The sequence below is a fragment of the Chenopodium quinoa genome, unplaced genomic scaffold (assembly GCF_001683475.1).
Source record: "Chenopodium quinoa cultivar QQ74 unplaced genomic scaffold, ASM168347v1, whole genome shotgun sequence".
Taxonomy (NCBI): domain Eukaryota; kingdom Viridiplantae; phylum Streptophyta; class Magnoliopsida; order Caryophyllales; family Amaranthaceae; genus Chenopodium; species Chenopodium quinoa.
The window spans coordinates 1,686,936-1,758,367 of record NW_018743574.1 but is presented as its reverse complement, the minus strand read 5'-3'; the positions used below and the strand labels follow the sequence as shown (position 1 = coordinate 1,758,367).

The following is a 71,432-nucleotide window of genomic DNA, read 5'->3' as shown; positions in this document are numbered from 1 at the left end:
TGCTGTTGGATTCGTTGTAATGGGTTTCGTGGGATTCTTCGTCAAGCTCATCTTTATTCCGATCAACAACATTATTGTCGGATCTACTTAGATTGATTGGTAATTTTACTTTTCTTTTGTCAAAATTAGATTTTTGGATTCAATTTTATTTTCTTGTTCAATGTTGTTGAATTTGATTGATTTCTACATAATCTGCTATTTGCATGGAGTTTGCAAGAGGATTTGGGGTTCAATTATGTGTTCTGGTTTTATATTGATGCTGTTGATTGTAAGAAATTAAATGAGAATTGGGAAAATTTGGAAAATTAGTAGAGTAACGAATAATGATGTTTGTGTTAAATCATTAACTTATTGTATGTTATGGATTTGTTTGATCGTGTTAGAACGTGGGTTTTGGGACGGATCAAGGCTGTTCTAGGAAATAATTACTGACTGAAAGCTTACAAGATTTGTGATTAAGCTATTGATTGATGTTTAGAAGTTAGAATAATATGGTTTCAAAAGCTGAATTGTATTTTAAATAGATTTAGCTTAACATGCATCAAAATTGAATGTTTGGCGATATCAAAGTAAATCATTGGGGTGCACTATTTCATGTACTCGTTCTGGAAACTGGGGTGAATTATGTCATCTACACCCCATCAAAGACATTGTGTTGAATAATGTCATCTGCCTAATAAAAAGATTGGTGTCTTAGCTTGTGAGTTGAATTAGAACTTCCAAGGTATCTTGGATGTTATTGCTTTAATACTCACGGACTAGCTTCTAATTTGGGTCGGGATGGATTTTGTTGATGTTTTTAGCTAGAGATGGATCCATTAGAAAGCAGTAATGTTGTTTGTTTTGTGCTATATTATCTTTTATGAAGGTTTTTGTTGAGACATTTTACTCTATACGAAGGTTTTTGTTGATACATTATAAATAGGTTTTTGCTAATACATTATAAAAAGGTTTTTGCTGATACATTATTTGAATATGATCATGATTTTCTCCCCTATTTTCTTTTCATTTATACAGAGTTTGGGAGGCCATTGACTCTGAGATATAACATTAAGAATTGAATTCATCTCAGGGTAGTTAAGCATACACTCTCTTCTATCTATTGGTGATTTTTGCAAAACCAGATTTTAAACATGCACTCTGTTTTACCATTTTGGACATAAAAATTGTAACTTCTGCATGTAGAAAAGGTCATACTCTTGTAGGTTGAGCACTTGAGCCTGATTACAATGAAGTGAAATATAGTAGGAAAGAGCTTTCATAGTTTTGCTTCTTTTATCCCCAGTGTTAATGTATTATTCGCATTCCAGGGAAACTGTACCTGGTTCATTTAACTGTTTTCATGAAAGCAATTATATTATGAATAGCTGAGTTTAGTGTTTGAAAGATGTTAGAAAATTACTCAACTTCACCAGATGATCCCACTCCATGCAATATACTTGTGTACTGCTTTTCATAAATCCAATATGAAAATGTTCTTCGAGCCCTGGTAGTTTTACTGTCCTTTTACATAGGAGAAGATGTGTCTTTCCCCTAAGATCCCTACTCAGTTTACTAAAGCCTCTTTCAGGATTTTCATTGGTGTGACCTGGTTACATCTTAGTGAATTCTATGACCTGGTGTGAAGGGTCTTTGTAGCAACGAAAATTTTGTGTTGATGTTCATGTTTAAAATAGCTTAAATAGATCTACATGCATAAATACAATATATATATATATATATATATATATATATATATATATATATATATATATATATATATATATATCTATATATATATATATATATTAATACTCTGTATTATACTGGTTGGTTTATTAACTCATCTGAGGTGTCTCTTCTACTTGGTCTTTGAACCATAAAATTCATTACTTAGTTGATTATGTGATTGTAAATTAACCCCTTTCTCTTGTGCAGGTTATCTTGCTGCAATTTTGTCTGTTAGAAAGCAACAAATGAAGAAAGAATGGATATCAAATGCTTCAAGATTTCTTTTGACGTATATGTTAATGTAGACTAAACAATTTCATTAAGTAGAACTCGTTTTACAGTCAGGATATATTATGTACTTTTGCAAGGCTATTCAGTTTCTCAATGCCAGTTCAATTTTTATGACCTACTTCTATGTTGTTAGTATGTGTAGAGCTGTCAAAAGTTGACCCGACCAGAAATACCGACTCAAACCCGATTATTGTCCGACCCATTTGAAACCAAAAAAATGGTGACCCAAATCCGACCTGAAATCAAACCTTGACCCGATTATGTAAGACTCGAACCCGAACATAAACTGACTTGGAGATGACCCGACCCGAATGTAACCCGTAAATTGTTGACTTAAATCGAACCCGACTTGAATCGAAATTGACCCAAACCCGTTTTAACCCATCAAAAACCGAATTTAACCCGAGTAGTTACTAACCTGACCTGAATTCAACACGACCCGTTCCCAGATCGACCCGAATTTAACCTAACCTGTTACAAACCCGACCTAAAATCAGCCCGACTTGTTATTGACCTGACCAAAATTCAATCCGACTTGTTATTGACCTGACCCAAAATCAATCCGACTTGTTATTGTCCTGACCCAAAATCATTCCGACTTGTTATTGACCTGACTCGAATTTTACCAGACCTATTACTAACCCGACCAAAAAATTCAACCCGATCTGTTACTAACCCGACTCGAAAACAACACAACTTGTTATTGACTCGACCTAAATTCAACCAAAATTGTTCCTGACCTGATTTCAAATCACCTTAAATGCAATTTAGACCATCTTATTATTGTTGATCAAAGCATTTTGTTTAGGGAGACCAAATCGGTACAGGCCAGGATAAAAAAAGGAGCATCATCCTCAAATATAAGAGTTAAATATAGTATATACTAGATGAAGCCCGTGCGATGCACAATTTTTTTGATTTTTTTTTAAATAATGTTTTTTTTTTTGTATTTATGAGCCTAAAATTTGTTATATATTTAGATAAAATTCCTAATATTAAAATATAATATATAATATTTAATTAATTTAAATTTAAAAATCTCATTCGCCAATTTTGCTTACATGGCATTTAAATTATTTAATTCTAAATGAAATTAATAATATCTTATTTAATTGGCTATTACTAAGATTTATAATCCTACATGGCGCACTGAGAAAATTAGATCCTACGTGGCTCTCTAAAAACTCGGGAAAAAACTCCCCTTTATATATATATTAGATTTGTTGTATGGTCAAATGCGATAATTATCTTCCTAAATTATAAATCATAGTTCCCTATTATATTGTCATATATATTATAGTCAAAGGAAATAATTATCTTGATAAAAATGATAATTATCTATTTATAGTTAGCTGAACCCGAACATGAACTGACTTGAATATGATCCGACCTGATTGTAAGCTCCAAATTATTGACTTGACATTACCCGACTTGAATCCGAGAATGACCCGACTTGAAAACAACCCAACTTGATCATAACCCGCAAATTATTGACTTGAATTGTACCCGACTTGAACCCGAGAATGACCCGACTTTAAAATGACCTGACCTGATTATAACCCGCAAATTATTTAAATGAACTGAACCTGACTCAAACCCGAGAATGACCTGACCTGATTCGAACCCGCAAATTATTGACTTGAACCGAACCCCAATCGAACTCGAGAATTACCCTAACCCGTGAAAATCCGAATTAAACCCGACCTATTGTTCACCCGACCCGAATGTAACCCAACCTGTTATTAACGTGACCTAAACCCGACCCAAACCAGATAAGAAGTATGATTCGAATCAAGCATGACCCAACCCAAACCTAATTCGCATAGGTTATAGAATTAATCCTAGTTGACTCGACCCGAGTTGACCCGACCTACTCATACCGACTCAAACCCGACCCATTTACTCAAATTGACAGCTTTACTCCAAAATTTCTCAAAAAGCGTACCACGAACATTTATGACAACATATAATGATCATATATGGATCCAAACGACATTATTTGACCTCGAGATGTATCCCCTAAAATCTCAATGCTTTTCGACACCGAGCCCCGAAACATTCAAAATATCTCGAAAAGCATGGATTATCCATCGATTTTGGAATTTTATGAATTTTTTCGCCCAGACATAAAAAATTCCGAAATGTTTACCATGGCTCCAAATACCCTCCGCGTGTCCAATTGGGTGGGTGGAACCATCCAATATGCTTTTAAACGACCAATTTACCGATTTACAACATACAGCGATTTCATTAATTCAAACCTAACACAAACATTTATGACAACAAATAAAGATCAAATATGGTTCCAAACAACATTATATGACCCCAAGATGTATCCCCTAAAATCTGAAGGCAAATTCTCAAAAAGCGTGGATAATAACCCTTCAATTTTTGAATTTTTTGATTTTTTTTTCACCTGAAAATAAAAATTACCAAAATGTTTACCATGGTCTCTAATACCCTCCGGGAGTCCAGTTGGGTGGGTGGAACCATCCAATTTGCCTTTAAACGGCCAATTTACCGGTTTACAACTTGCCTCGATTTCATTAACTCAAGACTACCACAAACATTTACGACAACATATAATGATCATATATGGTTCCAAACCGCATTATATGACCCCGAGATGTATCCCCTAAAATCTGAAGACTTTTTGAAATCGGGCCCTGAAACCTCCAAAATATCTCAAAAAGCGTAGATATTAACCTTCAATTTTAATTTTTTTTTGGATATTTTGGATTTTAACACCTGACAAAAGGCTGAAAATGGTTTTTAACACCCCCCAAAAAAAAACTTTTATTTTAACACCTCCCAAAAATATAAAAGTTGGAAGTTAACACCAGTTAACGATTTCCGTCACGGAAATTTAACGTGGGTCCCACAAATTGGCTTCAACTTCAATTTTCACCCAGCAAAACACGAAACTTCCTCTCTGAACCTTCATTTCATTGATTTTATCCATTACAGATTTTTGGTGCTCATAATTTACAGATTTACAGATTTTTGGTGCTCATAAATCAAACCATACAAAAAATAAATAAAAATTCAACACCGGTTCATCTTCTCCTTCGTTGGAGAACAAAGCGACTGAGAACTTCCATTTTTTTTTACCACCAATTCCGCCGCCCATAAAGGGCCCTGTACGGCTACTGACCAAGCCTTCGCAGCCAGCAAACATGTTAACTGGGGACCGGCCACCAAAATTAAATCAACCACCCAAGAAACCAACCTTGCCCCATCCCGTTAGCCACCCAGCTCCCTCCCCCGACCGACGACCGGCGAACCCATCCCACCCCTTTTCCCCACAAACGCAACCCAACCCTCTCCCTTTTCCCCTGCTGCCCCGACCCAAGCCACCACACCGAAACCACAATCAAAGATCTGAATCGCCGCAACCACCACCACTACCACCACTCTTCTGCAACACTTTGCTCCAAACCCTAACGAATCGACCCGCCTTAACCTTTTCGGCCACCCTAACCCCTAAACCACCACACCGTAACTTTTTTCGGCAAACTTAAATTGATTTCTAGACGAGGTTCGATGGATCTGCGATTTGCTCTGATTTCGGGAATTGATGTTGGGAATTGATTTTTTGCGGTTTGAGTGAGGAGGTGGCTGCAGGGGTTGCGATTGTGGGCTGGTATTTGGAGAGGAGCTGATTTGGTTGCGAGAACGGGGAAAGGGAAGGGGGGTGGGTTCGGTTGGCAGCGTAGGGGTGGGGGAAAGGGAGGGGGGAGGGAAGGGGTGGCAGTTGAGGGGAGGGTGGGCAAGAACGAAGGAAAGAGTTTGGGATGGCAGCCATGAAGATGAAGGGAGGAAGAAGACGAAGAAAAGATGAAGGGAGGAATAAGAAGAAAAAATGGGATGGCAGCCACGAAGGTGGGTTTCGTAAAAAATTGAAAACGAAGGAGAGTTGAAGCCAATTTATGGGACCCACGTTAAATTTCCGTGACGGAAATCGTTAACTGGTGTTAACTTCCAACTTTTATATTTTTGGGAGGTGTTAAAATAAAAGTTTTTTTTTGGGGGGTGTTAAAAACCATTTTCAGCCTTTTGTCAGGTGTTAAAATCCAAAATATCCTTTTTTTTTTTATTTTTTTTCGCCCGAAAATAAAAATTAGCGAAATGTTTACCATGGTCCCTAATACCCTCCAAGAGTCCAATTGGGTATGTGGAACCATCCTATTTGCCTTTAAAAGGCCAATTGACCGGTTTACAACTTGCACCGATTAAATTAACTCAAGCCTACTATGAACATTTATGACAACATATAATGATCATATATAGTTCCAAACGACATATATGACCCCGAGATGTATCCCTTTAAACCTCAAAACTTTTCAACACCGGGCCTTGAAACATCCCAAATTTCTCAAAAAGCGTGGATTTCAATTTTGGAATAGTTATTTTTTTTCGCTTAGAAAAAAAATTGCCGAAATATTTACCATGGTTCCTAATTCCCACCGAGAGTCCAATTGGGAGGGTGGAACCATCCAATTTGCCTTTAAACAACCCATTTACCGGTTTAAAACTTGCACCAATTTCATTAACTCAAGCCTACCACGAACATTTATAACAACAAATAATGATCATATATGGTTCCAAATGGCATATGTGACCCCGAGATATATCCCCTAGAATTTCAAGACTTTTCGACACCAGGCCCCGAAACCTCCAAAATTTTTCAAAAAGTTTGTACATTAGCCTACAATTTTGAAATTTTTTTGACTTTTTTTTTGCACTGAAATAAAAATTGTCAAAATGTTTATCATAGTCCCTAATACCCTATGGGAGTCCAATTGGTTGGGTGGAACCATCCAATTCGACTTTAAACGACCAATTTACAACTTGCACCGATTTCATTAACTCAAGCCTACCACGAAAATTTATGACAACATATAATGATCATATAAGGTTCCAAACGGCATTATATGACCCCAAGATGTATCCCCTAAAATCTCAAGCCTTTTTGACACCGGGCCTCGAAACCTCCAAAATTTCTCAAAAAGCGTTGATATTAGGCTTCAATTTTGGAATTTTTTAACTTTTTTTTTGCCTGGAAATAAAAATTGCCGAAATGTTTACCATAGTCCCTAATACCCTCCGAGAGTCCAATTATGAGGGTGGAACTATCCGATTTCCCATTAAATGGCCTATTTAACGGTTTACAACTTGCATCGATTTCATTAACTCAATCTTAAAATGAACATTTATGACAACATAAAATGATCATTTATGGTTCCAATTTTTTTGACTTTTTTCGCTCGGAATTAGAATTTCCGAATTATTTACCATGATCCATAATATCCTCCCGGAGTCCAATTGGGTAGGTGGAACCATCAAATTTGTCTTTAAACGACCAATTTAACGATTTACAACTTGCATCGATTTCATTTATTCAAGCCTACCACAAACATTATGATAACATATAATGATCATATAAGGTTCAAAACGGCATTATATGACCCCAAGATGTATTCTCAAAAATCTCAAGCCTTTTTGACACTGGGCCTCGAGACCTCAAAAATTACTCAAAAAGCTTGATATTAGCCTTCAATTTTGGAATCTTTTTCTTTTTTCGGCCGAAAATAAAAATTGCCGAAATGTTTACCATGGTCCCTAATACCTTTAGAGAGTACAATTGGGTGGTTGGAACCATCCAATTTACCCTTAAACGGATAATTTACTGATTTACAACTTGCACCGATTTCATTAATTCAAGCCTACTACGAACATTTATTAAAACATATAATGATCATGAAAGGTTCTAAACAACATTATATTACCCCGAGATGTATCTCCTAAAATCTCAAGCCTTTCGACACTTGGCCCCGAAACCTCCAAAATTTCTTAAAAAGCGTGGATATTAGTTTTCAATATCGGAATTTTTTAACTTTTTTTCGCCCGAAAATTAAAATTGCCAAAATGTTTACCATGGTCCCTAATACCCTCTAGGAGTCCAATTGGGTAGGTTGAACTATCTTATTTGCCTTTAAACGGTTAATTGATCGGTTTACAACTTGCACCGATTAAATATTCAAACCTACTACCAACATTTATGACAACATATAATGATCATATATGGTTCCAAACGACATTGTATGACCTCGAGATGTATCTCCTAAAATCTCAAGCCTTTTCGACACCTGGCCCCGAAACCTCCAAAATTTCTCAAAAAGCGTGGATATTTGTCTTCAATATTGGAACTTTTTAACTTTTTTTCGCCCGTGAATAAAAATTGCCGAAATGTTTACCATGGTCCCTAATACCCTCCGATAGTCCAATTGTGAGGGTGTAACTATCCGATTTCCCATTAAACGGCCCATTTACCGATTTACAACTTCCACCGATTTTATTAACTCAAGCCTACCATGAACATTTATGAAAACATAAAATGATAATTTATGTTTCCAAACATCATTATATGACCCCGAGATTTATTTCTTATAATCTCATTTCTTTTTGACACCAGGCCCTTTAACCTTCGAAATTTCTAAAAAAACATGGATATTAGCCTTCAATATTTGAATTTTTTTGACTTTTTTTCGCTCGGAATTATAGATTGCCGAATTATTTACCTTGATACATAATACCCTCCCGGATTCCAATTGGGTAGGTGGAACCATCCAAATTGCCTTTAAACTACAAATTTACCGATTTACAACTTGCACCGATTTCATTAATTCAAGCGTACCACAAACATTATGACAACATATAATGATCATATAAGGTTCCAAACGACATTATATGACCCCCAGATGTATCCCCAAAATCTCAAGCCTTTTTGACACCGGGCCTCGAAACCTCCAAAATTTCTCAAAAAGCGTAGATATATTAGGCTTTAATTTTGGAATTTTTTTACTATTTTACGCCGAAAATAAAAATTGCCGAAATGTTTACCATGGTCCCTAATACCTTTAGGGAGTAAAATTGGGTGGTTGGAATCATCCAGTTTACCTTTAAACGGCCAATTTACCGATTTACAACTTGCACCGATTTCATTGATTCAACCCTACTACGAACATTTATTAAAACATATAATGATCATATAAGGTTCTAAACAACATTATATGACCCCGAGATGTATCTCCTAAAATCTCAAGCCTTTCGACACCCGGCCCCGAAACTTCCAAAATTTCTTAAAAAGCGTGGATATTAGTCTTCAATTTCGGAATTTTTTAACTTTTTTTCGTCCGAAAATTAAAATTGTCGAAATGTTTACTATGGTCCCTTATAACCTCTAGGAGTCCAATTGGGTAGGTGGAACTATCCTATTTTCCTTTAAACGACCAATTGACCGGTTTACAACTTGCACCGATTAAATTTTCAAACCTACTACCAACATTTATGACAACATATAATGATCATATATGGTTCCAAACGACATTGTATGACCCCGATATGTATCTCCTAAAATCTCAAGCCTTTTCGACACCTGGCCCCGAAACTTCCAAAATTTCTCAAAAAGCGTGGATATTAGTCTTCAATTTTGGAATTATTTAACTTTTTTTTGCCCGGAAATAAAAATTTCCGAAATTTTTACCATGGTCCCTAATACCCTCCGAGAGTCCAATTGGGTGGGTGGAACTATCCGATTTCCCATTAAATGGCCTATTTATCGGTTTACAACTTGCACCGATTTCATTAACTCAATCTTACCATGAACATTTATGACAACATAAAATGATCATTTATGGTTCAAACATAATTATATGACCCCGAGATTTATTCCATATAATCTCATTTCTTTTTTATACCAGGCCCTGAAACCTTCGAAATTTCTATAAAAACATGGATATTAGCCTTCAATTTTTAAAATTTTTTGACTTTTTTCGCTCGGAATTATAAATTGCCGAATTATTTACCATGATCCATAATACCCTCCCGGAGTCCGATTGGGTAGGTGGAACCATCCAATTTACCTTTAAACGGCCAATTTACCGATTTAAACTTGCACCGATTTCATTAATTCAAGCCTACAACGAACATTTATTAAAACATATAATGATCATATAAGGTTCTAAACGGCAATATAAGACCCCGAGATGTATCTCCTAAAATCTCAAGCCTTTTTGACACCGAGTCCCGAAACCTTCAATATTTCGTAAAATGCGTGTTTATTAGTCTTCCATTATGGAATTTTTTGACTTTTTTTGCTCGGAAATAAAAATTGCCAAAATGTTTACCATGACCCCTAATATCCTTCGGAAGTCAAATTGGCTGGGTGGAACCGTCCAATTTGTCTTTAAGCGACCAATTTACTGGTTTACAACTTGCACCGATTTCATTAACTCAAACCTACCACGAACATTTAATGATCATATATGGTTCCAAACAGCATTATATGACCCTTAGATGTATCCCCTAAAATCTTAAAGATTTCCAATACCTAGCCTCGAAACCTCCAAAATTTCTACAAAAGCGTGGATATTAGCCTTAAATTTTGGAATTTTTTTTTTACTTTTTTTCGCCTATAAATAAAAATTGGCGAAATGTTTACCATGGTCCCTAATACAATTCGGGAGTCCAATTAGGTGGGTGGAACCATCCAATTTTCCTTTAAATGTCGAATTTACCGGTATACAACTTACATCGATTTCATTAACTCAAGCCTACCACGAACATTTATGATAACATATAATGATCATTTATGGTTTAAAATAGTATTATATGACCCTGAGATGTATCCCCTAAAATCTTAAAACTTTTCAACATCGGGCCCCGAAACCTAAAAAATTTCTCAAAAAACGTGGATTAGCCTTCAATTTTGGAATTTTTTGACAATTTTTGCCCGAAAATAAAAAATTGCCGAAATGTTTACCATGGTCCCTAATACCCTCCAGGAGTCCAATTGGGTATGTGGAACCATTCAATTTACTTTAAAACGACCAATTTACCGATTTGCAACTTACACTGATTTACCTGTTTACAACGGCCAATTTAATTAACTTGCACCGAACCCGACTTGAATCGAAATTGATCCAAACCCATTTTAACCCGTCAAAAGCCGACTTGTTACTAACCTGACCTGAATTCAACCCCACCCGTTCCTAACCCCACCCGAATTTAACCCAACTAGTTACAAACCCGACCCGAAATCAACTTGACTTGTTATTGACCTGACCCAAATTCAACCTGACTTGTTATTAACCTGACCTGAATTTTACCATACCTATTACTTACCCAACCAAAAAATTCAACCTGATCTGTTACTAACCCGACTCAAAATTTACACGACTTGTTATTGACCAGACCTAAATTCAACCAAAATTTTTCCTGACCCGATTTCAAATCACCTTAAATGCAATTTAGACCATCTTATTATTGTTGATCAAAGCATTTTGTCTTGGGAGACCAAGTCGGTCTAGGCCAGCAAAAGAAAGGATCATCATCCTCAAATTTAAGAGTTAAATATAGTATATATTTGTTGTACGGTCAAATGAAATAATTATCTTTCTAAATTATAGACTATTGTTCCCTAGTATATTGTCATATAGATATAATCAAAGGAAATAATTAGCTTGATAAAAATGATAATTATCTACTTATAGTTAGTTGAACCCGAACATGACCTGACTTGGAAATGACCCGACCTGATTGTAACCTGCAAATTATTGACTTGACATAACCCGACTTGAATCTGAGAATGACATGACTTGGAAATGACCCAACCTGATTATAACTAGCAAATTATTGACTTGAACCCGAGAATGACCCGACTTGAAAATGACTCGACCTGATTATAATCCAAATTATTGACTTGAACCGAACCCGACTCAAACCCAAGAATGACTCGACCTGATTCTAACCCGCAAATTAAACTCGACCTATTGTTCACCCGACCCGAATGTAACCCGACCTGTTATTAACCTGACCCAAACCCGATAAGAAGTATGACCCGACATAACCCGACTCAAGCATGACCCAACCTAAACCCGACCCGCATAGGTTATGGAATTAATCTGAATTGATCCGACCCGAGTTGACCCAACCCACTCTTACTCGACCCGTTTATACGAATTGACAGCTCTATTAGTATGTGACTTGTGTGTGCCTGGACTGCCCAGTTTCCTGTGATTTGCTAAGTTTGCATTACATGTTATTAACTTGGCTTAATTTTCTGGCGGGATCCTAAATTTGCTCAAGTGCTATTATCAATGTATGGCTAAGTGTTAAACTGGCTGGGGAATTATCTTTAACAGTTCTAACTTCAATAGTATCAATACATTGTGAGTTGAGACTTGAGAGGTCTTCAAGAACTAGCAGAATAAACGTAAAACTGAAATTATTAAAATGTGATACAATAAAAGTGCTATACATTTCAGTACTTTAGATCCAATGTTCCAAAAACCTCTTAATTGTCAGCCGCCTTCCGATTTAGAATTGGCAAATACTTAATTCTAACAGCTTTTAATCAAAGTAGTACATATCTGCATTTGTGAAAAAGATCTACAATAGACATTGGAGGGTAAACTTTTAATGTGGTGACAAACTTGGTTACAACAACTAATTGAAAACCATGCCAAAAAGAGGGAAATAGGATGCAAAACCAAATTTTAAACCGTCTAAGCAGGTCATCAGCAGACTGGATTATCATCAGCATTTTCAGAGGCAGCAGATGCCAGAATGAGCTGTGGTTCGATAGAATATCCTTCCCTTCTTGCCTTCCTCTTCTCACGCTGTAGCCTGAAAGCCTCTCTTTTCCTTGCTCTGTAACTGTTGGGGTTTTCAGGCTGTACTTCTCGTGGGTAAACACTCACCTGGCACAAACTTGATGTCAATTGTATGAATGCTACAGAATATACTTGAAAATTGCTGAAAACTAACCTTTTTCTTGTCAGGACCAAACTTCTCAAACTTCACTAATCCATCAATTAGAGCAAAGATTGTATGGTCCTTGCCGAGTCCAACATTCTTCCCCGGATGGAACTAGAATGAACAAATAAAATCAATATTGTGGCACACGTATTTAAAAGTCTATATAATCAGTACAAAAATGGTTACAGTCGCACTCAATGACAGTATTTCCCTTACGATAGTTACTGGCTTACTGTTCATAAGGCTTCATCTTTCAGTTGTTTAAATGGTGTGCTAAAGAGTTTAAAAATGCTAGTTGGGTAGAAAATGCACAAGATAAGATACAGTGCAATAAATAGCACCGTGAATGCAATTTCACAATGCTTCCCAAACTAAGAACCTTCAAATTAACAATAAGAAAGTGTTCTTCACCTCATGACAGGACACCACTTACACAGCATTTTTTTTATGGGCAAATCAGTTAAATCCTACACATCGGTTCTTAAGCAGACTTTTCCCGTCTATTACAAATCACTAATGAACTCAAAATTATAGTCATTCATAGTTCAAACCAGCAAAAGATGCACCAAATCTCCTAACAAATTGGAATTTTCCCTCATTCTCTTAGGTTGTAAACTCAGAGTAGTACTCAGTAAACTCTCATGAAGTTATTGCAGAAAGAAAGATATCCAGAACCATCTTCCAAATTCTTATGTATAGAATGCCTTCTGCTCAGTGATTACAATACTCGGAAATGCTATAAGTTATGCCTATATGAACTTATGAAGTACATGAAATGTACTATAAGAACCTATGGAAAGACAACAAACTACTACTCGTCTTCACCAAGACAACCCATAGAAAGGATGAAGCACGACCACAAAACTTTACTGCAGGGCGATTCGTGAATTTAGCATCATAGAAGCTATGGCAAAATAGAAATCCACTCATCAACTATAGCAAAATCATTCTGCAAAGCTTAAGCTCTGCACTATCCAATTATCTCTCCCATTTTCGCCACCGAACAAGGACACAAAACATGCAGTACATTATTTGATGGAAATATTTTAAAAAAACTATCACCTCTCTTTTCACAACCACTTGAATTAGATCAAACAATACAAATAAGCCATCACTAATTCACAATCTCATCAAGAGCAATCCAATTTCCAGAAATTTTCATACTAAGCAAGAATAACAACAATTATAATTCCATCTCACTACTATACTAACCTAATCATATAATTTCCAGAACAATTCAATAGCAAAATAAATAAATCAATTACTATCAACAGCAGAAAGATTTACAGATTAACAAATTCAAGTTTAAATGTGAAAATTGTAAATTAAATGAGCTCATATAAATTGATTAGCTATAGATTGCATCAAAATTTACACAAAAACAACTCGCAGAATCAAAATTGACCAATATTAATGACAATTCAACAAATTTCTTCCTCCAAAATTAATTAATTCAACAAAATTAGGTCAAAACAATTCACCTTAGTTCCTCGTTGACGAATAATAATGGCGCCAGGTTTAGCAACTTGGTCGCCATAAATCTTGACACCGAGCCTCTGACCTTTAGAATCTCGACCATTCTTAGTACTTCCAGCTCCTTTTTTGTGAGCAGATTCAATCGTCAATGGAAATGGCGAAACTGAGAGAGGAGATTTTTTAGGAAGAGAAAGAGAAGAAGCTCCAAATTCGCCTTTAAGGAAGGATGATGAAGAGCTTGAAGTCAATGAAATTCCTCTAAATGAAGCGATTAGATTGAAGCTCATTGCAGTAGTGACCGCCATTGTTGAGGTGTTTGAAGCTCTAGAATTGAGGTTAATTTGGAGTGAATTTCATCAAAGAAGATGAACAGATGATGAGAGAGAAAGCGTTACCTTATCGTTGTGGCTCTTATTAGGGAGTGTAGTTTTGAAGGAGGCCCGTTTATTTGTGGGCTATTATTGCATCATTTTGTGGGAATGAAACTCATTGATCAAACATTCAAACTAGTACATGAATTCATAGATTAGAAATTTAGAATAATCTTTTTTAGCCATAAATTTTTTTTTGAATCACTTTTTAGTCATAAACTAGTGAGTAGTCCGGGTGTTGCACAAAATTACGCTCACATGACAACATTAATATTTCATGAATTTCAAAGTAGAGTCAAAACTCATTCTTGGTACTTTATTGACATCTTTATCAGTGTCTTACGGTTTCAAACCTCCTTATATGACCCCAAGATCCACCCAACACATTCAGTTAATTTTTTGAAAAAATGTCAAAAATTGACCCAAATCGTGTATTATAGCCTTCAATTTTGGAAAATTTTCGCTTTTTTGACCTGGAAATAAAAATTGTCGAGATGCTTAACATGGACTCTAATACACCCCAGGAGTCTATTTGGGTGGGTACAACCATCCAATATTCCCTTAAACAATCAATTTACCCGTTCGCAACTAGCACCGATTTCATAAACTCAAGCCTACCACGGACGTGTATGACAACATATAATGATCATATATAGTTTCAAACGACATTATATGACCCCGAGATGTATCCCTTAGGGTCTCAAGAGTTTTCGCCACCAGGAACCAAAACTGCAAATTTACTCAAAAGCATGGATTATATAGCCTTCAATTTTGTAACTTTATGACCTTTTTTCGCCCGTAAATAAAAATTGCCGAGATGTTTACCATGGTCCCTAATACCCTCTACGAGTCCAATTGAGTGGGTGGAACCAGCTAATATGCCCTTAAACGATCATTTTACCCATTCGCAACTTGAAGTGATTTCGTAAACTCAAGCCTACCGCGGACGTTAATGACAATATACAATGATCATGTATGGTTTCAAACGACATTATATGACCCCGAGATGTATCCCTAAGGGTCTCAAAAGTTATCGCCACCGGGCACCAAAACCTCCCAAATTAACTCGAAAAGCATGGATTATATTTCAATTTTGAAATTTTATGACCTTTTTTCGCCCGGGAATAAAAATTGCCGAGATGTTTACCATGGGTCCTAATACCCTCCAGGAGTTCAATTGGGTCGGTGGAACCATCCAATATGCCCTTAAACGATCATTTTACCCATCTGCAACTTGTAGTGATTTCGTAAACTCAAGCCTACCAAGGACATTTATGACAACATACAATGATCATGTATGGTTTCAAACGACATTATATGACCCCGAGATGTATCCCTTAGGGGCAAAGGGTCTCAAGAGATTTCGTCACTGAGCCCCGAAAACTCTAAATTTACTCAAAAAACATGGATTATAGCTTTTAATTTTGTAATTTTATGACCTTTTTTCACCCGGAAATAAAAAAATTGCCGAGATGTTTACCATGGGCCCTAATACCCTTCGGGAGCCCAATTGGGCGGGTGGAACCATCCAATATGCCCTTAAACGATCATTTTACCCGTTCGCAACATGTAGTGCAGTGATTTCATAAACTCAAGCCTACCACGGACATTTATGACAATATACAATGATCATATATGGTTTCAAACGGCATTATATGACCCCTGAGATGTATCCCTTAGGATCTCAGGAGTTTTCGCCACCAGGCACCGAAACCTCCAAATTTACTCAAAAAGCATGGATTATAGCCTTCAATTTTGTAATTTTATGACCTTTTTATGCCCGAAAATAAAAATTTCCGAGATGTTTGTCATGGTCCCCAATACCCTCCAAGAGTCCAATTGGGTGGGTGGAACCATCCAATATGCCCTAAAACGATCATTTTACCCGTTCACAACTTGTGGTGTAGTGATTTCATAAACTCAAGCCTACCACGGATGTTTATGACAGTATACAATGATCATATATGGTTTCAAACGACATTATATGACCCCGAAATGTATCCCTTAGAGAATCAAGAGTTTTTGACTTTTTTCCACCGGGCACCGAAACCTCCAAATTTACTCGATCAAAAAGCATGGATTATAGCCTTTAATTTTGTAATTTTATGAACTTTTTTCGCCTGAAAATATAAATTGCCGAGATGTTTACCATGGGCCCTAATACCTCCGGGAGCCCAATTGGGTCGGTAGAACCATCCAATATGCCCTTAAACGGTCATTTTACCCGTTCGCAACTTATAGTGATTTCGTAAACTCAAGCCTACCAGGGACATTTATGAAAATATACAATTATCATATATTGTTTCAAACGGCATCATATGACCCCGAGATGTATTACTTAGGGTCTCAAGAGTTCTCGTCACCGGTCACGGAAACCTCCAAATTTACTCAAAAAGCATGAATTATAGCCTTCAATTTTGTAATTTTATAACCTTTTTTCGCCAGTAAATAAAAATTGCCGAGATATTTACCATGGGCCTAATACCCTCAGGGAGCCTAATTGGGTCGGTGGAACCATCCAATCTGCCCTTAACGATCATTTTACCCGTTCGCAACTTGCATTGATTCGAAAACTCATGTCTACCACGACGTTTATGACAATATAAAAGGATTATTTATGGTTTCAAACGGCATTACATGACCCCGAGATGTATTCCCTTAGAGTCTCAAGAATTTTCGACACCGGGCCCCGAAACCTCCAAATTTACTCAAAAAACATGGATTATAGCCTTCAATTTTGTAATTTTATGACCTTTTTCGCCCAAAAATAAAAATTGGCGAGATGTTTGCCATAGTCCCTAATACCCTCCGATCCGAGAGTCCAAGTGGGTGGGTGGAACCATCCAATATGCCCTTAAACCGTCATTTTACCCGTTCGCAACTTGAAGTGATTTCGTAATTAAACTCAAGCCTACCACAGACGTTTATAAATATATTCAATGATCATATATGGTTTCAGACGAAATTATATGACCCTGAAATGTATCCCTTAGGAATCAAGAGTTTTCGCCACCGGGTATTGAAACCACCAAATTTACTCAAAAAGCATGGATTATAGCCTTCAATTTTGTACTTTTATGACCTTTTTTCGCCCGAAAATAAAAATTGTCGAGATGTTTGCCATGCTCCCTAATACCCTCCGAGAGTCCAATTGGGTGGGTAGAACTATCCAATATGCCCTTAAACGGTCATTTTACCCATTCGCAAATTGAAGTGATTTCGTAAACTCAAGCATACCACGGACGTTTATGACAATATACAATGATCATATATGGTTTCAAACGACATTATATGACCCCGAGATGTATCCCTTAGGGTCTCAAAAGTTTTCGCCACCAGGTACCGAAACCTCCAAATTTACGCAAAAAGCATGGATTATGACCTTCAATTTTGTAATTTTTTGACCTTTTTTCGCCCGAAAATAAAAATTGTCGAGATGTTTACCATGGGCCCTAATGCCCTCAAGGAGTCCAATTGGGTCGGTGGAACCATCCAATATGCCCTTAAACGGTCATTTTACCCGTTCACAACTTGTAGTGATTTCGTAAACTCAAGCTTACCACGGACTTTTATGACAATATATGATGATCATATATGGTTTCAAACGACATTATATGACCCCGAGATGTATCACTTAGGGTCTCAAAATTTTTCGCCACCGAGCACCGAAACCTCCAAATTTACTCAAAAAACATGGATTATGGCCTTCAATTTTGTAATTTTTAGACCTTTTTTCGCCCGGAAATAAAATTTGTCGAGATTTTACCATGGGCCCTAATGCCCTCCAGGAGTCCAATTGGGTCGGTGGAACCATCCAATATGCCCTTAAACGATCATTTTACCCGTTCACAACTTGTAGTGATTTCGTAAACTCAAGCCTACCACGGACGTTTATGACAATATATGATGATCATTTATGGTTTCAAACGGCATTATATGACCCCCGAGATGTGTCCCTTAGGGTCTCAAGAGTTTTCACCACCGGGCACCGAAACCTCCAAATTTACTCAAAAAGCATGAATTATAGCCTTCAATTTTGTAATTTTATGACCCTTTTTTGCCCGCAGATAAAAATTGTCGAGATTTTTTACCATAGGCCCTAATAACTTCCGGGAGCCCAATTGGGTCGGTGGAACCATCCAATATGCCTTTAATTGGTCATTTTACCCGTTTGCAACTTATTGTGATTTCGTAAACTCTACCCTACCACGGACGTTTATGACAATATATTTAATGATCATATATGGTTTCAAATGATATTATATGACCCCAAGACGTATTACTTAGGGTCTTTAGAGTTTTCGCCACCGGGCACTGAAACCTCCAAATTTACTCAAAAAGCGTGGATTATAGCCTTCAATTTTGTAATTTTATGACCTTTTTCGCCCAGAAATAAAAATAGCCGAGATGTTTACCATGGGCCCACTACAAGAAAATAACCTTTTCGTAGCGATTATTTTAACCTTTAGTATCAATTGTAATTGCAACAAAAAGCTTTCCCAACGAATGGTCATTCGATACAATATCCCCCGTTGCCTTAGCCTTTAGTAGTGGTTTTCAATATCGTTGGGGTTGGCCTCAATAATCGATACGAAAAAATACATCCAATTGTGGTGATTATTGTAGCGACTACAATCGCTATAAATGATTAACTCATTTTTTTCAAAAAAAAAAACATGCGTATGATCTTTACAAGATTAGAACATGCAACCTCAAACTCTTATATTAAATGTTTCACCAATAAGTTATGACATATTTTATGTATTCTTTATCAAACAATATTTATACTTCGTATAACTAGTGTTGAAAAGGCTTTTCATATCGATTTTTAGGATTTAGTGGCGATTGTAAATGATACGATTTCTCAAAATTATATAAATGTGTAAAAATATTGTGGATATATATTATTATATTTTCCGTATCGATTTTATGTGGGAAAACCATAAATATGATACGACAACCTTAATTAATTCACAAACATACTTGCATATTGTAGCGAATGTACAATCGCTACGAAATAATCGCTACGAAAAGAGATTTTTCTTGTAGTGGCCCTAATACCCTCCTGGAGTTCTATTGGGTCGGTGGAACCATCCAATTTGCCCTTAAACGATCGTATTATACCCGTTCGCAACTTGTAGTGATTTCGTAAACTCAAGCCTACCACGGACGTTTATGATCATTTATGGTTTCAAACGGCATTATGTGACCCCGAGATGTATCCTTTAGGGTCTCAAGAGTTTTCGCCACCGGACCCCTGAAACCTTTAAATTTACTCAAAAAGCATGGATTATAGCGTTCAATTTTGTAATTTTATGACCTTTTTTCGGCCAGAAATAAAAATTGCCGAGATGTTTGGCGTGGTCCCTAATACCCTCCGAGAATCCAATTGGGTGGGTGGAACCATCTAATATGCCCTTAAACTGTCATTTTACTCGTTTTCGTACCCGCCTCATGTATTGGCTATATGCTTTCACGGGGCCTTTATATAGCCGAATAATGGTCATATATATGGGTCCACATAACATCATATGATTCTGGGATTCATCCCGTAGTGTTCAGTGAAATTCCGACACCAGCCCCTGACACCTTCTAAATCGCTTCGGTTTCGTGTATTATAGCTTTCATATTTGGCTCTCGTATATTATTTTTTTCACCCGGTGAGATTATGCATCCAAGTACTTATTGTTTTTTTTTTCTAAGGATTTTGAATTTTAATATGGACATTGTCAAACCAAACTATATATATCAACTTATATCCCAAATTCAAAGTCATTAACAAAACATGCATCAATCTTCTTGATCATGGTTACTACACTCATACTCCGTATAATTAATTGGTTTCACCATGGTTGAATCAATTTTATAAATTACTCCGTATAAGATAGCTCTAGCTCTTCAATTTTACAATAATGAAAAAAAGAGTAAAGGTCTTTTTTTTCAAAAAAATAAATAATAGGGAATAAAGAGTCAATCTGTCAAAGTAATTTCAATACCCACCTTAAAATCATTAATAAGGACAACGTCTGCTTGTCATTTTTTTTTGAATGAATGTGCGTGTGTGTGTTTTTTTAAACTATGTGGTTTATAGTTCGTTATGTATATTTCTTTTTCATATTTGCAACAAGTTTGATAATTGGCTTAGATAATTGAGTAGTCGTCAATTTTGTTGTAAGTGATTTGAGGTTCGAAACTTCTTATCTTCAAATTTTTTATATGAATTGATGGTGTGGCATGCATGATTAGATGTTAGTAGCTGATGTGGCATCATAAATGTGTTTATGAAGTGACATGGCATCAACAAGTGTTTGTGAAGTGAAATGGCATAATTTGGAGGAGTCTACGTGGCGCATTGACATTTTTATAAACGTCTTTTAATATATTAGCATAAATTTTGATTAACAATATCATTTATTATGTTTAGTTTTAAGATCAATGTAGTTAACTTGGTGAGGCTGATGTTACTTATTCAGGAGTAACTGTTATGGTCCATTTTTAGGCGCGTTTCGACGCACGACAGGTTGCACGACAACAAGGGACGACACGCGAGAGCATAACTGATCCAGCGAAAGATAAGGATTGACTAGGTCTCATAAATATCTTTGCCCAGCAGCCTCTTTATCCTATTTCAAACAGAATTCTGTTCAAGACTATCCTCACCAAGAAGATAAACTCAAGACTTAGTCCAAGCAACGGCTTCCGAAATTCAAGGAGAACGTTGGCTGCTTCCAACGGCTCTCCAGCTAGGTCTAGTTGTTCAGTATAAATAGCCTAGCAATTGTATTCGGTAGCTACATAACTCACTCGCATTCTACTTAGCTTCTAAAGCTCTCCCACTCATTGTGATCAACAGTTTTTTCATAGTGAATCGGTGGTCTTGCACCAACCTGCAGTTTTTCCCGCATTTGGGTTTTCTGCATCACCAAAACGCCTTGTCCTTTATCGTTTTTAATTCGTTCTTTACATAATATCCATAGTTAATCCTCTAGCCGTCGTACTTCGTAGCCTTAGGTCGCCCTTAGGCGAAATTTGGCATAAACAGTAAGTTGGTCAGGGGTTACTCAATTACTTAGGTATTACTTGATCAGTCAAGAGCTACCCAATCGATAAGTTTTTAGTATGTGTCAGCCGGTATCACACGATGTGGCCAGTCACACATAAAACGCGCTGAATAATATAGGCATTATTAGGAACTTGAATTAAAAAGTACTCCGTAATTAAGGGTTATTTAGAGAGTAATTTTTAAATTAAATTAGGGAAATTGTTAGGAATATAGGAAAATATATTATTGATGATATATTTTCCTAAGAATCCTAACAGAAATGTCACGTTATCAAGAGACAATTTATTGTAAAGGTTGTTAACATGATCGAATTTGCTTGTTGGAAATAACGAGTCTAACAATTTTGCATAATGTGGGAAGAGTGTACGTGATGATGATGAAGAAATCAATGCCATAACTCTTACATAGTATTTGTATTTTATTGTACTTTTTTTTTTTTTTGAAACGTTGTATTTTATTGTACTTTGCAGCTTTGCTTGTACTACTTCGTATGTTTTTAATGTTGTTGGAAAATCGACACAGATATGATCACATACTTGGTCTCTTAATATTAGAAATGAAATTATATTATTGCTAACTTGCACGGCTCACCTAGAGCGTATGTAATGCCTTCATCTGAACTTGCCTGAACTTTATTTCGTACATTTGAGTTTTACTTTATGTTTAATAGAGCCTAATTAACCATGATAATACATAACTGTTATAAGAAGAGGGATTGAGGGAATGCACCCCCTAAGCTAGTCACCTATATTATACATGAGGCTATATATGTCGTAGCTATATGATCCAATTCAAGAAAGTGCACTTTAATTAGTATACCGCTATAGTATATGACATACTACGCATATTTGAACTACACCTCTAAGATATCGGGGGGGAAAAAATACTTCTAAAAAAAAAATCTAATTGATAATAATATGTAGTTGAAGATTTTTATAACATAATCATGAAATTAACAAATTGTTATGCACGCTCAAATTAACCACAATACTTTGACTTTAACGATATAATAGCTTTTATTATTAATATTAATAATATCTTAGTAATTTTTTTAAGTAAAAATAAATTAAGTATCAAAACTATGAATTGAAATTAATCTGGTAACATTCAAAATAATTACATTTGCGTTCTGTAATAAGCACTAATTGAATACTTAAATTATGCAAATATGAGCTCGGGAGGTCATTATTGCATGTTAAGGTTGTTAGCATGAATTGCACGTTTGATACAATGAATTTAAGTGTTTTTCATAATGAGAGTTGAGTGTACCTAATGAAGAAATTTGTACTAATGTGTTTAAATTAATATAAGAAGCTAGCATGTTGGATGCATTCTATTCACGTATATTTGTTTGTACTTAATTTACGTTACATCACTACAAGATTACAATATATCTTAAGGAAAGCTATATTGTTCTAACAAAGGGGCAACTTAAAATTGATGCTTAATGATCAATTATAAATAATCATACCAACTAGCAAACCTCCTACAAAATAAAGAAAAACTCGAACTTCCACACACCAAAAAAAAAAAAAAAAAAAAAAAAAAAAAAAAAAAAAAAAAATTGAAAATGGCAATTGCTGCTTCTAATCTCCTCTTCTCAAAACCACTCTTAACTACTAATTCCTCATTAACCCTTAATAACTATCTTTCCAACAACAAAATTATCACATGTTCTTTACATAACCAAAAACCAAAGCAATATAAGGCCAATACAACCTCTAATTCCTCCATTACCATATCTTCACAAAACCCCATTACTCCTCAATATGACCCTAATGAGCCCCGTAAGACAGCCGACGTGCTAATTGAAGCCCTCGAGCGGGAAGGGGTGACCGATGTGTTTGCCTACCCAGGTGGGGCGTCAATAGAAATCCATCAAGCTTTGACTAAATCCAAAACCATCAATACAATCCTCCCTCGCCACGAGCAGGGAGGAATCTTAGCTAGTGTAGGCTATGCACGCGCCTCGGATAGACCAGGCGTGTGCATAACCACGTCTGGCCCCGGAGCAACTAATCTTGTCACTGGACTAGCTGATGCAATGACGGACAGTGTCCCCGTTATTGCTATCACGGGTCAAGTGCCCCGTAAATTGATTGGCACTAATGCTTTCCAAGAGGTTCCAATAACAGATATTGCAAAAAGTATTACTAAGCATGTTTACCTTGTACTTGACTCGAATGACATACCTTGGATTGCCAATGAAGCCTTTATTATTGCAACCACGGGCCGCCCTGGACCCGTGTTGATCGACATTCCTAAGGATGTTCAACAAGAAATAATAGTCCCTCGATGGTTAGACCATTCTATTCCCCAAGGGTACATTTCTCGATTACCAAAACCGCCTAAAATCGAGGCGGTCCATAAAATCGTGGAAATGATTTTTGAGGCTAAGAAGCCGGTGTTGTACATAGGAGGGGGTTGTGTAAATGCAAGCGAGGAACTAAGGAGGTTTGTTGAATTAACCGGTATACCCGTTGCGAGTACATTGATGGGTTTAGGAGTTTTCTCGCCGTATGATAATAATGATAATAATTGTCATGAAATGTCACTAGGAATGCTAGGGATGCATGGTACAACATATGCCAATTACGCAATTGATAAATCAGATTTGTTGTTGGCTTTTGGGGTAAGGTTTGATGACCGAGTGACGGGCAAAATCGAGGCGTTTGCAAGCCGAGCTAAGATTGTCCACATCAACATCGATGCTCGTGAGCTAGGAAAGAACAAGCAGCCCCATGTCTCGATGCACAATGACATAAAGATAGCATTACAAGTAATCAACTATATCTTGGCAAAAAGAGGGGAAACCTCGAAAAAGGACTATTTCTTAGAGTGGAGGAATGAGCTACGAAAACTAAAACTAAATAGCCATCCAACAAACAATAATGTTGTCTACGATGACACAATACAATCTCAGTATGCCATCGAGGTCCTAGACGAATTAACCAAAGGAAGCGCGATTATAACCACAGGAGTCGGACAACACCAAATATTTGTCGCGCATTATTACAAATTTAAGTCCCCTCGCCAATGGATAACCTCAGGAGGGATAGGCACAATGGGGTACGGCCTTCCAGCAGCAATGGGAGTCGCAGTTGCAAAACCGGGGAGCCTAGTCATAGACGTCGATGGGGATGGAAGTTTTCTAATGAACATCCAAGAGTTAGCCACTATAAGGGCTGAAAACTTGCCCGTTAAAATTATGATCCTTAACAATCAACACTAAGGTATGGTGGTTCAAGAGGAAGATATGTTTTACGAAGGGAATCGAGCACAATCATTTTTAGGGAACCCGAGAAAAGAGGGTTACTTGTTCCCTGACATGGTTAAATTTGCTGAGGCGTGTGACATTCCGGGTGAAAGGGTGAGCAAGAAGAGCGAGCTTCGCCAAGCAATCGAAAGAATGCTGAAAACTCCAGGACCATACTTGCTTGATGTTGGTGTTGCACACCAAGAACATGTCTTACCTATGATTCCTAGTGGTGCAACGTTTGCTGATACCATTACCGAGAAGGTAATAAGAGACTAGGATTACTTCGACCGTAGTTTCTGATTCATGTAAAAGAAATTAATTAGAATATTGTTTAATTCTTTTCAATGTAAATAATTTTTGATGTAAAGATATTACTCCCCCGTTTTCTTATTTGCAACATTCTGACCGGACATGTATGTTTGATAATACGCAATTTCGACATTGTATAACTAATCCAAAAATAGTTAAAAATATTGATAATACGCAATTTCGTATAATTAAAAATTTTAGTTGTCAATTAGTGTTGATTAATTATAAAATATTGATATAATGAAAATGTAAATTGTATAACTAATCCAAAAATACACTAGGTAAGTGAATCACATTAAAGTCAAAAGCACTAAATGAACTACGCAAAAGGTTAATTAAAGTGTTGCAATTAAATAAACGAAACAAATTATGGTCAAAGATAGATATGCATTGAAAATAGGGCAAAAGTCAATTGAATTTAACTTTTAGGAATGGGTATGGTATGTAGTAACAATAGATACATGTTTTGTACTTATAATTTGATTGAAATTAAGGAATCACACAAAATAATTACATTGAGTAGTTTATTATACGATATGATTAACATACACACTTGCTAGTTGCTACAACTATTGTCACGTGATTGCAAAAATAACTACAACTAAGGATTATTACATGAATTTCTCTATATATATCCACGTGAATGGTGCGGTTCAATCTCGAATCAAAACATTATTACTCCAATTATCCACGCTTTTTGAGGAAATTTTGAGGTTTCAGAGCCCGGTGGCGAAAAGCCTTAAGATCCTAAGGGATACATCTCGGGGTCATATAATGCCGTCTGAAACCATATATGATCATTATATGTTATCATCAAAGTCCGTGGTAGGCTTGAGTTTACGAAATCACTACAAGTTGTGAATAAGTAAAATGACCGTTTAAGGGCATATTGGGCGTTTCCGCCGACCCAATTAGACTCCCGGAGGGTATTAGGGACCATGGTAAAAAATCTCGGCAATTTTTATTTCCGGGTGAAAAAAGGTCAAAAAATTACAAAATTTGAAAGGCTACAATCCAAGCTATTTGAGGAATTTTTGAGGTTTCAGGGCACGGTGGCGAAAGGCCTTGAGACCCTTAGGGATACATCTCGAGGTCATATAATGTCATTTGAAACCATATATGATCATTATATGTTGTCATAAACGTCTGTGGTAGGCTTGAGTTTACGAAATCACTACAAGTTGTGAACAGGTAAAATGATCGTTTAAGGGCATATTGGGAGGTTCCATTGACCCAATTGGACCCCCAGAGGGTATTAAGGACCATGGTAAACATCTTGGCAATTTTTATTTTCGGGAGAAAAAAGGTCAAAAAATTACAAAATTGAAGACTATAATCAATGTTTTTGAGGAAATTTTGAGGTTTCAGGGCCCGGTGGCAAAAAGCCTTGAGACCCTAAGGGATACATCTCGGGGTCATATAATGCCGTTTGAAATCATATATGATCATTATATGATGACATAAACGTCCGTGGTAGGCTTGAGTTTACGAAATCACTACAAGTTGTGAATGGGTAAAATGACCATTATAGGGCATATTGGGCGTTTCCACCGACCCAATTAGACTTCCGGAGGGTATTAGGAACCATGGTAAAAATCTCGGCAATTTTTATTTCCGGGTGAAAAAAGGTCAAAAAAATTACAAAATTAAAAGGCTATAATCCATGGTCTTTGAGGAAATTTTGAGATTTCAGGGCCCGGTGGCGAAAAGCCTTGATACCCTAAGGGATACATATCGGGGTCATATAATGTCGTTTGAAACCATATATGATCATTATATGTTGTTATAAACGTCTGTGGTAGGCTCGAGTTTACGAAATCACTACAAGTTGTGAACGGATAAAATGATTGTTTAAGGTCATATTGGGCGGTTCCACTGACCCAATTGGACTCTCAGAGGGTATTAAAGACCATGGTAAACATCTCGGCAATTTTATTTTTGGGAGAAAAAAGGTCAAAAAAATTACAATATTGAAGACTATAATCCACGTTTTTGAGGAAATTTTGAGGTATCAGGACCCGGTGGCGAAAAGCCTTGTGACCCTAAGGGATACATCTCGGGGTCATATAATACCGTTTGAAACCATATATGATCATCATATGATGTCATAAACGTCCGTGGTAGGCTTGAGTTTACGAAATCACTACAAGTAGTGAACGGGTAAAATGATTGTTTAAGGGCATATTGGATGGTTCCATCAAACCAATTGGACTCTTGGAAGGTATTAGGGACCATGATAATAATCTCGGCATTTTTTATTTCTGGTAAGAGTAAAAAAAATTACCAAATTGAAGGTTATAATCCACGTTTTTGAGGAAATTTTGAGGTTTCGGAGCCCGGTGACGAAAAGCCTTAAGATCATAAGGGATACATCTCGGGGATATATAATGTCCTTTGAAACCATATTTGATCATTATATGTTGTCATAAACGTCCGTGGTAGACTTGAGTTATGAAATCACTACAAGTTGTGAACGGGTAAAAAGATCGTTTAAGGGCATATTGGGCGGTTCCACCGACCCAATTGGACGCCCGGAGGGTATTAGGGAACATGGTAAACATCTCGGAAAATTTTATTTTCGGGCGAAACAAGGTCAAAAAATTACAAAATTGAAGGGTATAATCCACCGTCCAATAATCTCCATTCTTGGGAAATAAATAAAGAAATTTTGATTTTTACCACCTTCAAATAACGACTTTATTGAATTTACCATCTCCAAAAACAAAAAGATTTACTTTACCACCTCATAACAAAAATACCACCTAATCCTAACTCCGGTGACGGAAATATCTACACAAATTTAGTAGCAATAAGCCAATAATAACGTGGTACATTCCCATGATGTAATAATATAAGTACGGATTAGATGAGTGACAAATTAATCAAATCAAATTAATACAATATAGTATATGGATTTCTACGGCTAGCGCTATAAGACCTGAACTGCACATCAAACTTTAGTAATATACGAGTGACAAATTAATCAAATTAATGCTTTAGCTAGTCCAAAATTAAGTATTATTATTAAGTATATATTTGAACTTAAACTTAGGATTAAGCGAACTTTGCAAATTAAACTAAGTACATTAAGAACTATGCAAGTTACTCCAAATCAATACTTTAGCCTAAAATTACGTATTACTCCCTCCGTTTCACTTTGTTAGTCCCATATAGAATCAATCACAAAAAAATAAGAGAATGAATAATATTTGGAATCTTACATTTTAGTACAAAAATTGCTTAATTAATTCTATCTTATTAAATGTTGTGATTTTTTATTTGGAAAGCATCAATTACAATGCTTGTTTAATGGGATTGATGACCAATCATAATATTTAATTACCGCCATGTCATCAATCCACTAATGAGATTAGAAATTATAAGACCAAATTAGGAAAATAAAATAAAATTAAAAAAGGAATAGATTCAATATGAGTAGATCATTTTGAAACGCCCAAAATAATATATGGGACTAACATTATGAAACGGAGGGAGTACTCCTTTTTGCAAAAACAAAACACTTAATTTCTTTTTCAAAGAATAATTTAATGTGAAAAATCAAGAAATGGTATTTTCCGTTTCATGTTTACCGACTTCATCCCAAATGTTATAAATAGATATAAAACCAAGAACAAGAATTTTTTATTCAACTTTCTTGATTATTACCGACTTATACCACAACATTATGTTTTTTACCTACATTTTTTCATTGAAATTGTCACATTCCACCATACTTTCTTCAATAAAACTAAACTCTTAGGTTACTCACTTAAATATATACAAATTATCCTTACCGCAAATCAAGAAAGCTTTACAAATCATCCTTAGCACAACTTCATCTTCTATGCAAGTTAGTCCAAATCAATACTTTAGCCCAAAATTACGTATTACTCTTTTTTGCAAAAACAAAACACTTAATTTCTTTTTCACACAAGAAATGGTATTTATATTGGCAAATAAATTAAATAAATAGCTTACTACTTCAATCTCCATTATTGGGAAAATTATAAATCAACATTTTTATTCCATAATACTTAGAGATGAGAGTTTTTCGATGAAAAGGTTGAATCTGTGATATCTCCCACCATGCTAACTCTTACATATTTTCTAGAAACGCTAACGCCGAACTTAGAGCCATTTCTTGCTTTGATCTTCATCTTCCTCGGTTCATCATCTTCACCCGTTTTACACTCAGCTCCAACCACGCAAATGTTACAATAAATTGGATCGGCTTATAAATTTATGATCGATATAAAAATCAAAATAAAAAAAAAATATCCTTGATACATCGGAGTAAAATGAGTATTGATACACCTCCCCAAGTATAATTCGGGAGGTGTATCAATAATTTAATATTCTTATAAGTTACAACTTCAGATTTTTTTTTTTTTTTGAAGGGTTGACTTTTAATGTTAATACTAATTGTTAGTTATCAATTAATATTAATTATAAAATGTTAGGGATTATGAAAATATACATTGTAATCCATAATTAATCTAAAACTAGCATAATGCCCGTGCGATGTACGGATTATAAATCAAATTATTAAACCCGTAGGAAAAATAAAAATAAAAATAAAAACAAAGGTAATTCATTTACTATTAAAGGACTTGTACTAATGGTCAATAAAAAAACATTAAAGGAACGTTATTTGAATAGTATTTTATGTTATTTGAATTTCTTTTAATTTTTTATAATGTTATTTTATTAATTGTAAAATAATTGAATAATACTCCACATAGCTATATAAGAAGTAGACTAATTTATTTATATATCTCCCGTTGAGAAAAAACTAAAAAAAATTTATCATACCATCCGCATCAGTAGCTACAATCAATCTAATATATACATGTTTTATTTACCCGTCGCACTCATTAAATCTATAGACACAATAATAACCTTATATTTGACCTACCAGAACATATATTTTCCTTAAGTTAAGCATTGTGCCAAAAACTATATATTACATAATAGTCATATATATAACCAACAGCTGATTAAATATAGTATACGACACAAATACTTTGTATATAGGTATGGATACTGATAATTTTATATAAATAAAATATACGTAGTATATATTACTAAGATTTATCCCTACCTTAATTATAAAAAGGTTAACAAAACTCTTATAATAGTGCATGGACAGTTATATATCTAAAAATGTCCTTTTTACATATATTTTCCCCCATTTAATTTTAAATGCCTTAAAATTGTCTCTTGAATTCGCTAAATTGATTTAAAAAGGTTATGTTTATTTCAATATTTAAAGCCATTTACTATTTTCATTTCCTTTTGTTTTAATTTTTCTATTTAGAATTTATTAGACTATTAGGTTTCAAGATCGAAGTCAATATCTTTTTACCGTACAATCACTAAATCAAAGTCGATCAACTAAAGTTTTGGACATTGCATAGCTACACAACATCCAACACATTTAATGATTACATGCAAATAATTTTAATAAAACAACGCATTCGATATAAGTTATTAAACAATTTAACTATATATACATTTTGATAGGTTTATATCTTTCATATTAACAAAAATTTACAAATGTTATTATCATATTTTGAAAAAAAAATAGACTTTGGAGTTTTGTATAAGATAGATAAAGGATAAGTTAATTCCCGTCATATATGCATTGAGTTTTGGGTGTTCTATCCGGTTCACCCTTTGGGCTCATCCAGATTTGAGGATCGGTTCTAGGTTATTAGGTTCCACTCCCTTTCCGATTGTTGTTGCAGGGGAGCACACAGGTCCTCCCTACCAAGTGTAGTCTCATTCACCACTACACCAAATTGGTTGTTATAAAATACTATATTATATACATATACTTTTTTATATTATAAAAAATATTATATTATATACACATGCTATTATAGTTAAAAGTATTATTATTATGTATAAAACAACATAAATTATTGCACATGATTGTTATATATCTAGTATAGTACATGATCAATGCACGATTTTTAAAACAAAATGTTAGTTTTTCTAAAAAAAATTCATAAGTAATAGCATTGTTAATACGAATATTACAATTTAAAACATGAGTAATAGTTATAATACATTTTATATCTATCCCTTTTCCGTCAAATGTCTAATTCAATTTAACTTTTATTCCTCTTGTTTAGATTGGTAATTGGTTCAGTTTTTTTTTTTTTTAATGCAAGAAAAACAAAAGGTCATTGTAAAAGACATTGTATAAAAAATGAAAGGCCGATTAAAATTAAATTTATAATCAAGATTATGTATTTTTTTCCAAGACAACATTTCAGCTCAGCATTCAGTGTTTGTCAAGGAGTACAACAAACGATAAAAGTAATTTTTACACTATTTTGTATCTTTATCAAAAACTTTTGTATTCATCCGATTACTTGAATTGAATTTAGGATAACTTGTAGACTATTTTGGGTAATTTTTATCAATAAAGCATAAATAACTTTCATTCATTACAGGGTAGCTTTTATAATAGGTGCACAATATTTTATTGTACATCTGATTTTTTTTAAATGTTTGTATTGATTTCATAATTGAAGTCAAACTAAATATTATCGATTTTATTTAATTTTCATTAAAAAAAACAATATTAGCCTTTCAAAATACGAAATATTTGTTTCCTTAATTATGCCACTTTAATCATATTGCTTCAAATTAGTTATTATTCTTTAACTTAACTATAAATAAAGATTGGAAAGATTTTATGGATTATTTGTAGTATTGGAAAGTATATATTTATTATAAAAAATTAAATTAATATTTTTGTTAGGAAATCATGAAAATCTTATGCATGTATAGAAACTTACTTTTATTGTTTGAATTTTAACAAAAATAACTATGCTTAAATATGTAAACAGTAATTATATAGATATATTTTATACATATAAGATAAGCCAATGAGAGAGTGGCGTTTATCATCCTCACATTGAGACGCTTGTCTTTTAGTATAATATATAGATAGATTACGTATCTTATGTAAGAATATAACAATTATTTTTCATATTTGTACATTTGTACCAAAGATATAATAGTCAAAGATTGCATTAAAATTGCGCAGAAATCAAATGAATTAAACGTATATGTCAATATATATATATATATATAGGCCACTTTCTCCTAAGCCTAAAATCTTCATAATTCTAGGACATTCTAGCCTCAGTATGAAGAGTTCTACACACGTACAACAATTCCTTACAACATTCTACACATACACATCTCATAAGTATATACAATCACACTTTCGACACTACCAATGAATTTAACCACTTTGGGTCCTAAAGTGTTCCATTATAATGTCACTGTAAATTGGATATTTCACTGAAAATACATGGTGTTTTAAAAAAAAAAAAACTTTATAGTCTAGGTAATTGTAGCCTTGATAGGCAATTAGTTGATAGCCGATTGATATAATTGGTTATATTAGTTGATTTGAATAATTGGTTGTATAAAAGTATTTATACAACTGTTAATTATTAACTGTTTTAGTGTATGTGTTAGTGTAATACGAGTAACTAAAAAGCTAATATTAATAAGCTCATTTAATCAAACATCTAATAGGAAGGAAGGTGGAGCCTATTAGCCACCTTTTTTTCGCCAATGATAGTTTGCTTTTTATTAAGATTGCATTAAAATTGTGCAGAAGTCAAATGAATTAAACATTTTATTTTTATTTTTTGACGAGGTATGTAGAACAATGAATAAATGTTTTGTTTGTCAAAAAGAAAAAAAAAAATTTATACATGTTTTGTACTTATAAATTTATAATATAATTTTTTTTTTTTTGAAAGAAAACGCTCAATGAGCGCAGATTAGAAATTAAATAAGATCAAGCTCCGCCAAGGTAGAAACACTTGCGGAATAGAATCAACAAACACCAACTCAGACCCAACATCGACCTCAAGTCTAGCAGCCAAATGAGCCACACAATTACCCCCCCTCTTTACATGATTACAAGAAAAGAGATCAAAGGAACTACAAATATGGTGGATATCATCATACAGCAAATCAATAGGGCCCAAACCCACCAACTTCGAATTGATAGCCTTCACAGCAGACAAAGCATCGCACTCCATATCAACTCTGTTCTTCTCAAGCTTACGCGCCAACAATAATCCCATTCTGACAGCCATAACTTCAGCCAACAGCACATCATTCACCCCTGCAATTCTGCGAACACCCACAGCCAAAACCTTACCAGACTCATCGCGAATCACAGCCCCAAGACCAGCAATATCCCCTGGCAACATAGCAACGTCAGTATTCAAGCGCACCCACCCCACTTCAGGCAGCGCCCACACAGCACGCGAAGACGACCCCCCCCAGAGGAAATAGCCCCACCAACCAAACCAGAGTACTTTTTAAAGTCACGAACCAATCGAACAAAACCCAGAACCCCAATATCACGATTCTTCCGCGGGTCATTGAAGACAACAGAGTTCCTGTAAGCCCAAGCAGCCCAAGAACCCACACGAGGCGCGCAAAGAAAGAGGCAACAGGAGCATCGGACAACAAACCAGCGAAAGGATAACAATCCCAAATTCCCTTAACATTAGGACACTCAAAAATGGCGTGGATAATACTTTCTTCCCCCGATCTACACAAAGGGCGGCAGCCCTCATCCCTAATGTGACGCCTAGACAATCTTTCAGTAGAAGCCAGGGAATCGGAGCAGGCCCTCCACAAAAAAAATTTCAACTTTGGAGGTCCATCAATACCCCAAATAAGCTTCCAACCCTCAGTTCCATACAGCCCACCATTCGTTGCAAGCCCATTAGACAAGCCAACTCTGCCCAGCCAGTAGCCCGATTTAGTGGTGAAGCGCCCATCCTTAGAAGGCCACCGGTACCTAGAATCCTTAACCACTCTAAAACTCAAAGGGATGCCCTGAACAGCAGCAACATCAGGGGCAGACAGATGGTGGTTAAGAGCAGCGACATCCCAGCAACCCAGATCATGGTCAATTAAATCAGCCACACATAAGTCCCCAGGGCTGTCAAGATTAGGAGAGGGAACCCGAAAAGCATTCTCAGCAAGTAGCCACGCCTCGTCCCAGACATTAATACTACGCCCATCCCCCACCCTCCACTTCAAACCATCAATGAGAAGGGATTTAGCACCCCAAATACTCCGCCATGTGAGAATAATTGTATTTAATTGAATGATTAAATCAGTTGTGTACATCCTAATTTATACAATAGAGAAGCTAAGTAAAGATTACAAAAGATAATAATACTATGCACATATTAAGGAGACAATCTAGGAGTTAAGAATTATCTTTAATTTACAAACTATAAGATAAGAGATAATATCAAAGAAGATAATTATCTTATATCTCTATCATGCCCCCGCAAGTTGGACGGCGGTTCGGAAATTCCAATCTTGATGAGTAAGTTATCGAGGCGTGGTCTGGACAATGGTTTTGTAAGAAAATCTGCTAGTTGATCCCCAGTGGATACATGAACAACTCGCAAGGTACCCTGTTGAACTTGTTCTCGTATGAAATGGTACGATACCGCAAGGTGTTTCATCCGGGATTGGAAAACAGGATTGGCAGTGAGATAGGTGGCACTGAGATTATCACAATAGATTACTGGAGTGCAGGGTAGTGTAACGCCCATTTCAGTGAGCAAGTTGTGAACCCATAGTAACTCAGTGGTTGTAGTAGCAACAGACCTGTATTCGGCTAATGTAGAGGATAGAGCTAAGGACCGCTGCTTTTTGGATGCCCATGTGATTGGTGTTCGTCCAAGGAAGACAACATTACCCATAGTTGAGGTGTAGTCATCACGATTACCAGCCCAATCGGCATCCGAAAATGCATGTAGAATAGGTGTAGTGTCGCGGTAGATAGTGATGCCTTTATCAATTGTACCACTCAGGTAGCGAAGTAGCCTTTTTAGAGCTGTCCAGTGGGCTGTCGAAGGGCAGTGCATGAACTGGGAGAGCTTGTTTACAGCATAAGCCACATCTGGCCTGGTTAGCGTGAGGTACTGTAGGCTGCCAACAGCAGCTCTATAGTCCTTTGGAGCAGCAAGGGATGTGCCAGAGGTTGCTGTGAGGTGTTCTGTCAACACCATGGGGGTGGAAGCCGGCTTTGATTCGAGCATACCCATCTTCTCAAGCATGTCAATAATGTATCGTCGTTGATTTAGGAAGAGACCTTGAGAAGTAGGCATGACTTCAACACCGAGAAAATAGGATAAATCACCCAAATCCTTTAATGAGAACCTGTTTGAAAAATGCTGCAAAAAATTGTTAAGCATGGATTGATTTGGAGATGTGACAATAATGTCATCAACATAAACAATTAAGTAAATGGGATTGCAAGCATGATGTAATATGAATAGGGAGACATCAGACACGCATTTTTGAAACCCTGCTCCAGTTAGATATGTAGCCAATTCAGCGTACCAGGCCCTCGGGGCCTGTTTGAGACCATAGATGGCCTTCTTTAGCTTGCACACATGGGATGGGTGGAGAGGATCTGCAAAACCAGGAGGTTGTGCCATGAACACCTCTTCATGTAGTGAACCCTGTAAGAAGGCATTGTTTACATCAAGTTGCCGAATAAACCAGCCTTGTGAAATAGCAAGACTTGAGGAGTATGCGAATGGTTGCAGGTTTGACGACTGGACTGAAGGTCTCAGTGTAGTCAATTCCAGGGCGTTGTTGGAAGCCTTTGGCAACAAGGCGAGCTTTGTATCGGTCTATGGTTCCATCTTTTGTATATTTGATTCGGAAAACCCACTTACATTTGACAATGTTAGTGGCAGCCGAAGGAGATGTGAGGTCCCAAATTCCAAGGCGATGAAGAGAGGCAAGTTCCTCCTCCATGGCCTTTTTCCAGTTTTGGTCTTTGAGGGCTTGCGAAACAGTGCGTGGTATTTCTGGTTTGGATTGGGTGGTAGTGTGGTGCACATATTTTCTGTTTGGCTTGAAGATGTTATTCTTAGAGCGGGTAATGATGCCGGATGAATGGGATGAGGAGTTAGGGATGGCAAGGGTTGCGGTAAGGGCAGCAGTAGTGGTTGCGTTGGGCTCAGGTGTAGGAGAAGTGTCGATAGGTGCGGAAGTGTTGGTGGGTGTAGGTTCGGATGGACTTGCGTGGGGTGATGGAGGGGTAGGGGCATGGGTTGTTGCGTGGGATGGGAAGTGCGTGGTCAAGGGTGTAGGAGATGCGGGAATATGCGTGGGATTGGGAGGCGAGGTAGGAGTGTCCATGGTTTCTATTGTTGGTTGGTGCACTGGGTGTTGGAGGATGGGTAGGGTGATGTTGCACCAAGCATCAGGGCTTGGTATTGGAGGGCATGAGGCGGAGGAGCTAAGGAGAGAGACGGGGAACTCATCCTCGACAAACCGCACATGGCGAGAGGTGTAGATGCGTTTTGAGACGGGGTCAAGGCAATGATAAGCGCTTTGAGTTTTGGAATATCCTATGAAAATACATGGCTTGGACTTTGGCTGTAGTTTGTGAGAAGTGTATGGTTTGAGCCATGGATAGCATAAACAGCCAAAACAACGTAACTTAAGATAGTTAGGGGGTGTTCCAAACAAACAGTGGTACGGAGATTTCATTGACAGAGTGGGTGTAGGAAGTCGGTTGATTAAATATGTTGTTGTAGAGAAGGCATAAGACCAATAAGGAAGGGGAAGCTTGGAATGAGTGAGGAGGGATAGGCCGGTTTCGACAATATGACGATGCCGGCGTTCTGCAAAACCATTGTGCTCGGGTGTATGGGGAGGAGAAGTGAGGTGAGAAACACCATCAATTGTTAGGAAGGAAGATAGAGCCTCGTACTCCCCTCCATTATCGGAGTAAAGGACTTTGATGGATGTGTTAAAGAATTTTTCTACAAGTGCTTTGAAGCGAATAAAAACCGGTTTAGTGTCGGATTTGTTTTTAAGCGGATAAAACCAAATATACTTGGTAAAATGATCAATAAATATCACATAATATTTGAAACCATCAATAGAAAAGACCGGTGAGGTCCATAAGTCTGTAAAAAATGACATCAAGAGGGGCATGAGAAAGCAAAGTGGACGTAGCAAATGGCAATTTGCGACTTTTGTTGCATTGACATGCATTACAATTGAAATTGAAAGAACTAGAGACATGAAGACTAAAATTGGAAATGATATGTTTTTAGATTGGCAAAGACGGGTGGCCAAGCCGGTGGTGCCAATTTATTGCAGGAGCTTTAATGGTGGAGAAAGCTTGAAATTTTGAGGTCGAGGGCCATTCATAGATTCCTTGTTTAACCGGTCCCTTCAGAAGATGTGCCCCCGTGAGACGATCCTTCAAAAGGAAGAAATCAGATGAGAATTCAACAATAAGGTTATTTTCAGCACATAATTGAGAAATGGAAATAATATTACGAGACATAGATGGAGCACATAAAATATTAGATAAAGTGACAGTTTTAGAGTTAGGGATAGGAAAGGTTAAGGAACCAGTGTGTGAGATGGGTACACCTAGGCCGTTACCTATGACAATTTCTTCGGTGCCATCATATGGGTGATGAAGAGACAAGGTTGAGAGATCATGAGTAACATGGTGAGAGGCTCCCGTATCCAAGAGCCAAGAGGGGTTTGACGCAGGTGGGGCTGCTGTTGCGACGTGCGCCTGGGGAGGTGATGGGCCACGGTTTTGTGGTGGAAGAATTGGCTTGGCATTAGGGAACCGTTGGTTAAAAGATGGACAACCGGTATAAGGAGTGACCATAAGTGTGGCACCACTGGCCCCGCCCCTTGTAACCAGTGGTGGGAGGTTTGTCAGTGCTAGAAGACTTCTTGTGGTGAGGCGAAGAATGACTGGAGTGTGAATGCTGGCGGTAGGGAGCATTAGATGAGACAGGGGTTGATTGGCTACGAGTAGAGGTGGCATGCGCAGAGGCAGGGAGGGGTGTAGGCATAGGGTTGGTGCGCAGACTAACCTCCTTGATGAGCAATTTCTCATGGAGCTCATCAAAGGAGATTAGAGTATCACGGTTATTTGTAGCATCAATAACAGATTGGTATGCGGAGTCTTGAATGCCCTCAAGGACACGTTCAATAAGATCGTCTGGTTTACAAGGGTCACCCAAAACGGCTAGTTGGTCTGCACATATACGGATAGCATTCATATAGTCCGTGATACTTTGTGTGCCTTTGGTAATGGATTTAAGGTTGGCTTTAAGGAGTTTAGCATGGCCACGGGTGTGTCGGGCAAAGGTATGAGCAAGGATGTCCCAAGCTTCTTTGGTAGTGGTGGCACGGGAAACTAAAGGAGAGATGTTGGACTCTAGAGTTCCAAGGAAAGCACCAAAGAGTAGTTTATCTTGGCGAACCCATGTGATATAGGCTAGGTTTGGGGAGGCAGTATCATCCTTGAGAATAGTTGGTGGCGGGGTAGGCAGTGAACCATCGAGGAGATGGAATAGGCCGTGTCCAAGGAGGATAGACTCAAGCTGTAGTTTCCACGAGAGGTAGTTTAAGTTGTTAAGTTTGATAACGTTGGTAAGGTTGACAATGATGAGAGGGCTGGAAGGTTAGGCATCATTGGGAATGATGGAGTTGGAAGCCATTGAGCTAGAGAAGTGTAGGAAGAGGGCAAGACGGCTGGGAAAAAAGAAAAGAAAAAAAAATTAGGAGCTATTGATCCAACTTTTTTTTCCGCTTCCGCTACTATCATGGCTACACCATCAAAACCCTTTGTCAACGCCGACAAATGATGGTGACCATATTCAACTTCCCTCTCGGATAGCTCCAAACTCCTTATGGACAAACAATCCCTCTTTGGCACCCTGTAGTCTATCTACCATGGAATGCCTGCAAAGCTAATTTTTAACTCGGCACCACGTAGTTTATCTACCACAGAATGCCAATTATCAATTTTTATTTTTTTTTCACTCCAAATCCCTTACGGAGAAACAAATCTATAATTCGGCACCTTGTAATCTCTCTACAAGGATAACCAACTATCATTTTTTTTCTCCACACCCCTTACGGAGAAACAAAACCATTTTCGACAACCCGTAATTTATCTACCAAGTTTTGTCAAGCATAAACTTATTTCTCCAAACTCTTATGGAGAAACCCACTCACTACTCTCTTAGAATTCAACATATTTCTGGTGATGATCAACTTGCAAATGCTCTCACTACACCTCTTACAGTCACACGCTTCACTCCCTTGTGCTCCAAGATTGGCCTCGTCTACAGACCATCCGTCTTGCGCGGGCGTGTTAAGGCATAATCGTCTTTCAAGATTGAATTTTCCCTTCGTCCATCCATCTTGCGGGGGCGTGTAAAGGAATAAACTAATTATCGTATTATTTAGCTTTATGTTTTGTATTTATTCAGTCAATGCTTATCATACTCTAGCTTTCCTACTAATAAGGATATATACTTATCCCTCTAGTTTATCTTGATAGTTGTTAGCTAGCTTTGTGGGATTATCTCGTTCATTGTTAGCTATAAATATAGCTTTGTAATTCTGGTTTATTATTTAATTATATAAAACCTTCATAGCTTTTGCTAATCTAAAAAAAAAAAAAAATGGAATTTTGATCTTCCTGCTCTGATACCATGTGAGAATAATTGTATTTAATTGAATGATTAAATCAGTTGTGTACATCCTAATTTATACAATAGAGAAGCTAAGTAAAGATTACAAAAGATAATAATACTATGCACATATTAAGGAGACAATCTAGGAGTTAAGAATTATCTTTAATTTACAAACTATAAGATAAGAGATAATATCAAAGAAGATAATTATCTTATATCTCTATCACGCCACACAAAGCTAGGGTCGTGACCTCTCTGAGCCGAGAGAAAATTCCCATTTTTGAAATATCTAGCCTTTAACACACTGTGGACAAGAGAATTAGGATCGTTGAGGAGGCGCCACCCTTGCTTAGCCAATAAGGCTTGATTGAAAACCCCCATGTCCCTAAAGCCCATACCACCAAGATGCTTCGAAAGACACAACTTATTCCAGCTTACCCAATGAATCTTACGCGCCGTTCCCTTGAGACACGAGAAAACCGCTTTTTTTTAACGACCAATGATCATGGGGAGACCAAGGTACTTCTCATGACGAGCCACCTGCTTAACACGCAGCAAACAAATAATCTCATGCCTTCGATCAGCCAACACATTCTTACTAAAGGAAACCTCTGACTTGTCAAAATTAATCAATTGTCCCGAGGCCCGCTCGTAGATGGAGATGATGGAAGCAATTTTTGAACACTCTTCAATAGAAGCTCTGGCAAAGAGGATGCTATCATCCGCAAAGAAGAGGTGAGAAATTTTCGGAGCTCCTCTACAAACCCTTGCCCCACTAATCAGATTGTCACTTGCCGCTTTTACCAACAAAGACGAAAAAGCCTCGGCACACAAAAGAAACAGGTCAGGGGAAATAGGATCCCCTGGCGGAGACCCCGAGAAGGAACCACACTCCCCGAAACCTTTCCATTCCACTTGAAAGAATAAGACACTGAGCTAAGACAATCCATAATTCTCCGCACCCACTCATCCGCAAAACCGAACTTAACCATAACTTGTTCAAGAAAGGACCACTCCACACGATCGTAGGCCTTGCTCATATCGAGCTTAAGGGCCATAGTACCCCTCCGCCCCTCTCCTTTCCTTTTCATGGCATGAAAGATTTCAAAGGCAATAATCGCATTGTCCGTGATTAAGCGCCCGGGGACAAAGGCACTTTGATGATGAGAGATCAAGGAAGGGAGAATGATCTTAAGCCGGTTCGCCATCACCTTCGAGAAGTTTATTACACGATATAAAGCAAAAATAACTACAAATGAGATCTATCACATGAATCTCTTTCTAAACCCACGTGAATGGTGTTGTTCAATTTTGAATTAAAACATTATTACATCAATAATCTCCATTATTGGGAAATAATAAATCATCTTATATTGGCAAATAAATTAAATAAATAGCTGAAAATTATAAATCAACAATTACATAATACTTAGAGATGAGAGTCTTTCAATGAAGAGGTTGAAACTGTGATCATCTCCCACCATACTAACTCTTACATATCTTCTAGAGACGCTAACGCCGAACTTAGAGTCATTTCTTGCTTGGATCTTCATCTTCCTCGTAAGTTGTTCAGCATCTTCACCCGTTTTACACTCCAACCACGCAAATGCTACCATAAATTGAATCAGCTTGTAAATTTATGATCGGTATATAAATAAACATAAAAAAAAAATATCAGATTAAAAAGGTATTGATACACCTTCTCAACCAATGCAAGTGTAATTGTGGAGGTGTATGTATCAACAATTTAATATTCTTAAAAGTTACAACTTTAGAATGTACAAATTTACATTTAAATTCACAAATAAATTATGCGTAATTTGAACCAAAAACCTAATATACCTGGAGTAATTTGAAGGTAATTTAAATTAAAGTTTTTATTTACTATAGGTCAAGACTTGTTTGTTGCGAAACAATAATATTATTGAATTAATTAATTTAGATACCTGGAGTAGGATAAGTGAGCTTTCCCTTAAAGTTACAAAATTCCGGAGAAAAGTCTGGAAGGCTAACTACTTCACTGCGTTGGGCAATAGCTCTAAGCCTCTTCCAACGTAACGCCAAGATACGGTGGCCGTAATCGAAGAGCCCCTCGGCTTCAAATAGTACAGGCACCTTTGGAGGCTTCACAAGCATATAATCTACATCATGCTCATAACTATCCGCCACAAAATGAATGATTTTTGTAGCTCGAATAAACCCTTCTTGGCAACTTCCAATGCTCATCAAAAATAAGTGTTTGTGTATCTTTTTGGCAATCTCTTTGTTCTTTACAATGGCCCACCTTTTAACACAAAATAATAACACCCTAAATAATTAGGACTTTATTTACTTCACCTAAAATTCACTAATATATAAACTAAAATTATTCTTAAGTATTTATTATTATTTGCTCTTTAAAATTACTAATTTAAATTGATTAAAACTTACTTTTACTAATTAACTAAAATTATTTTTATTGAAATGAAATTATAATTATTAATAAATACTCCCTCCGTCCTATAATAGTTGACAAATTTAACTTTTGTAACTATTTATATATTAAACTTTGACAGCAGTTTAATTTATTGAACATAGCCTTACTCCTCCGTTCCACAATCTAATATATATATATAAAGAGGAGTTTTTTCCCGAGTTTTTAGAGAGCCACATATGATCTAATTTTCTTAGCGCGCCATATAAGATTATAAATCTTAGTAGTAGCCAATTAAATAGGAGATTATTAATTTCTTTTAGAATTAAATAATTCAAATGCCATGTAAGCAAAATTGGAGAATGAGATTTTTAAGTTTAAATTAATTAAATATTACTCCATCCGTTTCAATATGATAGTCCCATATGGAATCAATCACATAAAATAAGAAAAGGATAATATTTGGAATCTAACATTAAATTAATAAAACAATTCATAAATAGTTTTGCCTTATTTAATTTTTTTGATTTTTTAGAAAAGTTTTAGTCATGTTTGCATAAATCAAGGGAGTAATTTCTTTATTTAGAGTCATGTCATTAATTCACAATCAATTAATCTAACCAATCAGAATTTAATATGAATAAAATAGGAAATAAAAACTAAGTTAAAAGTGGAATACATTCAATATGGGTATATCTTTTTGAAACGCCCAAAATAGTATATGGGACTAACAAATTGAAACGGAGGGAGTATATATTATCTTTTAAAATTAGGAATTTTATCTAAATATATCTAATCAATCATAAGTTTAAATTAATCAAGTACAAAATATTATCTTTTGAGGTTGGGAATTTTATCTAATATTTTAAAACTAATATAATAACAATTTTAATCACATAAATATGATTTTAAAAAAAATACTAGTAAACCGTGCATCGCACGGGCTTCATAAGTATATATATAAAGGGGAGTTTTTTCCCGAGTTTTTAGAGAGCCGGGTAGAATTTAATTTTTTTAGTGCGCCTTGTAAGATAAACAATTTTAGTGGTAGTCAATTAAATATAAGATTATTAATTTCTTTTAGAATTAAATAATTTAAATGACACGTAAGCAAAATTGGCGAATGAGATTTCCCAGTTTAAATTAATTAAATATAAAATATTATCTTTTGATATCAGGAATTTTATCTAAATATATAAGAAATTTTAGCACATAAATATGTTTATAATTTTTTTTAAAAATAAAATTTAAACAAACCGTGCATCGCACGGGCTTCATTTAGTAACTTTTATTTTAGAGCAGTGTACTTACCCTACTCGCGATCCAGCATGGCCCGTAGCCTTAGACAATGTAAAGAGCATAACATCATAGTCAGCTGGAGATGTTATGGGTGTATAGTGTGGCCAGTAGTAAGCAAGGTCATGTATCACCATCCCTTCTTCCCCCTTAAGTACCGGCTTTCGAGTTGTACCATCAGGGTTATTTGGAGATGTCACAACTTCAATGTATGGACCAGATTCAGATTGGAAAGTATTAGCATCTCCTTTCCATTGATAGAGTTCTGATCTCTCTTGCTCTATCACCTCTTTGTAAAACTGTCCAAAAAAATGAGATAGGTCATATTTATTACTAATTATAATTTGATCATTAGGTAATGTTGTTTGCAAATTAAATGTACGCATGGGTAAAAGAGCTAACGACAAATCAATGGTTCCTACACCCGTGTGTATCATAGAATTTCCATAGAGCTGGCTAATTAGTTAATTAATAAATTTGGATAAACTTATTGCTTGCGGTCAAACATAGCCGCCACTGGCTCATCATAACATTATGTAGCCGTCTAATTAGCTAGACAAGGATGGCTTGTTACTATTTTTGAGGTAACTTTAATGTGTGAGTTATTTTCATTATAATTGCTCGTGTTAATAATATACAATAACTTCAATTATTTTACAAGAAAAGTACAAATAAAAATAAAACAATGCTAGCAATCTAGCATGCATGTTGATTCAAGTTTTATAAAACAAAAATGTACAATAAAAAAATTTACCGAGTAATAGGGCTCAGCACAAACAACGGGTATGTGCTTCTTGTTACTAGTAGTCTCCTTGGCAGTACAAGCCAAGGCACGAAGCGCAGCGATAAACAGTTGAGATGATCCTGTTCCTTCGATGATATACCGGCCCTCGGTTACTGCATTTCCGACCAGCCGATGCACCCTATGGACGGCGTCTATGAACTCCGGCATTTGGCAGAAAAAGTCAGCATCTTTAGGGTTTGGGAAGTAGCTAATTAGCTCTGATGCTTTGATATTCACCGAGCATTCATTGTCCACTTTCTTCCAATATGTATAGAACATCTTAGGGTCACCACTGTATCAATTGAGACATATATACCTTGAATTAGATAACTCAACTTCAACAAATAAATCTACAAAATTGATTTTTCTTAATTTAAAGATGTATAGTAATTAAACTACTCTGTATCTATAATTCATTAGATAATACGGTGTAATTTGTTATAATGGCATGACCTCATCAGCTCATATTTTGAATAAGAGCTGATGATGTCATTTTTTAATTCATTACACTTCGTAATGATTTTCAATTTCCTTAACAATTGTAAGAATAAACGACACGACCTCATTTGATCAACTCAAAGTTTAAGGACACGTACTAATTATGCACTTAAGCAACAAAATGAAATACGGAGTACTTCGTATTATGTAAATATGAGCAGTTGAGGTCATGTGACGCATTTATTGTTGTGGCTGCTTGAAATATGAGATTGATAGTTATGCATAATTACTAATTATTGAATAGTGTACGTAGTTATAACTGATTAGAAATTTATTATTATGGTTGTTACATAAATTTGCATGACTAAATGGCTAATAATTGATTGATTAATGTACGTAGTGATAAGAGATTTATTACGGAGTACTATTATGGTTGCGTTACATAAATTTACATGACTAATGATTTTATGATTGATCTACCCATTAGTGTACGTAGTGATAAGAGTTTTATTACAGAGTACTATTATGGTTGCGTTACGTGAATTTGCATGACTAATGATTTTATGATTGATTTATCTATTAGTGTACGTAGTGATAAGAGATTTATTACAGAGTACTATTATGGTTGCGTTACACGAATTTGCATGACTAATGATTTTATGATTGATCTATCCATTAGTGTACGTAGAGATAAGAAGTTCATTATGATGGCTATTACATGAATTTGCATGATGACTAAAGATTGATTAGTGTACGAAGTAGATAGTAAAATTAGAAACTTAACATCTCAATTAGGGATTAGGGTACGTTCTCTTTACAAAGGGCACATTGCACGTACTATAAATATACAACCTCCATTTTATATTATTTGCAACGATTACACATTTTTCCTCTCTACTTTATGTCAAATCGTTACAAATAATATGAAACAGACGGAGGTAGTATATAGAATATAGATGAATTTCAAATAAACACCGTAAGTAATATAGCAACCATATATGGGCTTACCGGTCAAGATCGATAACAACATCGCCGCCATTGGACAGGTTGTGATCCTTGGTTTGCACCATTATTTGCTTTGCTCCATCATTTAACAACTTTGTTGACTCCATAGTTATTATATATGGTGATTGGTGATTGCTTGCTCTATAAACAATCTCTTTCCCTCTCCTCTTACTCTCTCTCGATGCCTTGAGTTGGAGCTCATAATACTATCGATCTATTTTTTTTTATTTATACTACTTATAATTTGTGACTAATAAACTCACCATACATGATTATTGCAATTGTGATCCCAATTATTAGAGGGGCACCTTTCACTAGGGCTATTCAGTGGGCCGAGTTATTTTGAGTGATTAGTTATTAAATTTCGCATTGATAAATTAGTGCATACATTGTGTGCATATAAAACTGGTATTAAATAATTCGGAGTATTAAAAGTTGTTGAGTGGTACACGAAAGAATTATCAACACTAGAATGTATTTCAAGTAAAACCCTAACACTAACACAAATTATGTTGTTAGGAATATAGAAAAACTAGGTTAGATCCCGTGCCATGCACGGTTTTCAATTTTTGTTACGGAGTATCAATTAAAACTATATTTAAATATAAAAAAATTTTGGTTCATAGTCTATTTCTTATTTTATCCCAAATCTAGCAACTTAAAATACTACTATTATTTTTTTTATTTTTTATGACTACATATTATATTTTTAATTCAAACTTTCTTTTTTATATTTTTTTATTTCACATTTTAAAAAAATTTCATTCGCTAATTATGTTAGGTTGAAAGATTATATTCATGATTTTTTTTTTACTATAAATAATTATTATATACATTAAAAAGCAATTACTTATATAAAAATAGAAAGATATGATTAGATATCTAATTTGGTAAATATATTATTTTACGATTAAATTTTGGAAGAAAATATTTTGCGTATATTCTCTATCATTTTTTTCAAAAGTTTTTTTAATATATAAAAAAGATATACTAAGGACACACCATAAGATGACACGTGTCATTGCTAGTGTGTCTTTTAGTATATAGTAGTTATTGATATATCAATAAGATCTATAAGGAAAATATATCACAATAATATATTTTCCTATATTTCTATTCCTAACACATGTTCATAATAATATCAAATCGTCATTTAATTTGTTATGTCGGTACAAGCAAACAAATATCAAGATTTCATAGCGTTGTATGGATTCACGTTGAATCAATATTTTACCAATTAAATTATACCATTATTCACGTTTGTCGTTGACGTATGACATAGTAGGTTCATTATTCCAGCACGTTGAAAGATCTAGACACCAACTACGAGTAGCACACATTTATCAATAGCTTAGATCATTAGAGTAAGACTAGACATTTATCTATCGATATGTTTATGAGTATTACTTGTAGTCGTAAGTCATAAACATTAAGTATCAATTGGTTGTTGGTGCAATGACGATTGGGACTGCACTTGGTAGTGTAGTAGGAAGAACCGTGTGTTTAATTCCCCGCAACAATAATTAGGAAGATATTGGAATCTAATCACTCGGAGCTAATCATATATAACCCCAATTCCAAATTAGCTCAAAAGGATAAGGAGAGTTTCTTTTTTAACAATAAAGAGAGTTTAGAAGTAAGAGAGAACCTAAATTTTTACATCTAAGCTCACCAACTTATCAGTAAATTAAAGAGTAAAAATATTTATTTCATCAAGTGTCTTCATAATTTGTAGGATGAACTAAAAAAAAAGAGTAATTACCCTACAAAAGCGCATGAAATTTGAGCCATGAATTAAATTAAATCCAAACAAAAAATTACAACATTTATAAAAACAATTAATTAATCATGACAATTATATGTGTTACCTAACCAAGCACCTTCCAACTCCGAACATCTAGACAAATGTAAATCTCGTTAACTAACAATAAAAAAACATCTCCTTAGACATGAATGAATTACACCAAAAATATTACAAACAACAACAATCACTAATTATTCACCTCACTTTCATTTCGTACTATAAAATTTCTCATCTTCGTTGTAAATAAGTTATTTATCTTTCAACATAGATCTCACAAATTAATTTTTTTTTTTAAATAAAAAATGAAGCCACGGCGATTACCACTAGACAGGCCATGGCTAGCGGTACCATTAGTGGTGGCAGTAATGATCGCCATGGCATTTCTAGTCGTAAACTTCAAGTTGGTCACGACGAAGGCCGGGTTGTTCTGTGGGACGACATCAGCGATTGAGAGAAATGTTATACCAATACAACTTCATGCCGTGTTACATTATGCTACTACCCGTGACATACCACAACAGTCTACTGCTGAGATCCGGGTTAGCTTTGATGTGTTATTCTCTCTTTACCCTTGTAATTTCTTGGTTTTTGGGCTGGGCCATGATTCGTTGATGTGGGCCTCATTTAACCCAAATGGGTTCACCATGTTCCTAGAAGAGGACCCTAATTGGATCAAGACGGTTCTCACCAAGGCCCCAAATATAAGGGTCTATCCAGTGGGCTATAAGACCCATCTTTATGATGCTAAGAATTTGTTGGCCCATTATAAGGCTGAGCCCAATTGTTTACCCCCTAAGTTGCATCTTCAAGGTAACACCAAATGCAGGTTTGTCAATCTTATTAATCCTTAATCTTCATTAATTAATGCATGTTAATAATGCAATGTCATAATAGATGTACATGGATTTTGATTGATATTTGAAAATGGTTTAAATTATCGGAAAAGTTTAATTTGATGATGTATTTTCCAATTTAATGAATATAGATGTATTACAACGTAGATCAAATCAAGAGTAAAACTTAGAGTTGGTTGAGCGCAGTTGTGGCTCTTATTTAATTAATATTATATTCTTTAATTAATACAGAGTACTCCGTATTAAAAAGTGTTCAAATTTTTTATTAGTGTATGGACCCACCTCAACATCAAGAGTTAGTTCTAATGGATTTTATTATGGATGCATGACCAGGTTAGTCCTAAGTGATCTACCAAATGAAGTGTATGACAAAGAGTGGGATGTGATAATGATAGACGGACCAAAGGGGTACCTACCGGACTTGCCGGGGCGGATGGCAGCAATCTACACGGCGGCAGTGATGGCGAGGATGAGGACGAGGCCAGGGGTAACCCATGTAATATTGCATGATGTTAATAGGAAAGTAGAGAGGGTATATGCTCAAAGGTTTCTTTGTAGAAAGTATTTGGTAAAGGCTGTAGGTAGGCTTTGGCATTTTGTTATACCTCCTGCTTCTAAAGACCAGGATCTAACGCCTAATACATTTTTCTGTTGATCACATTTTTTTTTTATGTATCAATTGATTCAAACTCAATGGAAAAAAAAAATTTATCTTCCGAACTGATTAATCATTGTAGCCTCTTCAATTATAGGCCCTCTTAAGTTATAGGTCCCAAGTTATCGCCTTTTTAAACTGAACACGTGAGTGGTGATTAGCTCTAATTGTACAAGCTAAGCAGTTTGTAAGCAAATGTAAATAGCCGCTCTCAAGTATGTACAGATGTGAACAAAGTGACAAAGAATAGAATAAGGAATAGTTAATGTGTGGGAAAAAGAAAAAAAAGAAATTTGTTGAGAGTGGGATTTGAACCCACGCCCTTTCGGACCAGAACCTTAATCTGGCGCCTTAGACCAACTCGGCCATCTCAACTTCGTTGTACTTTAATTGAAAACAAAGAATATATTCTGTTATTTGTTTTTTAAATTTTATATTTTTTCAATTTACTTTTGTACTTTTTTGTAAATAAAAATAAAAATATAACTCTAATTGAAGATTGGATTGGTCCTTTCTCATCACAAAATGAATAGATGCCATGTAACGCGAGATGTTGAATCGGAGTATAAATTGGCTAATAAATGACAGGAGTAAGGAAAAAAAAAACTCTTATTAACACTTTGAAATTAAGTCCATTTGCAGCTAAAGAGATTTTTTTTTAAATAATACAAACATACAAAGTGCAAGTTCCCAGTTCAGCTGAAAAAGAGTGTTGATGATATGGTAAATTCTCAAGCAACCATTAGTTTGCTCTTGCTATTGGCACATTTCTCTTTCTAACGACCTCCTGAATTTGTTCCACAGGCATGACAGATGCCCAGTTATCGAAATCTGAATTTTGCAGTTGCTCGTGTAACTGCAAACAAATTACACAGTAAAACACTTTAGAAAACGGTTGACATGAAATGGGGAGGGGGGGTCATGTAACTGCAAACAAATTACACAGTAAAACACTTCAGAAAACGGTTGACATGAAAAGGGGAGGGGGGGGGGGGGGGGAGGTGCTCTAGCATACACAGCATGAGTGGAGATAAGGATATCAGATGATAAAAATATACTCATCAAAAATCATCAGAACTCGCATTAGTGACTAGTGAGTATGAAACACCAAGAGCCCAAGCCTATACGTTCTATAATTATGAGCTTACCTCCTAAAAGGAAAAGCTAATAAAAGTACACTGAGAAAGAGAACTGATAAAGATCTCTACTTCAAACATTGGTCAGTTAAATTATACGACTTGGTACTTCTAGGTGTTAGGTACTTAACTGGGAGGGGGGATGATCCAGAAATTTGTACAACAGCAGTAAATATTTCAATAAAACTTGTCAAAAGCATATTCGTACTGAAGAAATTGAAGTTCTGTGATGATTTTAAAGAGGATTGCAGCTATTGTCAGAAACAGATTAGCCTCAATACAACCCAGGTGAAGAGAAAGTAAACCTTTCCAAGAATAGCCGACTGGTCGTCCGTGTGAAATTTACGCATATGCTTTAACATCTTTAGTTGCTGTAAGAAAAATTCACCAGACACCTTTCAGCAATAATTCCTCAAAGCCATTAAAAGTGTTAAGTGAACTCTACCTGTGCTTGTAGATCATGCTGGTTACGCATCTTTTTGGCAAATTCATCTGTTCCAAGCTCAGCTTCATCACAGGCTATCTCTTCCCTGCAATTTACACCTTATCAAATCTCCAAAATCAGATTCTTGGTACATAGATACTGTCACTGTCAGTAGGATGAGAACTAGCATAGAAGAAACAGCAAGGCGAGGAATAGAAAATTGCTAAACAGAGAATTGTATAATGTCCCTGACTTTGTTATATACATCAGCCACCACGAGAACAATGATAAGGGGGAAAAAAAAAATAGGGGGGGGGGGGGGGGGGGAGAGCAATTAGACTCGTATGAGTTAGCAAAGAAGCAAATGTGCAAGCCTATAGCCACAAAATTATTTTATCATAGCTATTACTACAATCATAACAGGCTATAAACTTCACTAAGAGAAAGATACAACAGCAGATATGCAAGATTTTTTCGTTTTTCCCCTTTTCATCCTGCAGCATAAGACCCTAGATCCTCACTCCAAGTAATTTCAAAAAAGAATAATTTAGCTTGCGCAAAGAACAGAAAGGGGAACAAAACAACTTAAAGAAAAAGAAAACTTACTTAGCCACAAATCCATAGAAGCGGATCATCAAGTCCCGGTCATTCTCATATGCCATATTCACTTTTCCCAGGCAGCCAATTCCAAAGCTAGGATCTGCAATATTGCCAAAAAGTCATGTCAAAGTACTTTTTATTCAAAAAATGATATATAATTCACAAGCGAGAGTCCAAAATACATCTGAGAGAAAGAGGGCAGGGATAAGTAATAAGCTTGTACTTTCCTAAGAACACATGACTGCTTGCATATCGTGGTCATCAGTGCTCATATAATAAAGCCTAGAAGACAGATGCACATCAATCAAGGAGTTTGACAAATCAAAAGAATTTGGGGATGTTGGAGAGTGAGCTGACATATAAAAATGTTTGAATCTCATGTAGTGGCCCAGCAGACTGAACCAGGTCGATCAAGAAGTTTGATAGTCCAAAAAGGATTTGAGGAAAAACATTTGATAGTTGAGCAATGCATCTGCTATGTTATGCTATGAGATGGATGACCATAGTCAATTACAATAAATTCAATTTTGCAGCTGATATGGATAATTCACGAGTAACCCAGCCCTTAACCTTGATCTGAAGGGCATGGATAAGTCTATAGTTAATCCACAAACTGCAAGAAATGAGGCTTAATTAGGTTCATTTCCAAAAAAAGCTTCAATGAAATTTGTGATAAGTCCATTAATTTTAAGCTTTGGGGAGAAACAAAATATCATAAACTACATTGGTACTTCAACCAACCCAAAAATTGAGCACGTAACTAAATGACTTTGTAACCTGGATACCACAGTACAATAATGCTTTCATTTTCCTCTTCAGAATTGGTTTTCCCATTTTGGTAGCAGTACATTAAGCTGAGTCCATAAATATAATTGTCCCATAAAACTTCGCCTTGATTCAGGATGCAAACACAGTCTAACAGATAATCCTATGCAAAAAAGCGCCTAACACTAGCAATAATAAATTTGCTTTGGCTGGAAGCTCAAAGCAAATAGCTTATTTAAAAAATGGCTAAGTGAAACAGCATACAGAAATAATAGCAATAGACCATTCTGATTATCTAATTTTAACATATATGGCTTCTCAACACCCAGTAGTAGATCCTTTCTCTTAACAGATCGCTGCCAAGGTCAATGTATAGAACTAGCACAGTAGCGCAACTGCACAAGAGTGCAAATTTATTGACATAGTTAGTTCACCCCTCATAGGTTAACATCACAATTATGTGGGAAAGAATGCAAAAGGCTGGTGAAACCAACACAGAGTAAATGATTACAAAAAACTAACCAACACCCATTTCTAAGAATATCTCCTCTTGGATTGCAGTTGTCACAGCAACAGCTTCCTGCAGTATTTCAAATTAGATTATAGTTACACTCTACCAAGGGCCATGAAAACAGCAGGATCTGTATCTAGAAAAGGTGTTTTTATTACAGAAAAAAGAAAGTTTTCAACCAACTTATCATTGTCAGTAAAACTTACCAACTAGCACAGCATGGGCATCAATTCAAAGTCCAGCAAATGCTTAGGCAATGCCCAAGATAAAAATCAGATTGAATTCACAGAGAAGGAAAACAGCATAAGCAAATATCAAGACTCCAGCCATGTTAAAGCAATGAACCTCCTATTTCGAGGATACAAATCACCATCTAGAAGAACCTATGTCTTAAGCACAAAGCTTTCCATATTACAGAACCAAGTAATGGGCCGTTTTCTTTTATGACACTAGGTGTATACATTAACACTCCACTGAGTCACTGATGTCCCTAAAGCTCCCCACACATGGTACAAAAGGCGTCTTATGACACTAGACTTGAGGTTTTAAAATGACCTTAATGGATCTTATTATGAAGGATACAGATCTCAGCCATAAATTTCAACTAAAAATAAGTGAAAGCCTTTGAAAATTGGCACGAGTACATGACAGATAATGCCCTTATATGGACAGGTGCCCTTATATGGACAGGAATAAGGTTTTAATGCTCCCAATTAACTTACAAGTTATGCTGAAGGGGTCTTGTTCATTAGTCACGTGTTATGATGTTAACAGAACCTAAACACACCCAAGCCACCTATAAGGTGCAGATGAACCACATGATCATTTGGGTCATAATTAGCATCAAACATAATATAGCCACAACACAATAGACCCAAAATTTCAGTAAATCACACCCAAGAAGCTTTATCAGGGTGGAAATTTTGAAACTATATTGTCTTAGATCTCTATAGGATACAAGGGGAACGATTACTTGCCAACAGAAGCAAGAATTCATACCCTACAAAAACGAATAGATATAGTCCAGCCTTCCTAATAGTCTTAAAAGGCCGTTGGCAACTTGGCAATATAATGCTGACATAAACCATGGGTGACAAAACACTGAAAAATGTCACAGTAAACTCCATTCGGATGCTATAAATCCACCCTATGAAAATTGTTTGTGACCACAAAATTTACTGTCATCATTCATCACCATGCAACTATGCAAGCTTCTTCTAATATAAGAAAGTCAAATCAACGATAGTTAGAAAACTATAAATACCTTCCACTTAATCTCATAAAAAAAGTAAAAAATAAAAAATCGTTCAAATAAATTACACTTATGGCGTAAATGACCTTGAAGCTATAAATCCCAAGTGAAGACCCTTTAAAGGCTGGAAGATGAATGTAGATGAAAGCTGATAAGAGGCTTTGAAGCTTTGTAGGATTATTTGATGAAAAACATACTGGCAAAGGCTTACTGTTCCTTTGTTTATAATCGAGGTTTAAATTGGCAAGAATCCTAAAAAAGAAGAGGAATTCCTTGAGCAGCCTCTGCGACTCTAATGGTAATATGTGATCATAATTACAATAAATTTGTATGTAAATTTCCAAGGGAAGTTCTATTTCAATACTCATGGTAATCTTAGTTCATACCGAACTATCTCTTTTTCGTCACAACATACATTACCACTTGGGAGTTGGTATTGAATGGAGATGAAAACACATGAAGAAAAACATATGGGATATGCCAGGGTATGGAAATATGGGGCTGCACTACTATGGACATTGGCATGATATCTTCCTTGCCAATATACATCTAAATCTGTTCTTACTACTTCCTTCATTACCACCTACCATACGGGTTATAAAAGTCACCAAGAGGCTATATTGTCAGTGTGTCACGCATAATCGAGAATGGCTCTGATAAAGCCTGTATCTACAACAAAATGACCCTTATCTACATTGTTGACAAAAAAAAACTTCATGCAGTGGCCCAATGTTCATAGAGTTCTTAGATAACCCAAAATCAAAGTCTACTGCTTCTGACAATAAACCTAAGCCATGCCAAGAAGGCAAGAAGTCCCATTTCGAACATCATGCAGTGAAAAACCTTAGCACCCTCGACAAAAACATAACACATGCCAATGGAAAATCTCAAATCTCAAGCAACTTCTAAATTTGCATGTGTAAATTACATACAATACTTAAATAGTGACTATCAATCACAAATAAGATATTCTTGTCCCAATAATTAAACAACTTCATCCCAATGTCACTAATCAGGCTGTTATATGACATTAAACCTGAAATTCATTGCCAAACATTCCCAGAAAAAACAAGTATTTGACCACAAACTCTTTAATAGAGCAATGCAAGGTATTCAAAATTCAGAAACCTCTAATTTCTGCTGTAGTCTACTATTATTGCAAAAAATCAACGATACCCATGATTCAAAAACCTTCAAATTATGCTTTAATACTACCATTAATGCATAAAATCAAGAAGAGAAAAGTACCTGATTATCTAAAACAGCTTCAGCTATGCGTTTCTTGACATCTGAGCATCAACAAATTGAACATGGAATTAGAAAATTAAAATTCAAACAAAAAATAGAGATAAATATTGGGGATAAATTAAATTACCAGGAAGAGAAGTGAGATAATCGAATCGATCGAAAAGGTAGAGTAATTGATCTCTGGATAACATTCCTGTGTTCTGCGCCATTCTTTCTTACTCCCCGATTTTGAGATTTTCCTTTCTCTTTTCTTTGCTTGACTTCACTAATGTAGTAATGTCACACATTTCTACCCTTATTTTTGTTTCTTTGTTTCTCAATAGTGAGGGGTATTATGGTTAATGTACTTATTGTAAGGTTCTTTCAAACCATACAAATATACAATCAAAAAATAAGGTTGGATTAGACATTTAGACCTTAACATCAAATATCATACCCAAATCCGTAAAATGTGACGAGCCTGACGGTCTTGTCAAGCCAAGGCAAACTTTCTAGGCTATTTTGAACCGAGTTCGAGTTGCTCACTCTTTTTTACGGATCAGATCGAGCGATGATGTTCTCTAAAACATATGGTGAGTATTTTTGTTTAATACGAGAAAAGGAATATCATTAAATTATTAATAATAGTCATACTCTATATTGCATCTACAACAATTGTCAAGCTTTGCGAAACATGTATGTATAAAATTAACTCAATTTTCATAATCAACACAATTATTTTGTTTAAGCATACTTTAGCAGTTTAGCACAATTAGTTCCAACTCCATGGCCCCGTTTGGTTTAATGTAAAACATTTTCAATGGAAAATTAGTTTTCATTGGAAACATATTTTCAAGGAAAAACACAATTGCAAATTAATTTTCCTTTGTTTGGTTGCATAGAAGATTAGTCCAAGAAAAATAAAAAATAAGAGTGGAAATGTAAGGATGAATGAGAGGGAAGTAAAAAAAGAGGTAAGGAGGAGAGAGGAAAATGTGGCTTCCCTTGTTTTTGGAAGGAAAATGTTTTCCATCATTAAGGATGAAATTTTCCACCCTTGAAAAATTGTTTTCCACTCCTTAACAAACCAAGCAAAGGAAAATGGGAAAAAATGAAAAATTCATTTTCCATGAAAACATTTTACATCAAACCAAACAGGGCCCGTGTTTCAAACTTGACACAATATAGTACGTGTTTACTATGTCTTTACAAAGTATTCACAATGGACAAATTAAAGTTAAGGTCCTTCGCAACAAGATGAGAAGAAAATTGAAGAGATATCCTCGCAAACGAACAAATAGCTCTTATCATATTAGAAAAATCAGTGACTTTTGCAATTCCGCGTAGTTATTCACCAATCAAATAGTTTTAGAATATTTGGTCATGAACAAGATGAAATGTAATTCGAAGTAAAAAATACAAGTAAATAACAACCAAACAATAATAATGTCATTCCAATAGTTTTTGGTCATCCATTAATAATACTTTAAGGCATGACACAAATTGTGAATATTTAAAGATATGGACCAATAATACCATATGTAAATATGTTCCATGTACCAATGTCCCACGTCACAAACCTCGTACATGTTATCATAATATAAGGTTAATGATAAAAGAATAACACAAACATTATTACAATACTACTAATAACAATTATAATCGATTAATCGGTATATTTTATGACTAAATAATTTTTAGACAATTTTTTAAAAAAAAACATTTTTAGTCATCCATTAATGATAATTTAAGACAACATTAACGAATTATAGTTATTCAAACATATCGACCAATAAAACGACCCATGTGCCAACGTGCCATGTCATACTCCACACGACCTAAACCTCATACGAACACAATCCGTTCTCGCGTCATCCCATCAATCCCATGCTAGGCTACTAACAAGCACAATTGCATAATCCAAGACTCCACTAGACCACTAGTCCACTACCACCTTATTGTAAAAAAAACTTGCTGAAAACAAAACAAAACAAAAAAGGCTGTAAAACTTTAAATTTTATATTTTCAAACCCTAAAAAAAAGCGCTAAAAACAATATCCCGCCTTCCAATAAATATCAAACCAAACACAATTAATTACTTCCCTCCTTTATTTCAAAAAATATCCACCAATTTTTAAATTAATTTCGTGGACTTTCATCAAGCTTCTCGTGTACGCTTCCATTTCCCCAAATTTTCAAAAGGGTAAAAACGGAATTTCATATTTTAACCAACCAACAACCCCTTCAAATTCTTACACGTCACCAGAATATCACCTACCTTTATATGAAATCCCCAAAATACCCTCATCTTCTTCCCTCAGATTTATTCTCCCGCAAGCTTCCCACTCAAAATTTCAAAACTCCCCCCAAAATTTCAAATCCCTAATTTCCCCAAATTTTTCTATAAAAACCACTCTAAAATCCCCATTATTCTACATTCCCAATTCTCAAAACCCTTAAAAATCCCTCCAATTTCTCAATCAATCTTCAATTCTTCCCCAATTTCGTCAACTTCTTCAAATAAACCCTAAAAATGCCGGCGAAAATCGAAGAAACCGACCCACTTCTCACAGAAAACCCAGATAGATTCTGTATGTTCCCAATTGAATACCCACAAATCTGGGAAATGTACAAAAAAGCTGAAGCTTCATTCTGGACTGCCGAAGAAGTCGATCTTTCGCAAGATGTTCGTCACTGGGAAACCATCTTAACCACCGACGAACAGCATTTCATCACCCACATCCTCGCCTTCTTCGCCGCATCAGACGGCATCGTTCTCGAGAATCTCGCCGGAAGATTCATGAAGGAGGTTCAGGTTGCTGAAGCTCGCGCTTTCTATGGCTTCCAAATCGCCATTGAAAACATTCACTCTGAAATGTACTCTCTTCTTTTAGAAACTTACATCAAAGATTCTAACCTTAAAACCCATCTTTTTCGTGCAATTGAAACTATCCCTTGTGTTAAGAAGAAGGCTGATTGGGCTCTTCGTTGGATTGATGGTGCTGAATCGTTTGCTGAGAGGTTAATTGCTTTTGCTTGTGTTGAAGGGATTTTCTTCTCTGGAAGTTTCTGCTCCATCTTCTGGCTCAAAAAGCGTGGGTTGATGCCAGGATTAACCTTCTCGAACGAGCTGATATCGCGAGACGAAGGGCTTCACTGTGATTTTGCCTGCCTGCTATACAGCTTACTGAAGAAGAAGCTGAGTGTTGAGAAGGTGCAGGGGATAGTTAAGGATGCAGTCGAAATCGAGCGAGAGTTCGTAACCGATGCGCTTCCGGTGAAGCTGGTTGGGATGAACTGTGAGCTGATGAGTCAGTACATTGAGTTTGTTGCAGATAGGCTGTTGGCTGCACTTGGGTGTGAAAAGGTTTACGGAGTTCAGAACCCGTTCGATTGGATGGAGTTGATCTCTCTTCAAGGGAAGACTAATTTCTTTGAGAAGAGAGTTGGGGAGTATCAGAAAGCTTCTGTTATGTCAAGCTTGAATGGTGCTAATGGTGGAACTCATGTGTTCAAGATGGATGAAGACTTTTAGGTTTAATGATGGGAGTTAATTGTTCTGTGATGTTTATTTAGGTTAATTTTTATGATAATCTTTTAAAGTATGGTACTATTACTGCTACTAATTGGTGCTTTCCAATATATGTATAATATTATTAGTATTACAATGTTTGTAATTTTACTTGTTCTCTTGTATTAATTTTGATGCCTACTGAAACAAAATGATGTTTAGCTATGAGTAATTGGTATGATTTGGTTTGTTTACTTAGCTGACTGCAGATCTGATGAGGGAAATTCGTTCGTGTATCGATTTTACGAGTAAATATTTTAACAATGTTTTGAGTGATGAATTATGATTGATGGAGTAATTTGAACATATTGCTCAAATTATGTCTTTTGCTACATTGTATGGAAGTATCATAGGATTACAACAATGTATGCCTTAAGGACATTGACAAACGACCAGTTAAAGATAGAAAGACGACTTTCTGCAGAAGGCGGTGTGAAAATGAGAAAGCAATACTGCAAAGTGCAAACAGGACAGGGATCGGATAAGACTCATTCAAGTACCAAGAAAAACTAAGACCAATTTGGCCAAGGAAAATTTACTTTTGCATTTGCAAAAATCTGTTGAAGTTAAGTTGCTGTATTCATAAGATAGATCCTCACTATACAGTATACCGGCATGTACAAATTTAAATTCAGCTGACGGAATTAGCTAATGCCTAAACTCATATAGTACTCCGTATGAACATATATCATTATAACCATGGTGAACAAAATTTTTTTTAAAAAAAAAAAAAAAAGTTTACTTCTGAATCTGTACAAAAGTTGTGAGCATTAATATGTTCAGATGCTTCAAGTAGCAGTGTCAGCCTCTAAGCACCTCCTCGTCTTCAGATACCATCCAAGGTTGTGGTGGTCCCTGCAATCCATTAAACCAGTAAGTAAGAGTCTAGACCTTGATGAAAGACAATCCAACCTTTCTTTGCTCCCAACTACAAGAATGCTTATGTGCTTTTGGGGTCCTAGCAGGTTTGACTTCCCAAAGCAACCTTAGCATTCACAAGCATGCAGCAATTGACACAAACAGAAATTACACACTGATATACACGCATGGCTATGTGTTATGTCCATGTTCCATGATTCCGCAAGCTCATGTACTGAGACGAGACAATAGCAGATAATGATCAAAATCTTCAATTAGCCGCACATGTTATCCAGTAAGAGAGAATAAATATAGCTTAAACAAATATCAGCTGGGATTTATATAAATTATAATCACTGACAATCAAGAGTTTTGATTTGATACATGTCCTGAAAATTGAGAACGGTCCCCTGAGTTAATTTACCTATTTATTGTTAAAGATATAATTATAGCCTTATAGGAATCAACAAAAAGAGAAACACAGGGTCACAAAATAAGTAAATAAATTCCCTGGAAACCTAAATCAAATTTCATCAACTGATGCAAAGATATTAAGATACCATTACGAATGCAAAATTAGGCTTGTTAACAAATGAAAGTACGTAGCTTGTTGCCACAAATTTAACATACCTTTCCCAAACGGATGATTTTTGGAACGCTGCCAGTCATGTCAACCACAGTAGATGGCTCAGCTATTCTAAGGCCAGCATCAACAATAAAATCAAGGCCCTGAGAAAGCACAAACAAAGGAGCTATTAGCGACACACGATATGACGATACTAATAGTGGCTCTTTTCCATATACCTCTGCAATCAAACGTACTGCTATGTATTTATCATATATCCACTTCAGGACCCGGAAAAAAGTTTATTGCAACTTTTACTACAGCCTATATGAACTTTAATAAACTATATGAGAAATTATACCTCTTTTCCATACACCTCTGCAATCACAATGGGATCTAAAATCCACTGATCTTCTTTTGGAGCCTTAACACTGCAACAGGTATAATATGAGAACACAGACAGAAAGAATAACCAGGTCAGGGAAATCAAGATGCAGGAAGCCATTCAATTTTCTCGTAAGTATGGGTACACCAAATCATCAGCACTCGTAATTTCAAAAGAGAAGAAATTTCAGAGGTCCAAACAAACCTGGTAGATATCAGAGGTGAATCTATTTTCTCAAGAATAGCCTTAGTTACAGGATCATCAGGTATACGAACACCTATGCTCTTCTTTGGTGTATATTTTACATTTCCCGGCTCATGATTGAGACATAGCTTCGGTAAATTTTTGCTTGCAGTTAAGATGAAAGTGTACTGCCACATGGAACATATCAGCCAAAAATGCAGACCTTTATGCAACAGAAGTTGAGGATGTTCAGACAGTGTTGGGCCAAAAGGGAAAGGAAATGAAATTTCTGAAACATATGAGTTAAGAATAGCTAAAACTTATTTGACATATGTAAGGTAACCCTTTGCTTTTTACCTATCATAAAGAGCAAACTTTTAAACTTAGAATCTTAAGAACTAAGCCTCATATAGACCGATAGTAATCATTATACTAGTTCATTTATGTTTGATGCTTTCAAATCTCCTACCTTTTGTTGTTTCATAATGCCTTCTCCGATGAACTACCCTCAAAGTTGACTACAATGGCATTGACAGATAATAAGAAGGAAAAAATGAAAAGAAAAAGAATGCTGAATGGGAGGGATGAAAGAATAGGAATCAGAAATCAGGAATATGCTTCAAAATAGTATGATCTCCTGTGTCTCCAACAGCTTTCTCACATATGCATGCTATACAGACAACGTGGGCTGAAATTGTAACATACTGCACAAAGGCAGTTGTTATGTTATACTATTTGTATGTAGTATCAATGAGAGAGCTTAGTTGTTGGTGACCATACCCTCTCATCAGTCTCATGTTTAAAAAGTAAGAAAAGAAACAGAAACAGGGCATCCATATAGCATCGGTCATCAAACTGCAACCTTCAGGACGCTTTCTTAGGTTCACACCATACTCTAGCCTCTAAAGGAAAGATAATATATGGAAAGAGGAAAAACACCCAGTAGCAAAGATTAGTAAGTGACATCATACGTACAGGTCCAGGCAGGCATTGCTTCACAGCTCGAAAAATGTTAGGATGGCCAAGGCTATCACCACGAGGGAAGCCCATTGTATATACATCAATATCATGGAATGATCGACACAAAATGCTAAGTGGCTGCACGGACAACATAAGGTAAGTATCTTACGATCAAATTAATACACACACATAGGTAAATCAATCCCAATTCTATAAAGCAACATTCAGCCCCAATGCAAATTAGCTATTTGATCAAATTACGATCAAATTAACACTTGTTCAGAAACTGTCACGAAAACGTCTCACCTTGGAAGTTTCAATATTCTTAATCCTGCAAAAGAAGCCAAATAAAGTCAATCAAAGAGGAAGAGATGTCGAGGAATTATCAACATTCAAATATAAAGGGGAAATGACATACCTCCTAAGACGCTCAATTGCAGAGGGATTATTCATATCACAGACAATTGCATACCTGAAATGTTTGAAAAGCACAAGACATATTAATGTAGAAGAAAAATAGGTACGTGCCATCAAATTCCAAACCGACATCACCTCTAGAACTACTAAATTCTTTAAGAAGCACATGCACAATAACAGTAAACCATCATTCTCAAAACACAAATGAGACGAAGAGCAGCATACACTGTGTCTGTGGGAATGACACCAACAGCTCCTTCCTTCAGCTGCTGAATAACAGGTTCCAGCTTCCAACTGTCTATTCCTGATGGATCAACTTCAACATAGAGCACGCCACCATCCTGGAAATTAGAAACTCTTTTCTTAATAAACATTTTAGGGGGAAGTACATCAAGGATTTGGCAATCTACCTAGAACAACATGGGGATCAGGGAGAATAAAGATTTACTTCTCTCTTAATGCTATTGTCTAACAAATCCGTTCATATGTACAAGTAATACAATTTGACACAAATATCGTAGCGTAAAGGCACTAAGAGAGTGTTTATTAGGAGGAAAATATTTTCATTTATGTAAGAAAGGGAAGTCATATTTCCTTCTATTTGTTAATCCTTACTTCTTCTTTCTCTCCTCTCACCCACCCTCCGTTTCCATTACAATTATAATCTATAATTCCTTCTCTAATTATTCTTGCAGGGAACCAAACAGAAGGAAAAGTAATTTACAAGTGTATTTTTCATGACAATTTGTTTCCATTGTAAATAATTCTTGTTCAAAACAAACGGAGTGTAACATTAAACTTTAGCTTTAATATATAATGAGAACTTTAGACAATTATCTCACCTTTTGCCAAAATTTCATTTTCTAGCGTCATAGAGTTAATCTCCTAAATTATAGTAATCAAAAGTTCAAAGCATATCAAAATATAGATTTTGCATTTTACATTTAGGCATTTATTATCAACTACATATCCACAATTTCAATTGCAAATTTTTAGAAATCAAATTTTATCAATAAACATAATCAAAACACAATTTCCTAAGACTATAAATTCAATCATTACAATTACAGCCGTATATTTCTTCAATTTAATTACGCAATTGTCAAATTGACAAACGTTTCATCAGTATCATGGAGAAAAGTCAAGAATTTTCCTCCAATTTTCAGAATGTAAATTCGTATAAATCTCCAGATTTCAAATTTTCAGAATTGCAACAAAGTCATTGTTATCTACAACACACAATTCAGATATTTTCGAGCACATAATTCCAAATTCAACACTTCAAAACAAAAATGAGAGCAAATTACAAAAACGATAAGAATTGAACTCCATAATCAAAACCTAAAAGAAGAGAGAGAAAAGGAGAACCTTCGAGAAGCGAGGAGTAGCGTATTTGAGACGCTTAGGGCTTCGCTTGACAGCTCTAACTTGGAAGCGGCAAGGAAGAGGTAGAAGTCGCCGGAAAGAGACATTTCTGCAGCGGAAGGGAGAAAGAGAACGGCTGAAGGAGAGAAAAAGTGGTCGAGTAGAAGTGTAATCTCTTGAGAAATTAGCGCCGACTTTCATGGCGACTGCCGCCATTTTTGAGCTATCCTCGAGCTCCTTGCGCCACGAAGTTAGTGAGAAAGAAAGGGGCAAAAAGTGGTAATTTTGGATTGTTCCAGCAGGGGGAGGAGAACAATAGAATATACTTAAATTCAATTGTAACGATTAAAGATTGAGCATCTGGCTCGTGTATAGAGAGGCAAATCGAGGAGCAGATTGGATAGCTAATGTAGACTATTCAATACTCCCTTCTTTTTTAAATATTTGCTATACTTTTCTTTTTCGGCCGTTTTAAAATACTTGTTCCATTTCTTTTTTTGGAAAGTTTTTAAAATATTAAATTTATTACTCACACTTAGGCCCTGTTTGATTCACCTTAATTTTGCTGAACTGAAATTATTTTTACTGAATTGAACTTATTTTTACTGAACTGAACTTATTTTTACTGAACTGAACTTATTTTTAGTGAACTTAAATTATTTTTACTGAACTGAAATTATTTTTACTGATTTTCTATTATAATTCTTCTTTAAGAAAACTGAATTTTACTGAATTGAACTTATTTTTACTGAACTGAAATTAATTTTACTGAACTGAACTTATTTTTACTGAACTGAAATTATTTTTATTTAATATTATTTTTTTAAGGTGAAAAGAACAGGGCCTTAGTGGACCCAACATAATACTCTCTCTCCTCCACTACTTTTGTTTTTTACAATTTTTTATTTTCTCAATTACCCTACTACCTCCATATTATGATTGTACTAGCTCTAATTTAGCTTTCATACTTCAAACTAACATATTAGGGATTCTCCTAGCGATGAGGGTTTTCTAATGTTTTTTCTTCTTACCTTTACCAAAAAAAAAAAAAAAAAAAATCCCCAAATGATAGTTATAGTATGTTCTTTTATTTATGTTGCTTACGGAGTACGAAAATTGCTCTCTTCGTCTTTGAATAAAAGTTCTCATTTTCTAGCAAATTATGTGTTCATCATAAATTATGACCTTGTTCACTTTATTAGTTTTTTGTTGATTAATATTAGGAAAAATTGCGGAAAATAATACAACCTTTGTGCGGTTCATTTATGATGATACAACCTTTGGATTAATTCTTAATATTATAACCTTTTACCCTCATCTATTTTAATCAGGCAAATTACAGGGAACCTGTTGAAAGCAAGTCAACAGTATTCTAATTAAAGGTTGACCCAAAATTTCCCCCTAAAATTATCCGACGTGGCAAAGACGTTGCCACCTACCCCATTTACTCACTATCTTCTTCTCTCTCCTCCCGCCATTACTGAGGCTACCAAACTCAAACTCTGGAAAAAAAAATCCGTACTTCGACATTGATGATTCTCAACCACCAAGGAAGTGCAATTGGCGTTGGAGAAGAGGTTTGAAGCGGAAATCAGTTGAATGCGACACAATTCGACCATGGTATGCTGTGCTATCCCTTAATTTGCCCAGATTTTGTTTCGATTTTTTTTATTTACAGCAATTCATATCTAAAAATGAAGTCTTTAGGGTTAATTGATGTTTGTATTGGTTGAATTGGTTATGAATTTGGTAATTTTGGGGAAAATTTTAATTTTTTTATTTACATTTGCTTGAAGATATTAGGATTGCTCTTATGCAAAGGGTGGTGAAGAAAAGAACTGAGATGGAGAAATCTGCTTCAATACTGTGCCCTAGGATACAAAGTAAACTAGAAAAAGAAAAAACCAAGGCAGCTGAGTGTGATGTTATGCCTTCCTCCCAGACCAAGTTCAATGTGAGATATATTCTTGATATGTTGACTGTAGACCTTCAAGCTAAGAGCTGCACCTGTAAAAAATGGAACATGACAGGTATACCTTGTTGCCATGCTGTAGCCTGCATTTTCTTCAAAAACCAAGAGGCTGAGCTGTATGTTGATGAGTGTTTCAGAAAAGAGGTGTATCTCACTGCCTATGCTGGGGCCATACCACCCTTAGAAGGAGACAGACATTGGCCTAGGGTGAAATGCAATGTGGATCCCCCCCCCATTAAAATTGGTCCTGGTAGACCAAGAAAAAATAGGATCAAGGATCCTTTTGAGCAACCAAAGCAACCAGGAACACTCTCAAGAACAGGAATGGAGATGACCTGTTCAATATGCAAAACCAAGGGACATAACAAGAGGAGATGCCCTGACAAGGGTACACCATCTGTTTCAGAGCCAACACCTAAAAAACCAAGGGGCAGGCCCAAGAAGGAGACAGTTAATGAAGCTTCTACTTCCATCATTGCATCTACAGCACCTGCAGCATCTGGTTCAACAGTTCAGACTCAGCACCACTCTAACACAGCTCATCCAACTCAGCTAGGAAGAGGGGGGAGGGTTATATTGGGTGGCAGAGGTGCTAGAGGTGGTAGCAGCCAAAGGGGAGTGGGTCCTGGAAGAGGCAGGGGAAGGGGCAGAAATCAGCTTCCACTTGGTGTTGGTGTTATAATTGCTGCAGATGGCACAACTTTGATGCCCAAGGTACACTTTTTCCCTTTTTTTTAAGTGATTACTACTAAGTTATCTTTGGCTTAATGTGTTTCCTATTTTATTTTTATTTTTTTTACTCAGCCTGCTCCAACAAGAGGCAAAAGGAGGCCTAGGAAGCAGCAACCAAGTCAGCTAGGAACCCAGTCCAGCCAAGCTTCCACAGCCCACCAGCTCACACAGTAGCATCAGCATAGCAGCATTTGTTCTGTTTAACTTTGTGAACATATTTATGAACTTATGTGCTTACTTATGAATCAGATTCAAGTTGTAATTTTGGTTGGAAGTCACTTGATATGGTCTATGTATTTTGTGGGATCAACATTATGTCTTTTGTGGGAACAACATTAATTAATACTTATGTATTTTGTTGAGACAAGTTTATGTACTCATTTTGCAAAAGTTAACATTTCCAAATGAAGAGGCTAAGTTCAGCTAATCAAATTGCAAATAAATAACATATATAATCTTATTTATCTAGAGTTATCACAACTCATACAAAGAGTTTACTTAAAGTACTACTACATCAGTCACCTAACCATAAACATAAAAAAAAAAAAAAAAAAAAAAAAAAAAAAAAACCAAACACAATCCATGACAACAACAACATCAAATACATTCTTCTCTCATTCTTCCTCCTTTTCCTGATCTGAGTCTTCAGCTCTTCCATTTCTGTCTTCATCCCAGCAAGTGCATCACAATACTTGTCCTTCTTCAATTGCAGCTTCTTAATCTTGTCTTCCTTCAATTTCTTCTCATATTCCAACTCACAAATCTCAGTATCCTTCTCCATGATTTTCAGTTCAAGATCTTCCAAGTCAGTACTAGTAGTTACCCACTTAAACATCTCACATTGAGTATCCTAAATCATACCCAAAATCAGAGTAAGTGTACAACATTCTCAAAAATTAAGTTAATTTTTTTTTAAAAAAAAAATTCAAATAAAACTTACTGGCCATAAGGGGCAACCATAAAATCTCATCCCCATATTTGGACCATTCTTCACTGTCCTCACAACTGCATACTTCCCACATGAACACCTAATTCTTGAGTTAGCCCCCCTTGCCGAATTGGTTGTGCTTCCAGATCCAACCGATTGGGATGGTTGCCTTATCCCAGACATATCAATTAAATCAGAGTAATTGAAGGGGAGAGTGCGAATTTGAGCAAGAAAAAAGAAAGGGAAAGCAACAAATTTGGGGAAAAATGGTGAAGGAACAGGGTATATAAGTAAAGAAAGGGATTTTGAAAAAGTTGTCCAACGGTCAATGACACGTACGAAGTATTACTGCCACGTCATCGGTTTACCTCTTGTAACAGGTTGCCTCGTAAATTTGCCTGATTAAAATAGATGGGGGTAAAAGGTTATAATATTAAGAATTAGGAAAATTTGCCAAGAATAATACCACCTTTCAGCCATCTTCTAAAAATGGAACCACCTTTGATTTATCTCAAAATAATACGACCTTTGACATAGATCTGCCAAAAACGGAACATAACCGGTTGGTAACCTATTCCAACGGTTTTTTGTGACATGTGTCACACTGTTATTAGTCAAAAAAAATTTAATAATTTTTTTAAACAAAAACTTAAAATTTAAAAAATAAAATAAAATCCTTAAACAAAAAACTCAAATCCAGCCCCTCCCCACCAAACCACCTACCCTCCACCGGAACCCACTAGTGGCCAAACGCCTATTCCCATTTTCGGTCGACCGACCACCTCCCCACCCCCAATTCTGTCCCCACTTCCCTAACATGCCCCCGAAATTCCGGCAGCCTCCCACCTCGATCATGCCTGAAACCATCAATACAAGCCCCAAAACTCCCCCAACACTACCGAAACCACACCAGTAGCCCCTGCAAACCACTTGGCGTCCCTCGAAAATAACTCACAACCAACTAAAACCCACCTAACCTATTCCCTAACACCTACAAACCACCCGCAATCTGAGGTATGGGTTCTGGGTTTGCCTTGAGGTTCGACGGTTTTTGGGGCAGGGTCTTGAGGCTCGCCGACGGTTTGTTAGTCCTAAGGTGAGGCAATGTCTAAAGGATCACCAATCTTGAATTTCGCCGGTAGGAGGCCTAAACGGCAAGGGGAGAGGATTTTTTTTATTATTAATTTTAGTTCTTTTTTTTTTAAAAAAAAAAGATTAAAATCATTATTATTAAAGAAAATGTTAAAATGAAAAAAGAAAAAAGAAAACATAGCTAATCACAATGTGACACGTGTCCAATGTAACTTACAAATCAGGTTGCCGGTTTTTTGTTCCATTCTTTGAAGATTGGTGTCAAAGGTCGTGTTATTTTGAGATAAATCAAAGGTGGTTCCACTATTGGAAGATGGCTGAAAGGTGGTATTATTCTTGGCAAATTTCCCTAAGAATTAATCCAAAGGTTGTATTATTATAATGAACCGCACAAAGGTTGTATTATTTTCCGCAATTTTTCCTTAATATTAAGGTTTCAATAAACAATTCTTACTACTATATGAAATCTGAATAACTAAAGCGATACTTAGTATAAGAATGACCATATATGATTAGTTACATACGGAGTACTTTGTACTCTACTACTCTGTGTGATTCAACTGGATTCATATTCTGATATTCATAACTTGTTTGGGAATTTTACTTGTCAAAAAAAAAAAAAAAAAAAAAAAAAAACAAACAAACAAAAAAAAAACATGTCCTTTATATTTAAATAAATTATCCTGTTTTCCTTCTTTTTTACTACTCCGTACATATTTTAAATAAACCATGTCTCTCTTCCTCTCCCATATCCTTTCATTCTACAATTGGGTACACAATGGATGAGTGTGAGGTTGAGAGAAACGTCCGAGTGTGCTCATACAAAATATTGATGGGTTCTTCAACAAACTATACTACAGTACCAGAATTTTAAGTCTATCAATTATCACTAGTTTACGGAGTAATTATTTAGCAAGCAAATAACTAAATAAGCTGGTGTGCAAGCTGATTAAACATTCAATAACACTGTAATCAAACAAACTGTAGAAGCAAGTACTTATTTTGTATACTGATTAATGAAACATCGTACAATTTAGAATGGTCCGTATAACCAGTATAAATCAACGAAAATTCGACCTTGTAAGAAAACTCCAGTCACGAATAATTTTGAACTAAAGCTAACAAATATAGCTAAACTACAGCTAGACAATATATTTAATGACGACAAATGAACTGCAACCCTGAGAACTCTCAGGTGTATTCCACGCAAAAATCGAATCAATCTCAGCTGTCGGCCCCCAACTTCTTGACAAAACTTAGGCCACGCTCAAAAAAGCAGATTACCTTGGCTGAGGAGGAACTTGGTTCTTCGCAAACCCTAACCACACCACAATACCAGCCGCAAGAATAACCCACCCCGCCACATCATATAAGAAATCATTGGATTTCTTCTTTTTGGTGGCACTCTGAGAAAGGAGAAATATCTATTAACAATTGGAAGATTAACACAGCAACAGTACACATCCAAAAACACAAAAAATTACCTTAGTGGAAGCAGAAGATGAAGCTCCGCCACCCATAGACTGTTGGCGTTGGCTAAACGCTTGTTGCTTGTGGATCTCAGCATGTAGCTCCGGAGCCTAAAGAAACGTTTTGCAATCCCATCAACAACATAATTCACAATAACTACATTATATAACAACCAACATAATACACATACACTTCCGTAGATATGTTCAACTAAATTATGAAAAAATAAGAGCAGAAAGGTACTCCTGTTTACTTTAACCGGTCTTTAATGAGATTACATTATATTTACCAAACCTCATAATTATTCAATCCATATTGAATTAGTTCTATAAATTTAATGATTTAATCCATTTTTCCAATCAGTTCAGATCAAGTAAAGCTGATTCAAGTAAATAGAACACATCCTAAGAAGTAAAGCTGTGAAATTGCAGCATACCCAGCAGCTTTAAGAAACAGGCCACAATATCTCCTAAGCCTGCCAAAACATAACTTCCATTGTACCTTCATGCTTTCCGTACTTTTTCTTAAGGTAGTAAAAACATGATACTACAAAGTCTCCCCACATCACATCAACCATTTTTTTTCACATCAACAGAACAGAAATTCCCAACATTAAAGTGGCCTCCATCTCAATACTCTCATCCTTTTATTCTGCCCCTACCCATTCTCAGCAATGAATTTTACGTTATTACCTTTTTAGTTCTACGTTATTAACCATTCTGATTGCACAACATTTATCAAATAAATGCACAAGACAAATGGCCATTTGTTTCTTAATGAAATATTATGGATTTGAAATTATACATGGATATGGTTTTGTCTTCATTGTGATAAACTTATCATAAAGGCTTCAATTTACAAGCTAAAAGTTCCAGGAGATTACAGAAGATATAGTACTTAAAACAAACGTGACTTTTTTACTAGTTTCTTATAGAAAGATTTTCAATAAATTACATTGAGAGGAAAACAAAAATATTAATTCTCTCACTTTCACTTCTCACTCCTCCTCTTTCTCTCTCCTCTCTCCTCTCTCCTCAAAAACCTGATTCAGAGTTGCCCACACCTCTGCCACCACCACCTCTGCAACCACTTACTCGGCCCACCCTACCCAAATTCACCCTCTTCCTCCTCCTCCACTCTCTCTCTCTCTCTTCCCAAACCAACTCCCAACCACAAGCAGTCTCCCCAAACAATGCAGCCTCCCTTTTGATAACACCATGGCCATGGCCATTTCTGATTTCTAAATCATGATCACACTTTAATCAATGATAAGCCAACACCATGGCCATTTCTGATTTCTAAATCATGAACAAGTTAAGCGCATAATCTATGCATTAACTCTAACCAATGCATTACAAGATACATCCATATATATCTAAATGCCAACAATTATAACATTTTATATACAAAAATCAATAAACCAACGATTGAACACACCCACAAATCCAAACAATCAAATTCCAATTCCAATCAATGCAAATCCCCTAATGATGGAAGTTGGGCTAGGCTTCTGGGTTCGTGGAGGGGTAGGGGAGTCAGGTCTTGCGAAGGGTGGGATAGACAAGTAGTGGTTGATCGGGAAAAGGGTGGTTTTTCGGGCTGTGTTTCAGGCATGTCGGGGAGATTTTTGGGGGTTAGGGGATTCGACGGTGGGTAAGCTGAGTGGCTGGCATGACGGACAGTGGCAGACCCAACATTGTTCATGCTGGGTCACGTGACCTAGGAAGTTTAAGGGTAAAAATTTAATTCATGCAAGAAATAGCACAATGCAGCTTTGTGGTTCAGCGGTAAATTAAATGCTTTGAGTGGAGTCTTTCTTAGGTAGGCAGGGGATCAAATCCCACAACCAACAATTTTTTTACCCCATTTTATATATGCTAGGCCGTTAGACAAATAGACAGTACTCCATATTGTACTATAT

At 35.9% G+C, this 71,432-nt stretch overlaps 8 protein-coding genes, 1 non-coding gene and 1 pseudogene across 12 annotated transcripts in view; 4 read left to right on the top strand and 6 right to left on the bottom strand.

Moving 5' to 3' along the window:
* Nucleotides 1-2,119, top strand: part of LOC110681936 (protein transport protein Sec61 subunit gamma-1-like) — a 2,460-nt gene extending 341 nt beyond the window's left edge. The window contains exons 2-3 of the mRNA XM_021858113.1: nt 1-99; nt 1,918-2,119. The exon at nt 1-99 is cut by the window's left edge and continues 25 nt beyond it. Of these exons, the coding sequence (XP_021713805.1) occupies nt 1-91 (91 nt within the window). The 3' untranslated portion in view covers nt 92-99; nt 1,918-2,119. The remainder of the gene's footprint in view (nt 100-1,917) is intronic.
* Nucleotides 2,120-12,258: 10,139 nt separating this feature from the next.
* LOC110681934 (50S ribosomal protein L27, chloroplastic-like) lies at nt 12,259-14,766 on the bottom strand. Its single transcript, XM_021858112.1, has 3 exons — nt 14,304-14,766; nt 12,832-12,933; nt 12,259-12,764 (listed from the first exon to the last, which is right to left on the bottom strand). Exons 1-3 carry the CDS (start codon nt 14,601-14,603, stop codon nt 12,582-12,584), a joined length of 585 nt encoding a protein of 194 aa, XP_021713804.1. The 5' UTR covers nt 14,604-14,766; the 3' UTR covers nt 12,259-12,581.
* Nucleotides 14,767-23,302: 8,536 nt separating this feature from the next.
* Nucleotides 23,303-25,273, top strand: LOC110681933 (annotated as a pseudogene).
* A 15,762-nt stretch (nt 25,274-41,035) lies between these two features.
* Nucleotides 41,036-46,013, bottom strand: LOC110681932 (tryptophan aminotransferase-related protein 1-like). 3 transcript variants are annotated; one of them, XM_021858109.1, is made up of 5 exons: nt 45,789-46,013; nt 44,313-44,634; nt 43,574-43,857; nt 41,796-42,133; nt 41,036-41,458 (listed from the first exon to the last, which is right to left on the bottom strand). In XM_021858109.1, exons 1-5 carry the CDS (start codon nt 45,890-45,892, stop codon nt 41,268-41,270), a joined length of 1,239 nt encoding a protein of 412 aa, XP_021713801.1. In that variant the 5' UTR covers nt 45,893-46,013; the 3' UTR covers nt 41,036-41,267. The 3 variants fall into 3 exon arrangements, with proteins under 3 accessions (XP_021713801.1, XP_021713803.1, XP_021713802.1); XM_021858111.1 differs by lacking the exon at nt 45,789-46,013 and adding an exon at nt 44,939-45,033; XM_021858110.1 differs by lacking the exon at nt 45,789-46,013 and adding an exon at nt 44,904-44,942.
* A 744-nt stretch (nt 46,014-46,757) lies between these two features.
* Nucleotides 46,758-49,099, top strand: LOC110681684 (probable methyltransferase At1g27930). The gene is made up of 2 exons (XM_021857821.1): nt 46,758-48,415; nt 48,777-49,099. The coding sequence occupies exons 1-2, from the start codon at nt 47,892-47,894 to the stop codon at nt 49,096-49,098; spliced, it is 846 nt and encodes a 281-aa protein (XP_021713513.1). The 5' UTR covers nt 46,758-47,891; the 3' UTR covers nt 49,099.
* Nucleotides 49,100-49,392: 293 nt separating this feature from the next.
* Nucleotides 49,393-49,473, bottom strand: TRNAL-AAG. The gene has a single exon. It is a non-coding gene; the product is annotated as a tRNA-Leu (tRNA).
* A 207-nt stretch (nt 49,474-49,680) lies between these two features.
* On the bottom strand, nt 49,681-55,328 carry LOC110681931. 2 transcript variants are annotated; one of them, XM_021858107.1, is made up of 7 exons: nt 55,162-55,323; nt 55,035-55,075; nt 52,546-52,603; nt 51,265-51,358; nt 50,680-50,764; nt 50,540-50,605; nt 49,681-49,954 (listed from the first exon to the last, which is right to left on the bottom strand). In XM_021858107.1, the coding sequence occupies exons 1-7, from the start codon at nt 55,241-55,243 to the stop codon at nt 49,841-49,843; spliced, it is 540 nt and encodes a 179-aa protein (XP_021713799.1). In that variant the 5' UTR covers nt 55,244-55,323; the 3' UTR covers nt 49,681-49,840. The 2 variants fall into 2 exon arrangements, with proteins under 2 accessions (XP_021713799.1, XP_021713800.1); XM_021858108.1 differs by lacking the exon at nt 50,540-50,605 and having other exon boundaries at nt 55,162-55,328.
* A 2,110-nt stretch (nt 55,329-57,438) lies between these two features.
* On the top strand, nt 57,439-58,820 carry LOC110681929 (ribonucleoside-diphosphate reductase small chain-like). Its single transcript, XM_021858104.1, has one exon. The coding sequence runs from the start codon at nt 57,547-57,549 to the stop codon at nt 58,546-58,548; it is 1,002 nt and encodes a 333-aa protein (XP_021713796.1). The 5' UTR covers nt 57,439-57,546; the 3' UTR covers nt 58,549-58,820.
* A 324-nt stretch (nt 58,821-59,144) lies between these two features.
* On the bottom strand, nt 59,145-63,777 carry LOC110681930 (uncharacterized protein YciO-like). Its single transcript, XM_021858106.1, has 9 exons — nt 63,321-63,777; nt 62,178-62,293; nt 61,954-62,007; nt 61,842-61,866; nt 61,551-61,673; nt 60,597-60,763; nt 60,369-60,438; nt 60,073-60,171; nt 59,145-59,439 (listed from the first exon to the last, which is right to left on the bottom strand). The coding sequence occupies exons 1-9, from the start codon at nt 63,531-63,533 to the stop codon at nt 59,386-59,388; spliced, it is 921 nt and encodes a 306-aa protein (XP_021713798.1). The 5' UTR covers nt 63,534-63,777; the 3' UTR covers nt 59,145-59,385.
* A 5,233-nt stretch (nt 63,778-69,010) lies between these two features.
* Nucleotides 69,011-71,432, bottom strand: part of LOC110681928 (mitochondrial import receptor subunit TOM20-like) — a 4,955-nt gene continuing 2,533 nt past the window's right edge. Inside the window, exons 5-6 of the mRNA XM_021858103.1 lie at nt 69,526-69,621; nt 69,011-69,447 (exon numbers count right to left, since the gene is read on the bottom strand). Coding sequence (XP_021713795.1) covers nt 69,322-69,447; nt 69,526-69,621 — 222 coding nt within the window. The 3' untranslated portion in view covers nt 69,011-69,321. The remainder of the gene's footprint in view (nt 69,448-69,525; nt 69,622-71,432) is intronic.

Bases quoted from the DNA above. Each gene is read 5' to 3' on its own strand.
- LOC110681934 (XM_021858112.1), bottom strand. From the start codon at position 14,603: ATGGCGGTCACTACTGCAATGAGCTTCAATCTAATCGCTTCATTTAGA. The intron at 12,934-14,303 runs GTGAATTGTTTT...TGTTCATTCTAG, and splicing joins TTCGTCAACGAGGAACTAAG to TTCCATCCGGGGAAGAATGT. The intron at 12,765-12,831 runs GTTAGTTTTCAG...AGTTTGTGCCAG, and splicing joins TTGGTCCTGACAAGAAAAAG to GTGAGTGTTTACCCACGAGA.
- LOC110681932 (XM_021858109.1), bottom strand. From the start codon at position 45,892: ATGGAGTCAACAAAGTTGTTAAATGATGGAGCAAAGCAAATAATGGTG. The intron at 43,858-44,312 runs GTAAATTTTTTT...TTTTTTGGACAG, and splicing joins GTGCTGAGCCCTATTACTCG to TTTTACAAAGAGGTGATAGA. The intron at 42,134-43,573 runs GTAAGTACACTG...TTGTGTTAAAAG, and splicing joins CATGCTGGATCGCGAGTAGG to GTGGGCCATTGTAAAGAACA.
- LOC110681684 (XM_021857821.1), top strand. From the start codon at position 47,892: ATGAAGCCACGGCGATTACCACTAGACAGGCCATGGCTAGCGGTACCA. The intron at 48,416-48,776 runs GTTTGTCAATCT...ATGCATGACCAG, and splicing joins CAAGGTAACACCAAATGCAG to GTTAGTCCTAAGTGATCTAC.
- LOC110681931 (XM_021858107.1), bottom strand. From the start codon at position 55,243: ATGGCGCAGAACACAGGAATGTTATCCAGAGATCAATTACTCTACCTT. The intron at 50,765-51,264 runs GTAAGTTTTCTT...TGTAAATTGCAG, and splicing joins TTCTATGGATTTGTGGCTAA to GGAAGAGATAGCCTGTGATG. The intron at 49,955-50,539 runs GTTTACTTTCTC...ATTTGTTTGCAG, and splicing joins AGTCGGCTATTCTTGGAAAG to TTACACGAGCAACTGCAAAA.
- LOC110681929 (XM_021858104.1), top strand. From the start codon at position 57,547: ATGCCGGCGAAAATCGAAGAAACCGACCCACTTCTCACAGAAAACCCA.
- LOC110681930 (XM_021858106.1), bottom strand. From the start codon at position 63,533: ATGGCGGCAGTCGCCATGAAAGTCGGCGCTAATTTCTCAAGAGATTAC. The intron at 60,764-61,550 runs GTACGTATGATG...TCCATGTGGCAG, and splicing joins AGCAATGCCTGCCTGGACCT to TACACTTTCATCTTAACTGC. The intron at 59,440-60,072 runs GTATGTTAAATT...AATGGATTGCAG, and splicing joins AAATCATCCGTTTGGGAAAG to GGACCACCACAACCTTGGAT.